Genomic DNA, 72089 nt, shown 5'->3' with positions numbered 1-72089 from the left:
TGCAACCTCTCTAAGCTTCCGCGTCGATCCCCCCTCTCCCCTGGCTCTTTTGCTCCCGCTAACGCCATTGCCCGTCGCGGCCGGGAGCTTGGCTCCGCCGGCCATGTCGCCATCGTGGCCACTATCACCTAGAGCCGCAACCGAGCGCGTCACCATGCTCAGTGCACCCCCAAGAGGCTGTAGCACCCCTTTGTGCCTCCTGCCGTGCAGCCTAACGCCGAAACCTTGCACACCCGAACGGCGGCCGCCGCCCCGAGCTCGTTTCCGACGAGCTCCGGCCACCCCATCTACTCCCACTTGCCCCGTTGGATGCGCGTGTTCACCAGCTCCGCGTGGATGCCCTCCGCCGTGCTTTTGGTCACCGGAGGAGCGAGCCTGAGCCCCTCCGCCGCATCTGTGGACGCCGGCGTTGAGCCGCCAGTGGTTTAGCTCCGGGTTGACCAGGGATTTGACCTCCCCTATGTCATTGACATGTGGGCCACTCCCACTGACACTTTTAGTTAGGATTAAGTTAGCACTAATTAATAGGGTTAGTTAGATGAGTCACTGATTGATAGGTCCCATGCGTTAGGTTTGACCCTGGCCGCCCAGTTGACCCGCTGACATCACTATGACATAATGCTGATGCAATAAAGCATTTTCTGTGATAGAGGCAAAGGTGTCCCGATGTTTCGATGAGATGGTGGCTATCAATTTCTGTGGGAGTCGACCTTGACGATCCGACTACGAACGTGCGAGACGTCGCGCCTTAGCAATCGCTAAACCAACTTCCGAGGGCTATTGACCACGCCGGAGCACGATCAACCTGACCACGAGGGCCTGTTTCCTGCGAGCAAACGAAGAACAAGCAAGAAACTAAGATTGCAATCTGGATATTGCGAATATAAGAGGAAAGCTTTATTAATGAAGGCGGGGTTCTGTGACGCCTTGGTCTGGTCGTTGAACACAAACGAAGTACGCGAAGTTGCAACTATGGCGAACTTTTGATCTAAACAAAACCCAAAGTCTAAACGATGCCCTAGGGGCTGTATATATGGAGGAAGAGGGGGGAATTTCGTGGCCCTTGGAGGAGGGGTCCGAAACCCACCCTAACTCTTGTTTCCCCACACATACGGACTCTAAAAACAGCCTATATTCAAGTATTTCGAAATTACATGGGCCTGGCCCAAAAATAAGGTGACGCAACACCTAGAATAACCTCTGGACGAAAATTATGAAGTGGCATCTTGTATATTTCGTCCAAGGCTTCATGCACTCATTATGGTGGCTTCAAAGTCCTGAAATCATCACTTGAAACTCTGTTCTTCTCTCCCTTGCGCATGCCATCAACTCCATGCTTCTTCTTGCTCCAATGTTCATCCTTCTCCAAGCTAGGCCCTTCATTTGTAAGCAAAACAAATGTATCCAATTTAGGCAGCATCATATTCTCATGAACATTAGAATCATTACCAAGAAACGAAAGTACCTGGTAATTTAATTGGCGTGCGCGAGCTCTAGTAATCGGTCCAGTATGTATAGTAGCAGGGGTTGTGGGTGTAACAATGGTATTGATGTCCCCATCATCCTCCCCTTCTTGAAATGAAGTCGTCCTCGACAGAAGCTCATCTTCCTCACCCAAATAAGGCTTCAAATCTGCAATGTTAAAAGTGGGACTAACCCCAAAATCTGCAGGCAGCTCAAGTTTATATGCATTATCATTTATTTTCTCTAACACCTTAAAAGGACCATCAGCACGTGGCATTAGCTTTGATTTGCGCAAATTAGGAAACCTATCCTTGCGCAAATGTAACCAAACAAGATCTCCAGGTGCAAAGACAACATGTTTTCTACCCTTATCTCCAGCAAGTTTATATTTAGCATTCATACGCTCAATGTTTTCCTTAGTTAACTCATGCATTTTTAAGATCAATTCAGCACGTTGTTTAGCATCAAAATTAACCTTCTCCGAAGATGCAAGAGGCAACAAATCAATGGGTGCACGAGGTAGGAAACCATACACAATTTCAAAAGGGCACATCTTAGTAGTAGAATGCAAAGAACGATTATAAGCAAATTCAATATGAGGCAAGCATTCTTCCCACATTTTCTTATTATTCTTCAAAACAGCCCTAAGCATAGTAGACAATGTTCTATTGACTACTTCAGTTTGACCATCAGTTTGGGGGTGACAAGTAGAACTAAAAAGCAGTTTAGTCCCCAACTTAGCCCATAAACATCTCCAAAAGTGGCTAAGAAAGTTAGTATCACGATCTGAAACAATAGTATTTGGCACACCATGCAAGCGAATAATTTCACGGAAGAACAAATCAGCAACATTAACAGCATCATCGCTTTTATGACATGGTATAAAGTGTGACATTTTTGAGAACCTATCCACGACAACAAATATGCTATCCCTCCCCTTCTTTGTTTGAGGTAAACCTAAAACAAAGTCCATAGATATATCCTCCCAAGGAACACTAGGTACAGGCAAAGGCATATATAAACCATGAGGATTGAGTCGTGACTTGGCTTTTTGACATGTAGTGCAGCGAGCAACAAAATGCTCAACATCCCGTCTCATCTTTGGCCAAAAGAAATGTGTAGCAAGTATATCCTCCGTCTTCTTCACGCCAAAGTGTCTCATTAGTCCTCCTCCATGCGCCTCCTGCAACAACAAAAGACGAATGGAGCTAGCTGGAATGCATAGCTTGTTAGCACGAAACACAAATCCATCGTTAACGACGAACTTGTTCCATGTTCTACCTTCTTTACAATTCTGCAATACATCTTTAAATTCAGCATCATGCACATATTGATCTTTGATGGTCTCCAAACCAAATATTTTAAAGTCAAGTTGTGAGAGCATAGTATAACGACGAGACAATGCATCAGGGTTTAATGACATATGGGAAAGTCTCAATGAATTCAACCCATTTAGCATGTCTACGGTTCAGTTTTGCTTGACTTTTAATGTGTTTCAAAGATTCATGATCGGAATGTATAACAAATCCTTTGGGCCATAAATAATGTTGCCATGTTTCTAAGGTCTGAACGAGAGCATATAATTCTTTATCATAAGTAGAATAGTTCAGACTAGGCCCACTCAATTTTTCAGAAAAGTATGCAACAGGTTTGCCATCTTGTAATAACACACCTCCTAATCCAATTCCACTAGCATCACATTCAAGCTCAAAAGTCTTATTAAAATCAGAAAGTTGGAGTAAAGGAGCATGTGTCAACTTATCTTTCAATATCGTGAAGGCTTCTTCCTATGCGGTACCCCAAACAAAAGGCACATCCTTCTTTGTAAGCTCATTGAGAGGTGCATCAATGGTGCTAAAATCTCTCACAAAACGCCTATAGAAACCAGCGAGTCCAAGAAAACTCCTCACTTGTGTGACCGTTTTGGGCTGCGGCCAACTCTCAATAGCTTCAATCTTGGCTTTATCAACTTCAATTCCCTGTGGAGTAACAACATAGCCAAGAAAAGATACTCGGTCGGTGCAAAAGGTGCACTTCCCAAGGTTAACAAACAAACGTGCATCACGTAGAGCAATAAAAACATCACGTAAATGTTCCAAATGTTCTTCCAAAGATTTGCTATAAATCAGTATATCATCAAAATAGACTACCACAAATCGTCCAATGAAAGCACGTAAAACTTCGTTCATTAGTCTCATGAAAGTACTAGGTGCATTAGTTAACCCAAAAGGCATGACTAACCACTCATATAAACCAAACTTAGTTTTAAATGCTGTTTTCCATTCATCTCCCAATTTCATACAATTTGATTGTATCCACTACGCAAATCAACTTTGGAGAATATTGTAGAGCCACTCAATTCATCAAGCATATCATCTAGCCTAGGAATAGGATGACGATAACGAATAGTAATATTATTAATGCCTCTACAATCAACACACATACGCGACGTACCATCCTTTTTAGGCACTAGTATAATAGGAACAGCACAAGGACTAAGAGATTCGCGTATATAACCTTTGTCGAGCAGCTCCTGTACTTGACGCATAATCTCCTTCGTCTCCTCTGGATTGGTACGGTATGGTGCATGGTTGGGTAGCGATGCACTGGGAATTAAGTCAATTTGATGCTCAATCCCTCGAATAGGTGGTAATCCTGGTGGCACGTCTTGTGGAAAGACGTCAGCGAACTCCTGCAAGATGTTAGTGACAACACGAGGCAAAAAGGAAGGCACGTCCTAGAATGAAAATAATGCATCTTTGCACACAAAAGCATAGCAAACATATTTGCTGAAATCTAGATCATCAATATCAGCCTTGGTGGCAAGTAAACATGCACTTTTCAATTTAATTTCAGAAGCAACACCAGATGGTTTATTATTAGGCTTCATTTGTTGCTCAAATTCTTTTGCCACAATCTGATTTTCACTCTTATTTTTCTCCTATTTTGCTTTATTAGCTCTATTAATATCATCTTTCAAAATAGAATCAGGAGTCATAGGAAGCAAAGTAATATTTTTATCCTTATGAACAAGAGTATACTGATTGTTTCTACCATGGTGTACAGAATTTTTATCAAATTGCCATGGTCTACCAAGTAATAAGGAACATGCTTGCATAGGTACCGCATCACAATCAACACAATCAGCATATGTAGAGTTACTAAAATGCACACGAACAGTACGTGTTACCTTAACCTTGCCGCTGTTGTTGAACCATTGGATGTAGTAAGGATGTGGATGTGGTCTTGTGGTGAGAGATAGCTTCTCCACCATCTCCATGCTAGCCAAGTTGTTGCAGCTCCCTCCATCTATGATGACGCGAATAGAACGTTCCTTCCCAACTCCCTTTGTATGGAACAAATTATGCCTCTGATTTTGCTCAGCTTGTGTAACATGCACACTCAAAACACGTTGAGCAACTAAACATTCATACCTGTCAGCATCTTCAGCAGCCATGTATTGCGTCTCATGATCAGAATCATCTCCACCGTGTTCTTCATGTGTAATAAGAGCCAAAGTCTCCTCATCATAGTCACTAGCGGACTCATACCCACCATCCTCAATAGCAATCATCACACGCTGCGATTTGCATTCTCTCGCAAAATGTCCTCTTCCCTTACAACGACGACAAATAATATCACTTGTGTGCCATGTTGACGCCATGGAAGAAGAAGAGCTTTGCGCAGGCCAGGCAGGTGTGCTCTTAGCAGAGAGTGGTGGTTGTGCCTGCTTTCTTGTATCACGGCTGGAGGTGGCACCTGACGGAGGTGATGGTGCAGTGGAAGTAGAGGATGCACGTGGTGTCCATGATGAAAGTAGACCTGCAGAAAAGTTAGTTCGCGCCAATGCCTGTCGATCCTGCACTTCACGTTCAGCTTTACAAGCAAGATGGAATAAACGAGTGATATTATTATACTCCTTATACTCTAGAATGGTATGAATCTCTCTATTTAATCCACCCATAAAACATGCAAGCATAGCTTCATTCTCCTCAACAATACCACATCTAATCATGCCAGTTTGTAATTCCGATAATATTCTTCTACCGAATTTTTCCTTGTCTTAAACGCTGCAATTTTTGAATTAATTCACATTGATAATATGGTGGAACCCAACGAGTACGCATAGCAGTTTTCAAAGTAGCCCAAGTAGCTAGAACAGGATATAATCTACAATGTTCAGACCACCAAACACATGCAAAGCTAGTGAAAGCACAAACAGCAGCAGGAACACGTCTCTCCTCGGGATATTGTAAACATGTAAATCGTTGTTCAGTTTCTAACTCCCAAGTAAGATATATATCAGGAACAGATCTACCCTCAAATGGTGGAATATTCAATTTTAGTTTAGGGAGATGGTCATGATCTCGTACCTGAGGGGGAGCCCTAACATTGCCATTATTTGCATGTGGACGACCTGGTGGTTGTGGTGCTGGTGGTTGCACGTAGTTCTGATTTTGATCAACCTCATCCTCGTAATCTCCCGCATAATCATCCTCCGCATCAGCAGCAGGAGCCACAGAAGTATCAACAGCAGCACCAACAGTTTGGCCAAGCTGAAGAAGGACACGGCTCGCTCGGCGGAGGGCTATTTCGCGACGTGGAGGTAGTAGTTGTTGTTGTTGTTGCAGAGGTGCGGCAGGTGCAGCCGGTGGTGGAAGACGCGCAAGCAGTTCATTAAATCTGTTATCGAGCTTTGTTTCGAACGTCTTCTCAAGTCCAGTGATCTTCTCCATGGCCTCTTCAAAATTGTTCGGCACATCTTGCACCTGTTCAGTCATCATTTGCTGAAACTTATCATGAAGCTCCTTGTTCGTTAAGTTCCCAGTCAATCTCGTCGGCTTGTGATCCTGGCATGGTTAGCAGCAATAGAAACACACAAGAATATGATCCTATAGACTACTAACAAGTGGTGGTGGTGGTGGGTGTCACAAATCCGTCAAGCAAATCTCAAATTCTTACCAGTTCATACCCAGCAGCAGGCGGTGATCGGCAACCGTTGTAGTCAAAACTCTCAAAGCTTGGATAGAGCGATTACCAGGGAGAGTCAAACGCACGATGTAGATGTATGTGGAGCTGGGAAGGCTTATAATATGGTAGCAAAAAGGGTCAGCAATAATCAATTCAGAGATGCAAAGTTGAATAAACGCTCAACGACGGTACTGTGCTGGTCCTAGGCTAGACCGTGCTAGAGACGCGAGCCTAGAACACTAACAAAATCACGGCGCTGCACATAAACAAGGGAAAAGCACACTCTGGAAAAAAAATTCGCTCTATTTTTTTTGGCGCTCTTCTTTTTTGCGCTCTTTTTTTGCGAAAAATCACTATAATGGCGAGTGTCTCAAAACTCTTCCCAGGTCAAACTGACAGGATGGGCACGAAATTTTTTTGACAATTTTTTTTCGGAAATCAGGGCAGCGACGACGAAACAGTGCGACAAAAAATCACTATGATGGCGAGTGTCTCAAAACGCTCCCTGTGACCTAAAAATAGGATAGGGAAAAAAATTGCCTGTGAAAATTTTGGCCTAAAAACTGCCCGGGGGTCTCGAGACTTTCTTTTTTCTGAGACCTACTCAGGCAAGAAAACACGAAACGGAAAATAGATGGATCTCGAAAACAAACCTAATATGAAAAGAACTCGGATTAGTGGTGGATATATGGTGGTAAAATATGACAACGATGGTGGTAGATGGCAGCGGAGGTGGTATATGGTAGCGGTGGTGGTATATGGATACGGATTGGTAGCGGATAAGCGGTGGTGGTAGATGGCAGGAGCGATGATGATGATGCGGCAGCGGCATGACAACTTGTGAACAGAACTCGAAACTCCAAGGGAAACTAGACGCTAAGACCAGCAACTTGACACGACGATGCAACCGCAAATTCAACAAAGCAAAATACTAAAAAGACTATGCAAAGGCTCAGACTGGTTCGGATATGATGAACTAACCCTAATTTTTTTTGGATTTTTCGTGGACTCTAGGTAGGAAGAACCGATCTAAACTATGAAAAACTATAAAATCTCACCGAGCAACCTGGAAATCGGATACCACTTGATAGAGGCAAAGGTGTCCCGATGTTTCGATGAGATGGTGGCTATCGATTTCTGTGGGAGTCGACCTTGACGATCCGACTACGAACATGCGAGACGTCGCGCCTTAGCAATCGCTAAACCAACTTCCAAGGGTTATTGACCACGCCGGAGCACGATCAACCTGACCACGAGGGCCTGTTTCCTGCGAGCAAACGAAGAACAAGCAAGAAACTAAGATTGCAATCTGGATATTGCGAATATAAGAGGAAAGCTTTATTAATGAAGGTGGGGTTCTGTGACGCCTTGGTCTGGTCGTTGAACACAAACGAAGTACGCGAATTTGCAACTATGGCGAACTTTTGATCTAAACAAAACCCAAAGTCTAAACGATGCCCTAGGGGCTGTATATATGGAGGAAGAGGGGGAATTTCGTGGCCCTTGGAGGAGGGGTCCGAAACCCACCTAACTCTTGTTTCCCCACACATACGGACTCTAAAAACAGCCTATATTGAAGTATTTTGAAATTACATGGGCCTGGCCCAAAAATAATGTGACGCAGCACCTAGAATAGCCTCTGGACGAAAATTATGAAGTGGCATCTTGTATATTTCGTCCAAGGCTTCATGCACTCATTATGGTGGCTTCAAAGTCCTGAAATCATCACTTGAAACTCTGTTCTTGTCTCCTTTGCGCATGCCATCAACTCCATGCTTCTTCTTGCTCCAATGTTCATCCTTCTCCAAGCTAGGCCCTTCATTTGTAAGCAAAACAAATGTATCCAATTTAGGCAGCATCATATTCTCATGAACATTAGAATCATTACCAAGAAACGAAAGTACCTGGTAATTTAATTGGCGTGCGCGAGCTCTAGTAATCGGTCCAGTATGTTTAGTAGCAGGGGTTGTGGGTGTAACAATGGTATTGATGTCCCCATCATTCTGGATTTAGTTTATTTTAAATAACCAGGAATTTCCAAAAATGTTATAAACTTCAGAAAATCACAGAAAATAAACTATAACTCAGAATGAAATAAATTATATATGAAAAATTATCAGAAAAAACTAATATATCCATTGGTACAGGTTTCACGCATGACAAAGCAACTTAACCTTGCTGTATAAATCAAAACAAGTTAATGCACTTTGTAAATTCATAACTTGAGTTTGAATTTGAACCCTTGGTTCAAATAAGCTCAAACCCTTCTAATTTTAGGTGCATTAGCTCAAATCACAGCATATTACCATGTCATGATCATGCATCATACTGTTGCATTGCATTGATTGTGTTTCTTCTTTGTTTGCCGGTGTTTGTTCCCTCTTAGTGGACGTAGTTCCGGCGATGAGTTCGATGACACCGATGAAGAGTTTACTATCATTATCAGTTCCAGGCAAGCAAACCCCCTTTGAGAATTCCGATACAATCCCACTCTCTCGCTCTTGCTCTCTTTTACTGCATTAGGACAACAACGATTCAACTATTACATGTTGCGGTAGTTGAACACTTTCCTCTGCATGACCTGTCTTTGCCACAGTACATAGTTGAAACCCACTAGCATGAGTAGGAGTTGTTTGAGCCATGATGTGCCTACTCATTTATGCTTGCTTGTTATGCCTGCTATGCTTAGAGTTGCGTCAGGTCCGATTTATCTGGGATTGATTGGAACAGTGTGAACATGTCCCACTGTCGAGAGCTAAGTGTGTGAACACGATTTGGTAAAGGTAGCGGTGAGAGGCCATGTAGGAGTACATGGTGAGTTGCCTCATTGAAACCGTCCTCAGGAACCGAGTTATGTGTTTGTGATCCAAGACAGTTACTACCACACATTGGGATCCTTAATTGACTCTCTCGACTTATTAGCCGCCTTGATCTCTGTCCAGGAGTTGCAAGTAGTTTTTGGTGTTCGTAGTATACTGGAGGCCGTGTGCAACGCTGACCCTAGGGTGGGTTCTGATGCGGCAGGTACGTGGCCCGGTGTACCGAGACGCCCGTTTGGTGCCTCGGGAACCCTGCACACATCGTTCGGGGCCGTAGTGGAAACCTTAGCCGGACTCCCTACGGATGGAACCTGAATAGGCGATAAACCTGGACTAGAGACTTGCGTGGTTAGTCAGGTCGTGGCCGACACCCTCGCCAGGCTTCCGCTTGAAGGTTGCCGAGATACATGATGTGTACATGGCGATAAGTGGCGAGAGCGTGTGTGAAGAAGTACACCCCTGTAGGGTTAACATGATCTATTCGAATAGCCGCGTCCGCAGTAATGGACTACTGGGTAACTTATGCAGTTCATAGACAACTGAAAGCGAATACTCTAAAATGCGGAAGATAAGCGTGAGTGCTATGGATGGCCTTCTCGTAGGGAGACGGGAGCGGATCCATAGTGGTGTATTGATATGGTGAATATCTGGACCAGTGTGCGCCACCTCAAAAGAGTTACCAGCAGTCGTAGTTCAGGATAGCCACCCGAGTCAAAGCTGGCTTGCTGCAGTTAAACTCCACCACCCCTTTGTTGATACTGATGCATGAGTAGTTAGTTCTGATGTAAGTCTTGCTGAGTACATTTGTACTCACCTTTGCTTAATTTATGTTTTGCAGAGGAGACTTCAGTCTCACTAGTAGTTCCGCGTGGACTTCAACGTTTAGCTTGTTACCTCAGCTAAGATCTTGAACCCCTGGGAGGGTCTTGTAGATAGTCAGGCTCTAAAGCCTTCTTTCTTTTCAGATGTCTGCACCCAGACATGTTTATGCTTCCATTGCATGTATGCTCTGTATGTTGGGTCATGTGACCCATGATTGTAATTCTTACTATGTATGACTCTTCGGAGCCTTCTGAATAAATACTCTGAGTCGTAGAGTTTTGTTGTGATGCCATGTTGTATTTGCACATATCGAGCATATTGTGTGTATGATTTTGAAATGCTTGGTTTGTGTGGGATCCGACAATCTAGTTGTTTATTATTGGTAGCCTCTCTTATGGGGAAATGTCTCCTAGTGCTTCCACTGAGCCATGGTAGCTTGCTACTGCTCCGGAACACATGGGATGATCGGCATGTGTCCTTCATTGCTCCTGTGTCTGTCCCTTCGGGGAAATGTCACGCGTTGTTCCTTTAAGTCCTTGTAGCTTGCTACGACTTGGGTTCATACGTTGATGACCGACACGTGCATTGTTGGGTCATGTATGCCTGTCCCTGTAAGTTAGTGCCACCTTGGGTTTATGACTAGTCATGTCGGCCCGGCTTCTCTGTCATATGGATGCTAGCAACACTGTCATATACGTGAGCCAGAAGGCGCAAACGGTCCCGGGCCAGGTAAGGTGGCACCCATGGGGATACCGTGCGTGAGGACGCAAAGTGATATGATGTGTTACATGCTAGATCGGTGTGACTTAGGATCGGGGTTCTGACATCCAGATGCTAATACAAAGAGAGATAATTCTCCTGTACAAGCAAGTCCTTCGGCTACTCATGAACCAGTTGCAAACGCATCAAATTTGCCGAGGCTAACTAAAATAGTGCATGTGGCCTCTCCAGCTCCTGAAGCAAATCCTTCACAGCACCAAGTGTCCGAAGAAGGTGAGATTTCTCGGTTAGAACGACAAGATTCTCCTGTCCACGTCGAACCTATAGATTCGGTTCCTCCCTCTGCTCCTCCAACTTCTAAAGCAATTCCTCAACAACCTACTACCATTGATAAAGATTCGGTTCCTGACTCTGCTCTTGAACAAGTGTCAAATCCCTCTCCTTTGAGGATCTCACTCGGCACTGCACGAAGAACCTCAGATGTTGATCCTTCTGCAGCAAAGTCACCATCAGCTCATCATTCAGATTTCGTCATCTATGGTGATGATGTGCTTTCTGTTGAAGATGAACTCAAGTACCCTTATCCTCGCGAGCGACTGCCATTGTTTTCCATCGGTGTTGGCATCAAAGGGCCTCTGTTCAACAGAAATAATCATCCCGTTTTCTTTTGAGAAAGTCCTTATAGCAAGCCCAGTATTTCTTAATCTCCTCGGTTCTGGACTCAGGAACATGCAATATACTACTCACATATTCTTTATGACAGCCTGAAGATTTTCCCTCATGAGTTCCCATACTTTGCTGCTATGAAGAACATCGGTTGTTTCAATCAAATTCTGCAAGACATCGAAGACTTTGGTCTCACACATGTCTTAGGCTATCAGCATCCATGGAATGGGGAGATTATTCTTCAGTTTAATGCAACACTGTATATCTCCGGAGATGAGTCGATAGCACACAGTGGATTATGGAATGGATGATAGAAGGAAAATGAATCAAATGCTCTGCTATGGACTTTGTCTCTCACTTTCATTTCCCTCGGTTTGAACATGGCAAAACTGAGATTCGGGTTCATAATATTGATGCAATCACTGATGAAGATTTCCGATGCACAATGGATGAAGACAAAATTCGTGACTACAATGGTCCTCCCCTGCATGAGCACTTGACATTCGACAATGAGACGTTATATCACATTCTCACATACACCCTTTGTCCGCTGGCTGGGATGAATACTGATAATGCTATCTCTGATGTTCTTCGGAACACCATCCATGCCATCTCACAAGGGTATATCTTTGATGTTGAAGACATGTTTTTGCGCATACTAATGGATTCAGCTCAATGTCCAAAAATGATCAAAGTATTTGCGCCCTGGATTCAGAAAGTGGTTGACTATGCAATGAAGACCGAATATCTTGCCAAAGTCAGTCACAGAAGCTTCATTCCTCCTGTGCGTGATACGCTGAAAGTTATGGAAGATTTCTCTTCGGGAAAAGCACCAGTGTCAAGCACTTCAGATTATCATCACACTTTTAATGGACCAAAGCTGCCCAAGCGTGATCGACTGCCGAACACTCAGCCTCCTTCACATCTTGAAGTGAGCATGCGCACTCAACAGCTTCTGCTGAAGCATATGGCCGAAGACCGACAAGAGAAAGAACATCTCGCAGCCGAACTTAATGCTATTCACTATTGAACAAAAGTAGTGCATATGATCACAGTAGAAAACAAGAAGCGCTTATGGAAAATGCTTCAGAAAATTTTCTCAAAGAAGCAACTGAGTCACTCTCACCTCCAAGAACTCTATCAGTACATTGACCAAGGGTTTACTGCTGAAGATTATCAAGATCGCTCCACTCCACCTTTGCCAGCTCGTGAACCTACAACAAATTTACTTTGAATTCAGCTGCGCAAATTACTCGACGAATCAGAAGCCGCATCGCCGACTGTCAAACCTACTGAAGAAAATCCTCTGTCTCGCAAGTCTAATGAGGCTGATCCCAATGTGCCTTCATCTTCTAAGCCCCAAGCCGGTCTCGAAGGATCTGCTGTTGCTGCTGAAGATGAAGATTTTCCAGACACCTCTGAATCGGAAACTTCCTCAGGCAGTTCCTCAGGCGATGCCTCGGAGTGAATTATATTCACCCATTTCTAGCACTCGTGTTTTTCCTCACCTTTTTGACACTAGTTGACAAAAGGGGGGAGAATAACATTGAGAGTTTGATAGATTTGCTTTGTTGGATTTGGTGTTTGTGTTTTCTCGCTCTATCTTTTGAGACAATTATGCCATTCCATGTGCTCTGATGTAAAACTTCTGTTATTGGCTGTAATATTAATAACCCCGCCTGCTGCACTATTCTCTCTCGAAGCTCATTGTTTTGCAAGTGGAATTACTGACAGAAGTCATGAAAGATTGCAATATGTTCTCGTTTGGCTATATATCATCAGTGCGAATCATTACCTCATATGATTGAAAACCCTCCACACACTCAAATGAATTGCAAGGAATTTCATTGTATATCAATTGACCCTGCATACATCCAGAGGGAGTATATTTCATCATCGAGTCAAGTAATGCAAGTTCACTCTTGTTCGATTTACAATTTACTTATCTATCTTCACTTTGATGATTATCTGTTTTGTCAACAACCGTCCAAAAAGGGGGAGATTGCTGGTGCAATGATAGGCCCCTTATGTTTTGGAGTTTGTTGACATAAACAGTATGGGACTTATGTGTTTGCTAGTGCACACAGAGTAACAGGTCCCAGGAGTATCGAGGAGTTTGATGAAAATCACGAAGATAATCTCCCTGCACGGCAGCGAAGGTTATCACCAAAGATAAAGCTAACAAGAGTGACCCCTAAAAATTGTTGAAGTTGAAGCAATTGGTTCAGTGCATGCTCGAAGCAAATGACTGCGCTCGAGGAAGAATGAAGATGAAGTGAAGACATAGCATCTATTTCGTTGTTCTTCTTCTTTCATTGAGTCATAGGACCACCATACTATTAAGAGGGGTGTGGCGTTCAAAGCTTTGATTCTCTGATGCTAAACACAAATCCCATGAAAGCTGTGAGAGAAATATCTTTGTGCTCCGAGTAAATACTTGCCAGCAAGAGATTGTGATCTTCTTACTCGTTTCTCAAGTAATGTTACCATTGCTCCAAAATTTGGCCGTTGTGAACATGTTGGTTGGCCATTGGCTGGACCTTGTGTCCAAAATGGTCAATTCCCATCTGGGAAGGTTGCGTCTATAAATAGCCACCCCGCGCCGGCTTTGTCCGATGGCTGCTCTGTTTGATTCCGAGAAGATTGTTGAGCAATCCCCTCTCTGAGCGATTTGAGTTTAAAATCCACCGAGAGAAAAACCCTAGAGCCGAAGAATTAGATAGTGGTTCAGCATCACTGGAATCTAAGTTTAGTACGCTCCGCCTATTACTCTTGAGAGATGCAAACTCTCTAGACGGTTAGGTGCCAATTTCTTTAGAGACCAAGAGTGATTGTGGTTCTTGAAGAAGAAGTATGTAAAGGTTCGGAGATTGCCTTCAAGTATCTACCACGAGTGATCTGCATCGGTTGACGAATTGATTGTCGAGGAGAATAGGGTGAAGAGAGTTTATCTTCCGTGTTAAGTCACAACCCCTCCAACCACACGTAGTCCTTGTGCAGAAGGACGAACTAGTCGAACAAATACCTTGTCGCCATAGAGCATCTTCGGTTACCTCTGTCACTCATGTTTACTTTCGATGCATTCCATTCATGTAATTTACTTTGGTGCGTGCTTTAGTTTCCCTTCGGTACTTCGCTGTAGTTCCTCTTAGCTTGTTTATCGTTTATTCCGTTGCTGGGTTCTGAGAGATTTAAGTTTTCCGAAGAAAATTTAGAACTCCCATTCACCCCCCTCTGGTAGACATACTTTGTTCCTACACCTTCTACAACGACCACTATTGTCAAATCAGATTCAACTAAAGTGGGAGAGACAGACACCCGCCAGCCACTTTATGCAGTACAAGTTGCATGTCAGTTGTGGAACTGGTCTCTTGTGCGAGGACAAGTAAAGTTGGTCCGGGCCGCTTCATCCCATAGTACCGCCAAATCCAAATATGAAAAAGGAGGTAAGTAATATGAATATCAACACCCACAACCAATTTGTGATCTACTCGTGCATAACATCTACGCATAGACATATCTCATGTTGCCATTGATGGGGAACGTTGCATGGAAAACAAAAAATTTCCTATGAAACACCCAAGATCTATTCTATGGAGATGCTAGCAATGAGAGGAGAGTGTGTCTACATACCCTTGTAGACCGAAAGCCTTAACGATCTAGAGATTGTGGTTGGCATAGTCGTACACCTTCACAATCCAATCTGATCCAAGCACCGCACAAGCGGCACCTCCGAGAGGTGCACACATATGGCTCGATGACATCTCCTCCTCCTTGATCCATCAAGGAAGAGAGAAGAGGTAGTTGGGATCTGAACCAGCACGACGACGCGTGGTGGTCGTGGCAGCGGAACTCCGGCAGGGCTTCGCCAAGCGCAACCTGAACAAGGAGATGTAGGGAGAGAGGGAAGCTGGCGGCTAGGCAAGGGATGGAGTGCTGCCCCTGCGCCTCCCACTTTATATAGGCATGGGGGAGCTGTGAGGCTTGCTCTCCGGTCCTCTAGGGTCGTTCGCCAAGGGGGGGAGGAAATTCCCTCCTTTCCTTCCCCACCGATCGCGATCCCCACTTTTTAGGGATCTTGATCTTATCCCTTCGGAATATGATCCTATTCCTTTTAGGGGGGATCTTGGTGCGCCTAGACCAGGGTGTGGGGCCTTGACCCACTACCGATGTCCATGTGGGTCTCCCCATGCAGGTGGGCCCCACTCCGGAACCTTCTAGAACCTTCCTTGTACAATACAGAAAAATCCCGAACATTTTCCGAATCCTTGAATATGACTTCCCATATATAAATCTTTACCTCCGGACCATTACAGAGGTGCTCGTGATGTTTTGGATCCCATCATGGACTCCAAGCTACTTTTGGACTCAGCATATGAATACCCCAACACTACCCTAGCGTTACCGAACGTTAAGTGTGTGACGCTATGGTTTCGGGAACATGCAGACATGACCGAGACTCCTCTCCGATCAGTAATCAATAGTGGGATCTGGATGCCCATATTGACTCCCACATATTCAACAAAGATCTTTATCGGTTTGAACCACGATGTCGAGAATTTATTTAATCCCATATATAATTTCCTTTGTCCGGCGATGTGTTACTTGCCCGAGATTCGATAGTTGGTCTCTACATATCTAGTTCAATCTTGTTACTGGCAAGTCTATTTACTCATTCCATAATACAAGATCCTCGTGACTAAACTCATTAGTCACATGCTTGCAAACTATTCACGATGGTGTATTAACGAGAGGGCCCAGAGATATCTCTCTGTCATATCGAGTGATAAATCCCAGTCTCGATCCATGCAACCCAACAAACACTTTCCGAGATACTGTAGCACCTTTATGATCACTTAGTTACGAAGTGACGTTTAATAACACGCAAAGTATTCTTCTGGTATTCGGGAGTGGCATGATCTCATGGTTTAGGAACAGATACTTGACATGAAGAAAGCTGTAGCAAATAAACAAAGTGATACGATCTGATGCTAAGCTTACGGTTGGGTATATCCATCACATCATTCTCCTAATGATGTGATCCCATTATTAAATAACAACTCATGTCGATGGTTAGGAAAGCTTAACCATCTTTAACCAACGAGCTAGTCTAGTAGAGGCTTACTAGGGACACGGTATTTATTTGTGTATCCACATATGTATCTGAGTTTCTGGTCAATACAATTATAGCATGGATAATAAACATTTATCATGAACAAGGAAATATGATAATAACTTCTTTATTATTGCCTCTAGGGCATATTTTCAACAGTTAGAATATTAGGCAAGTTCATGATTAATTCCAGTAAATAATTCATGACTAGAACAGAGACTAGCATGCAACAATCTAGCAAATTAGATGAACATCAAAACATGCACACCAACATCACACACGAAGTAGCAACTACAGAGAGAGACATGAACATATCACGAAGGGCGTACTGTTCATTAGTTGCTGCAGGAGCGACGGTGTTGAGTAGCACCGCCCGACTTGGACGAAAGACGACCCATGATGACGAACTTGAGAAGTCACGTAGAGCGCTTCCCAAAAACCTAATTCGTCCTTTCCTGGTGCAGGATCGCAAGTATGAACGGTTCCGAGACCTGCTCTCCCGCACGTTGATGCACGCCGGCGTTCGGCATAGAGTAGACTACGGTGGTGGCGCAAGTTGCAAGATGAGGCAAAACCCTAGGTGTTTTTGGTGTGTCTTTGGCCGAGGTCGGTAAGCTGTATATATATAGGAGAACCAGAGACGATATCGTGTCGTGATGACGATCTCAAACCGGTTTGATTTTCAAGTCAAACTTACCGGACAAGGAAACAATAAACTTGTCCGTCAAGACACCAAAAAATAAAACGACAAAAAGAAGTTGTGCCCCTGCAAGGCAACAGACAGGATTTCGGCGGACCATTCACGCGCATGTCATATGTATGCGCCGCCTTGGTCCTGGTCTGAGCCCGGCAAGGCGAGCAAGCGAGCACGCGCGTGTGGTCTTCTCTTTCTCTCCTTCGCACCTCACAGTGTGGTGTAGAGAATCCACTATATAAAGAGGTCCAACTCTTCCTCAACTTCCGGGATGAGACTAAACTTAGAGCCACCACTTCACTATTTTATTCATGGGCCACTATTTGAGATTTCAAAAAAATTATGTGCCTGGTCCATTTATTTCTAAACCGTAGTACTACTGTTCAGTATCATACCCGTTTCTACTGGTGAAAATCGTCCCGTGGATAAACAGTTCCTGCTGACATCGTCTACGGCTGTAAGTGTCACGTGTCAGCTTGCACGGGTCCCATATCGATATGTTTCGACGATATCTTTTGGCGATTGAAAGTTGCGATGTTGTTTACACTATTGCACATAAATTGCCATGTTGTTTACACTGAAGTTGCCATGGTATATACCAACTACTTTTTCTTTTACGTTTAAAGTAAATTTTGACATGTTATAAAAAAGGGAATTAAAAAACTAAACTTGCCATGGAGAATTACTAAAATTTGCCATGATCTATGAAATAATTTTGACATGGTTCATAACTAAAAAGAAATTCATCGTCAATTACTTTAAAAATGCATAGTCAATGACTCAAATTTGCCATGAACCAGAAACTAAAATTGCTTTGGTGAATTGCTTAAATTTTCATACTACAATTTGCCATGGTTCATACAAAAAATATTTTCCATGGTCAAAATACAAAAAATGTCATGATCTATAAACTAAAATTGTCATGATGAATTACTAAAAATTGCCATGATTCATGAATTAAATTTGTTGTGGTTAATTACTACAAATTGCAATGGTCAATTAATAAAATTTGCCGTGAAAAGCAGTTGAAATACAATGGTAGCTTCAAATCTAGAAGAAAGAAAAAAAATTAGATGAAACATATTATGACAAATTTAGTGTAAACACTTTGGCAACTTCGGTGTAACATCATGGCAACTTTTGGCACCAAAAGAATGTCGTCAAAATATATCTATGTCGAATCTACTTTTGAAGATCTCGTCGAGAGAAATTTAATGATGGAAACGGATTTTTAGTTTGATTTTTATTTAAGAGATAAAACATTTTTAAGTCTGAAAAACCGAAAAAAGTTTGATGATATCATCTGTTTGATGTGGCAAAATGAATGGTAATGAGACGTTTGAATCATGTTACTTCGTGCCATTTATCATTTGGGTGTTTTTCGATTTCGCAATAAAAAGTCAATGTTTTTTTGGAGATGGTGTTTTCTGCATTTCTGTGTTCCTTTATGATGGTTGATCGTCAGGCAGCAACCCCCGCACATCTGCTCCCTCCTCCACCAGCTCCCCATCCTCAACGAGCTCCCACCACCCGCTGCTACCCAGCATGGCCGCCGCCGCCACCGCCGTCCGCTTCCACACGGCCGCCGCGCGACGCGCCGCCCCTCGGCGACCGGCGCGCTTCGCCGTGCGCGCAGATGCCGCGCAGGCGGCGACGGCGCTGACGCAGGATGACCTCAAGAGGCTTGCGGCGGTGCGTGCGGTGGAGCAGGTGCAGAGTGGTATGGTTCTGGGCCTCGGGACAGGCTCCACGGCCGCCTTTGCCGTCGCCGAGATCGGTGCGCTTCTTGCCAACGGGAAGCTCTCCGGCATCGTCGGTGTGCCCACTTCCAAGCGCACCTTTGAGCAGGCCATGTCCCTGGGAATCCCTCTTTCCACGCTCGACGACCACCCCGTGATCGACCTCGCCATTGACGGCGCTGACGAGGTCCTCCCTCTTTCCTCATTGCTTCTTTACCACTATGCATAAAAGTGTAATTTCCATTGCTTGTAGGGATATTTGGAAGATGAAAAAATAAACACCTCTTGCTAGAATTTCTGTCATACTCCACTTGGAGCATGAAAGATGTTTTTAGTTCATGGACGATATTTGGAAGATGATAAAACACCTTTTGCTAAAATTTCCATCTTTCTTGCTTTCCGAGCATGAAAGATGGCTCTGTCTTACTACTGTACTTCATGGACGATAGTTCAGACTTCCTGTCTGTATCATTTTAGTTCTGACATTTAACATGTTACTACGAAGGAGCAATCATTTATCTTGTATGTATGCCGTTTATCATGCAGGACTGTCAGCACTCTGAAAGTGTATGCCTTCCTGTCACTGCTTAAAGGTTGGAAAGTAACAAACCAGTATCGGTCGAATGCCATGATGTTGCAGAGCTAAAATGAATGGTCAATCACAACAACTGCATGTTCACTTATTTGTCCTTTGATTTTTTTAGGAGGGGTGGCGGTAGCGAGGTTCAGATTATCCTCTTCATTGTTTTCTAAGAACCATCGGTGATTAACCTTGTTCCTTTTTTTACTTCTATAAGCAGGTTGATCCAGATCTTAACCTTGTGAAAGGGCGGGGTGGAGCCCTTCTCCGGGAGAAGATGGTCGAAGCTGCATCAGGAAAGTTTGTTGTTGTCGTTGATGAGACGAAACTAGTTACTGGCCTAGGAGGGAGCGGTCTTGCCATGCCTGTGGAAGTTGTGCAGTTCTGCTGGAAGTACAATCAAGTAAGACTGCAGGGTCTGTTCAATGAAGAAGGTTGCGAGGCAAAGCTGAGATTGAATGAGGATGGCAAGCCCTATGTTACTGACAACTCGAACTACATCGTAGATTTATACTTCAAGACGCCAATCAAGGATGCGTTGGGCGCGGGCAAGGAGATTGCAGCTTTGGAAGGAGTTGTTGAGCATGGGTTGTTCTTGAACATGGCAAGCTCAGTGATCATTGCTGGATCAGACGGTGTCAGTGTCAAAACAAAGTGACTTTTTTGGATCGGCTGTTGTTGATGTGTTGAACTTACGGTTTTTCACTGAATAATCTATCTGTGTAAAAGGAGGAAATAATGCTCTTCTATAAATATATCTTTTCCATGTTTCGATGGCTCAGTTTATTTTGGGCTTGAAAGAGAGTCACATTGCGGAAAAAACACCACTTCAATTGATTGAAGCCCTGGTGATTGTGACAAGTCAATGACATTAATCTTTTTGGGCGCCAATCATCTTCTAGAACAACACTTTGAATAAATTTGGGAGCCTGCATGTATACCAGATAATTCAGAATACAGCTCACCACAAGCTTATTCATTACCTAACATGCTACATACTCAAGGAAGCAAAAATAGAAAAATATATTGTACCGCTTAGACTTACCTGTTAAAAGCTCTTTTTCTTCCGAAAATGACTAATAGAGCTCGAGCTACCTGGCGCTCTTTATCTAGGGCGTTAGCCTTGAGCTGGATCCGTGCCAGCAGCGTATTTTTCTCACGTATTCCGCGTGACATCATTTTCTCCCGCTCCGTATTCCATTGTTATCAACAGGGCTATCCCAGCTCGCATGCATGTGAACACGTCCCGCACCCATCCCACTTCCTGTTCGCGTGCGCCCAGTCACCGCACATGCTTTGTCAAATCCTACAACCAGCCACTCCGAACCTAGCATCCAGTGACTGACAGTTGATAGCAATCGAGTACTCCCTGAAAATGCACATATATCCCCGCTCCCCCGCTATCCCGCTCTCGCGCCGACTTCTCCCCGCCGGCGGCCACCCTCCCCTCGCGCCTGATGCCCCCCCCCCCCCCCCCCCCCCCCCGGTGTCCTCGGCGTACCCCATGGGCGGCCGGTGGTCTCCGGCCTCGGCCTGTCGGGTTCTCCTGGTTCGGCGCGTTCCTCCTCGGTGGAGGCGGCTCCGGCGGTGCAGGGGCCGGAGTGGCGGCGGCCGGGCCCCTCCCGCAAGGCCATGTGGCGGCGTCGCCGCGCTCTCAGGCGCCAGCAGGCGGCGGGCGCCATGGATGGTCGGGCGTCCCCTTCGTCGTCAGAAAGGAGGCTGATTCCGCCGGATCTGTATGGGCTCTGCTTCCGCTGCTTCCAGGATGGTCACCGGAGGCAAGACTGCTCCAATGATCCGCTCTGCATCCGCTGTGGCGAGGCTGGCCACGTCTCGGCGCAGTGCACCCAGCCACGGAGCCCCATCTGGGAGAGTTAATTGAACGTTGGTACCACACTTGCGCACCTACTCACGAATTAGTATCACTACTCGTGCATGTCGCAGTTCAGTACCAACTCAGGGCCTAACTGTTACAAAATTGACTGACAGCCGTATAAGTGAGTATTGACCATGTATCTGACAGACCAGGCCCACCTGTCAGGTGACACGGTGGCCAATCGGCGCGTGCCCGGTGCGCTGACTAGGACGAGGCCGGTGCGGTCGGTTACATGGGCCCGGTCGGCTCGGTCGTGGGTCGGACTCGCCTCACTCTCGCTCGACCTCACTCTCACTCTCGTTCTCCCTCCTCTCTCCGATTCGCCGCCGCCCGCCGCCGCCGCCACCTCAACCGGCTCGCCGTCGCGCCATGGAGGACGAGAGCAGCCAGGACTCAAGCGTGCAATACATGAACCTCTCCGACGACGAAGTCATGCATTACCGGGTGAGTTGTAGAGCTAGGGTTAGGGTTTGGTTATCTGATTTGGGGGATTTGATTTGATTTAGGGATTTCCTTTTCCTTTTGTTCCTGTAGATCCCTGCTAGCATTGAAGACCAAGACTACAGTGGCATTGAGACAGCACCCAGAGTTCTTTGCCATCAGCATGGTGTGGCGGCTAAGAGGCATGTAGCATTCGAAGCATTTAACACGGGTAGGAGGTTCTTAGTCTGTCCTAAGAGTGTAAGATTCTGTCCAAACTCTGTGTTAATTATATTGTTTAATCTAGCCATGTGCATAGAATTGTCCAGTCCAGTGCATAGAATTCATGTTCTTTAATCTAGCCATGTGCTGATGCACATTGTTTAATGAGTACTCTTGTACCATAGCTGTGATGGTCATTTTGTAGCTGTGATGGTCATTTTGTAGCCATTTAGTACTACTGATGCTAATCAGTGGATTGAAAAATGTGTTGATGCTTGCCATGTATATTTAATTTGGCCAGTAATTTTATAATTGGTCAACAGCTTAGTTTGCAGTGCAGATAATCATTGTTTAGCTCACAAAGAGTACTCACTTTGCAAATTATTTGATTGTTTAAGGTTAGAGAGATTCAATGTCAGAAGCTCAAAATTCAGTTAGTGTTTAGTGTCAGAGGTTCATTCTTTAGTTGGCTATATTATTAAAGTTGTTTCTCAAATATGCTTAAAGTTCATTTTTTAATTCAGTGGCTAGTCATTTAGGGTCCTACATTGTTTAAAGATGCTCAAACTTCATTGTTTAAAGCCAGTTGCTCAAAGTTTATTGCTTAAATAATTTGCCTAGGAGATTGATTTTGCACATGCTATGGTTGTTTATATTGCAGGAAGATGACAACTGTGGTATTGTTCTTTGGGTTGACCCAGAGTAGCCTCCTACATTGCAGAATGCCTTGTTGAAGCTATGGGAAATGTATCATGACAGCAAGAGTGATAGGAGGAAGGATAACCTGGAGAGTTCACTCACTATTCACCATTTGACTGAAGAAGAAAATAATCTAGAGGCCAACTATGACAAATTGGTTGAAGATGTGCACCAACTGTTCAATGCTCAAGAGGATAGGATGGTAGATTTCAGCTATTTGCAGGCTAAGATGCAGAATGTGCATGTTTCTGATTCAGTTGTATCTGACATGAAGGCAGAGATGGGGAAGAAAGATGCAGAGATCTTCAAGCTACAGGAGAAGTATAAAGTACTGATGAACCTGACACAATCTCAAGGCACTTGCATCAGGAACCTGAAGTTCAATCATCTAAAAGAGAAGGAAGTGCTTAGTACATCCACCAGGAACCTGCAATTCCAGTGATGAACTCAAAAAATCTGAGGAAAAACTCACCCAGGAGAACACCCAGCTGCTCCTTCACATGGGTGATCGCAAGAAGGGGCATGACAAGCTCACAGCAAGGAGGGATCAGCTAAAGATTCAGATTGCTGAACTGTTGAAGTCAGAGGAGAAGAACAAGCAGAAATTGAAGGGGAACCTGGACATCTTGTCAGAATGAAGATGTAGAGCAAGAGCAAGAGCAAGATCCAGATCAACATGAAGAAGAATAATGCTTGCTTTGCTGACCTTTTGTGAAGTATGGTGTTGTTGTGAACTAAGTTATGTACTATGGATGTGTAGTTGTTGTGAACCACTATGTTGTTGCTTTAAGTTGTTGTGAACCACTATGGTGTTGTGGTGAACCACTATGTTGTTGCTGTGAACCACTATGTTAACTCTTAGTTGCTGTGAACCACTATGTTAATCAATATGTTGTTGTTGTGAACCAGTTTGTTGTGAACCAGTTTGTTAACTCTTAGTTGCTGATGTCGAGAACCCCCTAAACCAAAGTGGTTAGGTATTTAGGGTCCGTCGACGTCGAGAACCCCCTAAACCAAAGTGGTTAGGTATTTAGGGTCCGTCGACGTCGAGAACCCCCTAAACCAAAGTGGTTAGGCATTTAGGGTCCGTCGACGTCGAGAACCCCCTAAACCAAAGTGGTTAGGTATTTAGGGTCCGTCGACGTCGAGAACCCCCTAAACCAAAGTGGTTAGGCATTTAGGCTCCGTCGACGTCGAGAACCCCCTAAACCAAAGTGGTTAGGTATTTAGGGTCCGTCGACGTCGAGAACCCCCTAAACCAAAGTGGTTAGGCATTTAGGGTCCGTCGACGTCGGGAACCCCCTAAAACAAAGTGGTTAGGCATTTAGGGTCCGTCGACGTCGAGAACCCCCTAAACCAAAGTGGTTGGGCATTTAGGCTCCGTCGACGTCGAGAACCCCATAAACGAAAGTGGTTAGGCATTTAGGCTCCGTCGACGTCGAGAACCCCCTAAACCAAAGTGGTTAGGCATTTAGGCTCCGTCGACGTCGAGAAGCCCCTAAACCAAAGTGGTTAGGCATTTAGGCTCCGTCGACGTCGAGAACCCCCTAAACCAAAGTGGTTAGGCATTTAGGCTCCGTCGACGTCGAGAACCCCCTAAACCAAAGTGGTTAGGTATTTAGGCTCCGTCGACGTCGAGAACCCCCTAAACCAAAGTGGTTAGGCATTTAGGCTCCGTCGACGTCGAGAACCCCCTAAACCATTATCAAACCTTAACATTGCCAATAACACTAATCATCAAATCTCATAATCAAACCTTAACATTGCCAATAAAACTAATCATCAAATCATCATCAAACCTTAACATTGCCAAATTGATAGCATAACATTGCCCATAACACTAAGATAGTTGATAGCAATTCAGTACACTCAAACATAATCATCCAACCAGTTTGACTTGTTGGTTCAATACAATCAAACCTAAGCATCCAACCATGGTTCAGGACACAAAACATTGATCAGTACCATAATTTTGAGAAACAACAACTCATTACACTCATCTGTTACCCCTAGGAGAAAACCAGGTCATCCAACCAGTGTGACTCCTTGGGGCAGAAGATGTAGAAGGAGTTGCATATCTTGGGGCAGTGAATGGCCTTGCACCACTAGTTGATGGCTGTGAACTTGCACCAGACCTTGCTCCAGATCTTGCACTAGTCCTTGCACCAGACCTTGCTCCAGATCTTGCACCAGTCCTTGCAGGTGGAGGCTGTGATCTTGGTGCAGGCTGGGATCTTGTAGGTGGATGCTGCTGCTGTGATCTTGCAGGTGGGGGCTGTGATCTTGCAGGTGTAGGTTGCTGCTGTGACCTCTTGGTCTTGCAAAAAGAAGTGAGATTGGTATTAGTAGACAACATTAAAATATTAACAAATGCACTAGTCAACTAATACAAAAGAAGTGAGATTTGGTATTACCACATGCTTGTTTTTCCTCATAGCCAAATCTGGTTTCAATTGTTTCAGGCAGTTGGTGTAACTATGGCCTTGGAGACCACAGTTAGAGCATGTTATTGTGGCCATTCTACTGTTGTCCTTTGGCTTTGGCACTTCAAACTTGCCCTTGATCCTCTTCTCTTGCTTTCTTCCTCTCCTAACATGAAATTCTGGTGGCTCTATGTCTGGTCCAGGTGTCCTTATCCAGTCATGTTCACCAGGAACAGGAAATATCATAGGTTCATATGCTGCCACATAAAATGGTTTTCTGAAGAATTTACAAACAAAGTCCTCTGGAAACCTCTTGGCCTTGTTAATTGCTGAAATTGCATCGTTGCATGGTAGGCCACTGAGGTCCCATTTTCTGCAACCACATGTATGATTATCCAAGTTCACAGGGTGTGTTTGCTGCCCACTGGTCACTTGCCATAAATTAACACTAGTTTGAATGGGTTTGCAGTATCTAGCCCTCTCCTTTTCCTGCTCTAGCTTCTCAGCATAGTGTGGTGTGATCTCCCAGAAAGCTGCCTTTCCTCTCTCTCTCTTCTCATGCCACCTCACCATTTGCTTGTCCTTAATACCATCAACCATAGTCCTAATAGGCTTTTTCCTAAAATCAAGGATATACTTGTTGAACACCTCAGATAGGTTGTTAACAACCAAATCTGTCTTGCAGTTGATGTCAAAAGCATGCCTTGCCCATGTTTTCTTAGGAATTGCATTAAGCCAGATCCAGGCATCCTCACACTCATTTCTCAAATCATTCATAGCAATATTAAACTTATATTCATTGTAAGCATAACTGGCATTATCCATGCATTTCTTTAGATCTTCCCCCCTAAAACCAGCATTCTGGAAATTTGCATATAAGTGTCTAAGACAATATCTCCGGTGGCAGTTTGGAAATACTCTATTCACTGCATTGAGTAGCCCCTGTTGAAATTACAATAGCAAACTAAGCTACTGACTACAGATATAGTTGAAAAAAACCAACAAAGTATGCTACTGAAATCACACAGCAAACTAAGTACTTACCTTCTGTCTATCTGACATGATAGTATAAGGACCAAATTGGCCAACTTCTCCTCCTAGACATATCTTGAGTTGGTGCAGAAACCAACACCAATTTGATGTATCCTCCTGACCAACAATGGCAAATGCAATTGGATAAATGTTGTTATTGCCATCTCTGCTAGTTGCAGCAAGGATCTGTGCACCTGTGGTCAGCTTAATAAAGCATCCATCAACACCTATTTTGCAAAAAAAAAACCAATTAAGTCAGTACATAGCAAAGAAACTACAACAAAGGTGTAATCATGTACATAGCAATGAAACTAAAGCAAAGAAACAACTAACTAACCAATGAAAGGTCTGCATCCATTGAGAAATCCCTCACTTGCTCCATTTAAGCAGAAAAACATTGCATGAAACCTTGGCACTGGATGTGGTATTTTTTTGTTGCTTTAGGAACTAGAGTTGTAACTACAACCCTACTTCCAGGGTTTGTCTGCATGATGGTTGCTGCATAGTCCCTTAACCTGGGATACTGCTTCTTGTGCTCTCCTAAGACAACTTCCACAGCTAAGTTTTTGGCCCTATAGGCCATGTGCTTAGGAACCTCAACACCATACTTCTCATTGCAGGCATCAATCAGAGTTTGTATGCTAGTGGTTGGATCAGACCTGAACAATGACTCATATGTCTTTGCAAGCCACTTTGCACTAACCCAGGAAGACTCTGTAGTGGTAGGGAAAGTGTGCTCCAGGTTCATTTTTTATAGCAAAAGTCTTTTCACCTTTGATCACAACAGCAACAATGTGGAACTGGCAGTGCTCATTTCTGCAACATGCAATGATCCTTTGGTCAGAGTTTCTATGATATCTGAAATCTCTTTCCTGTGAAATGTGCAAGCTCAACAGAGCATCTCTGAATTGCTGCTGATTTGTGAAGCACATGTACTTACATAATTGCTGGTGTGGGTGCTCCATTTTTTCATTGAACCATATCCTAGGTTTTCTTTTCTGTGCCCTACTCTTCTTGCTTTTCTTTAGGACAAATTGCAGTGGCTCATGCCCATCATCTTCACTATCCATCAGCCAACCCGTTTCTTCTTCATCTGATGAAGGAATGAAATCTTTCTTCACCTCCTTTAAAACACTAGAATGTGTTCTAGTGGTGGGGCACCTCCTAATTGGCAGCTTCTGTCTCTTCTTTGGAGGTTCTACCTGCAACTGTTGAGCTAACTCCACATTCAAGCTCTCCTCCCTCTCTTCATCCCCACTCTCTTCCTCCTCCCTCTCAAACAGATCCTCAACCTCAGTGTCACCCTCATAATGCAGTTGTTCCTCCTCTTCTGACTCATCATCTGAATATTCATCTTGATCATCTGCTAGTTGTTCCTCATCTGCTTGTCTCTTTCCATCTATTATCTCTGTGTCTTGAGAAATCCTATACTTCTCCAAGTAGTTGTCACTGTCATATGCCCCTTCTGAATTATCACTACTGTAATATCCCTCCTCTAACAAAACTTCATCCTCCATCACAAATTTCAGCTTTTGTTTACCTAGATTTTTGCTCTCTTGTGTGCAAAAACCACTAGGTACTACTACTGCCCTGACTATTAAAAACAACCCCTTGGTCATCAACAGCAAGGACAGCTGGCTCACTGAGATCATACACAACTGGTGGTGCATAAGAATGGTTTGTAGTTCAGCATTTCTCTGAATTGCAGCACTGTCAGTGGTTGTTGCTCTAACTAACAGATTCAAAACTAAAGTATGCTCATGCTGCTTCTTAATTTGCTGCAATTTAATGTTTGTGTCAATCAAGTCTAGGCCATGCTCTCTCTGCTCTCCTATGCATGTGTTCTCCATGTGATACAATTCATCAGAGAATGTAAATCCTTGTGTATGCAACAGTGCATACAGATTGAGAAAAGTGACATCAGAACTACATATCTTCCTATCCAAATTATGTAGGGCATCAAACTGAATCCTAACATCCCAGATAGCCTCCTCCACACTACAAGTGCTAGCAAATTTGGACATTTTCATTAACACTAACCCTAGCCCCCAAATTGGAAGAAAGAACAGAGGAGAGGGAAGAGGACTTACAACACTCCACCACATCCATGGGTCCAGTGATGGCTCGTGAAAGGGTTGGCGACCCAGATCTCTGCCATCCGCAGGCGCTGCTCCATGGTCAGCGGGGCCTCCTCCATTTCTTCCTTGCCGCTCGAGTAGTACGACGAACTGTCGCCGTCGCCCTCGGCCAATCCTGGGTGCGCATCGGCCCCGAGGCCAGGAAGATCTCCGTACCCGCCCACACCGCCACCGCTGCTCGAGCCGCCGCCTACACCGCCGCCGCCCGGATTCGCCGTCGCCATTGACACAGAGGAGCACGGGGAGGAGAGGGAGAGGGGAACGAGAGTTAGGGTTCGAACCGGCGGCTCGATTCGACCTAGCCCGTTAGGTCGGACTCGTCTGAGCCAGCGACCCGTCCACGCGCCGATTCGGCCAGCGTGTCACCTGACATGTGGGCCCGACCCGTCGAATACGCGGTCAATACGCGCTTATACGCTCCTTAGCCCGTTATGCACCACTTAGGCCCCGAGTTGGTACTGAACTGCGACATGCACGAGTAGTGGTACTGATTCGTGAGTAGGTGCGCAAGTGTGGTACCAACGTGCAATTAACTCCATCTCGGAGGACGAGCTCCGGCGGGCTGTGATTTCGAAGGTGGCCAGGAGGGGGCTCGAGCCACAGCATTCGCCTGGCATGGGGAGGTTGTTGCAGGATCCTAGGCAGGGCGCGCCTTGGGCGTTGCTCTCGCCGGTTGCGCCCAACTTCCCCCCGTGTCGGCGGTGCCCGCTCCGGTGGCCTTGCCTTCGGCTGCCTCGGAGGTCTGCGTCCTGTCGCGCTCTGAGGGGATGGATGACCTAGAGCGCCGTCTGCAGCTAGCGGTGGTGATGTACGTGGGTGGGGCTAGGCCGCCGGTGTCCTACGAAGACGCGGCAGTGGTGCTCTCCGTGCAGCTCGCCGTGCCTAGGCACAGATACTCGGTGCACAAGTATCACCCGGAGGATTTCTTGGTCGTTTTCGCGGCGCATGAGTTTAGGAACAAGGCGTTGGCGGTTCCCTCGGTGTCGCATCTGGGAGCACAGTTCTTCATCAGGCCATGGCTATGGCAAGCTCAGGCCACGTCCAAGCTCATGAGGGTGCAAGTTGATCTAATGGTTGAAGGCATCCCGTCTCATGCATGGGTCAGGGAGACTGCTGCAGAGCTGCTGGGATCTGGTTGCCTGGTGGAGAGCCTGGCTCCAGAGACTGAGAGCAGGGAGGACTTGTATTTGTTCAAGGTGCGAGCTTGGTGTGTTGATCCGGATGAGATACCGGTGTTTCGCCGTCTTTGGGTGCCTGAGCCACCGGAGCGGCGGCCAACTCCGGCGGAGAGGCGTGCTTCCTTCCGACAGCTGCTTCAATACCCGGTGTTCATCCTTGTCGGGAGGATGCGGGACTTCTCGCCGTCGGAGCTCTAGAGATGCTCGGATACTTCGGATGGGGATAGCGGTCAGAGTGGCTTGCCGGATAGCTCGCTTGGCTCCTTCCCTGGCGGCGAATGGCTGGTGCAGCCGTGGAGGTGTGGTGTCTACGATGACCGCGGTGCTGGTCGGCGGCAACCAGGTCCAGCCAATGGCGGCGAGGGACGTTCATACCGCCAGGTCTTGGTTGGTCGTGTGGGACCCTCAGAATGGAGAATCCCACCTATGGGGGCGTCGGCTTTTGCTCGGTCCCCTGCAAATTCGGTGGGGCATGCCGGGCGGGTGGTTGATCCAACGCCAGTTTCAAACTTGAGGGGGAGACCGGTGAACGAGGCCGTGATTCCGGTGCCGACAGCTGGCGTGCTGGTCGGCTCGGATCCGGCGGAAAAGGTGGTTTCGGTGGTTCAGGCAGTTCAGGCTAGGCCAGAGCAAGAGGCTGTGATTCCGGTGCCGACAGATGGCGGGCTGATCACCTCGGAGTCAGTGGGAAAAGGGGATTCGATGGGCCAGGCAGGAGTGGCGCGTCCCGAGGGGGAGGCGATCCTTCCGTTGGTGGCAGTTGGTGAGCCTGTCGCCTCGGATCCGGTGGAGCTGGTGGGATGGGCCAATCTGTCGGCTTTCCTTACTTGTCCCGAGACTGCAGCAAAAGAGGGGCAGGGTGCTCAGGATTTGTTGCGGCCTGTGGATGGTGCCACGGAAGTGGGAAGAGTGGAGGTGTGCGCGAGCTCTGCATAGAGGATCCAGGAGGCGCAGGATGGGCCTGTCAGGCTGCTTTCTGACGGCGAGCGGCGATTGGCTAATGGCTGGGCCCCGATGCGAGATATTCCAGAGCCCGCATTGGAGGAGGGGGAGTGTACTTTGGGCGTGGCAACGCAGATTCCGACCCAGGATATGGATGCTTAGGATAGGACTGGGGCCACTGGCCAGGACGTGACTACGTGCAGCATGGGAGAGGCTGCATGCGGCGGGGACCCACTGCATGGCGACGTAGGCGTGCAATGGGGATAGACTTGGTGGTGCACACTGTGGACTCGGGTCCATCGCAGAAGGAACTTCAGGCGTTGGGAAATATCAAATCCTTCTATGCGGGACTTCTCAAGAAGCTGGCTCCACCACTTCTCAAGGAGATCAAGGGAGTTCGTGGCATGCGCAAAGGGTAGGATCCTTTTACCCCAAGGAGAGTGACACGGTCAACCGGTGGCCAGAAAAGATCGAAAGCTACACCAGCGGAAACGGTGCTTCTTTCGGCGCTTGGTATTGCTGGCGAGGATCTAGCAGTATCGGAGGATGCGTTGGGACAGATCCGGTCGGTTTTTGACTCGCCGTTGCACGAGCCACAGTTGCGGGCAATAGCGGCCATATTTGGCAAGTCCATCCCCGCGAACCTGTCAGGAGAGTTTTCACATGCGGGTGAGGTAGCTGTGTAGCTGATCAGCTACGTGGATGCTGACATGGGGGAGATCTATTCTTGCCCAATGTCGCACAATGCGTTGGAGTTGGTGTGTTGGAATGTTAGAGGTCTAAATAGTCCAGCAAAGAAGAAAGCTTTGAGAGAGTTTGCGGACTCGGCGCGTGTTCCGATTTTTTTGTATCTTGGAGACCAAGCTCGAAAGAGTTGACCAGTTTGTGATTATGCAATGCCTCGGACCTGCGTACGATGGCTTTTTCTATCTCCCTGCTGATGATACTAGAGGGGGGATTTGGTGGCTTGGGAGTCTTCGAAGGTGCTTGTGTCTAACCTAGTGAATGACACTAATTTCATCACTGGTTTTGTCTCGCCTCGGGATGGTTCTTCTTGGTGGCTCTCGGTGGTTTATGGGCCACAAGAGGATGCCCAAAAGTTGATGTTCCTTGAGGAGCTTGCGGAGAGACGATTGCTATGCCCTGGGCGATGGCTCGTCATAGGAGACTTTAATCTTATTCTTCACGTGTCAGACAAAAACAATTCTTTGATTGATCGCAGGATGATGGGGAGATTCAAGCGCTTTGTGGATGACCAGGCACTTAAAGAATTGTTCTTGCATGGACGGCTATATACGTGGAGTAATGAGAGGGAGGTGCCTACGATGACGAAGATTGACAAAGCCCATCACCCTGACTGTCTACTGCAGGCTCTGTCTACGACCACGTCAGATCATTGTCCGTTATTCCTATCGCTTGAGGAGCAATTTCATCACAAGAAGAGGTTTAGGTTCGAACTCTTTTGGACCAAGCTGGACGGTTTCTTGGAAGCAGTGGAGGAGGGTTGGACTTGTGATATGGAGATCGTGGACCCTTTTCATAAACTTGATATCTTGCTGAGGAACACGGCTAAACACCTCACCGCGTGGGGGAAAAGGAAGGTGGGCAACATCAAACTGCAAATCGCGGTGGCTAAGCTAGTCATTCTTCGCTTTGATTATGCTCAGGAGAGGCGCTTGTTATCCGTGGAAGAGCGTTGGCTTAGGTGCACCCTCAAGAAACTGATCTTGGGATTGGCCTCCCTGGAAAGAACGATAGCTCGGCAGAGATCTCAGATCAGATGGCTCCAAGTGGGCGATGCAAACACGCAGCTATTCCACCTGGTTGCTAATGGGAGGAAAACCAAAAACTTCATACCGGCGCTCTCGGTCAATGGTCAGATCATCACAAACCAGAAAGGAAAAGAGGATGCGTTCTTCGATTCCTATAGTGATCTGCTTGGGAGGGATGTGGCTCAGGATCACACCTTGGATTTGGAGTTCTTGGGGATCGAGGCAGTTGATCTTTCGGAGTTGGATATGCCTTTCATGGAGGAGGAGATATGGAAGGTGGTAAAGGACATGCCCGCTGATCGAGCGCCCGGGCTGGATGGGTTCATCGGCATCTTCTTCTAGAAAGCTTGGGGCATTGTGAAGCAGGATGTGATTGCCGCATTCAACAAACTGTTCCTTGATAATGGACATGGTTTTGGGAGATTGAACCAGGCCCTCATCACGCTTATTCCTAAATCTGCAGAGGCCTGCCAGATTAGGGATTTCAGGCCCATTAGCCTGATCCATAGCATTCCGAAGATGGCTGCGAAGCTGCTGGCGTCCAGACGGGGGCCTAGGATGGGCGAGCTGGTCCATGTCAATCAATCTGCGTTCGTTAAAGGCCGGAATATCCACGATAACTTCCTGCTAGTTCGGCAGATTGCTAGGAAATTGCACAGGAGGAAGGCCAAAGGTGTGCTGGTCAAGCTTGACATATCTAGAGCTTTTGACTCCCTGTCTTGGCCCTTCTTGTTTGAGGTTCTACGTGCAAAAGGTTTTCCGGAGAGATGGCTGGGCTGGATTGCTACCTTACTCAGATCGATAAGCTCTAGAGTTATTGTCAATGGCTGCGCTGGGGCTAAATTCATGCATGCAAGAGGACTCCCACAAGGTAACCCCATATCGCCGCTGCTTTTTGTCATTGCAATGGACGCCTCACGGCGATGGTGATCAAGGCACATGACAACCAGATTTTGAGCAAAATGAATGGATGCAGTCCCATGCAAAGGATGTCCTTATATGCGGATGACGTGGTGCTATTCATTAAGCTGATCCAATCCGATTTGATGCTGGTGAGGGGCATGTTCGAGTTGTTTGGCAAGGCCGCTGGATTGGAAGTTAACTTTGCGAAATCCTCAGCTATCCTCATCAGGCCGGAGGACAGGGATGAGGAGCTTGTCAGGACTGCATTACCGTGGAAGATTGATCAATTTCCTTGCAAGTACCTCGAGTTGCAACTAAGCATCAAGCACCTCACCAGATCGGAATGGCAACTGATTGTGGATGTAGCTCTAAATTTTTTGCCAGGATAGCAGAGGGGGATGGTTACGAGGCCTGGTAGATTGATCTTGGTAAACCAAGTAATGAGAGCAAGGCCAACTCACCATCTGATTGTGGCCGAGGCTCCTAAGTGGGCTCTAGAAAAGGTGGACAAAGGGTGCAGGGGGTTCTTCTGGGCAGGAACGGATGAGATCCATTGTGGGAAGTGTTTAGTTTCCTGGAGGAAAGTTTGTCGACCCAAAAAGCTTGGCGGTCTAGGAGTGATTGATCTCCTCAAGCAGGGGATTGCTCTTCGTGTAAGATGGGACTGGTTGAAAAGAACGGATGTTCTCAGGCCTTGGCAAGATTTGAACTTAACGTCAGACAAGCTAGTGGAGGCAACTTTTGGAAGCCTGGTTAAGTGGAAAGTGGGGAACGGGTTGAAGACCCTGTTCTGGAAGGATCGATGGGTCAATGGAGCGACTGTGGGGGAAATTGCGTCGATCATAAGAGCGTCCATCAGGACTTGTACGGCTAACCGTAGAACAGTCAAAGATGGTATGTGGATGCACTCATGGACTGAGGACATTGTTGGGGAGCTGAATACAGAGGGGTTGGTGCAGTTCATCAAACTCTGGCAAGTTCTAGTGGCCTTTCATCTCATGCCAAATGAAGAGGACGCGCCAATCTGGGCATGGAATGAGGCAGGGATATATACAGCCTCCTCGACCTATAGCATGCTCTATGAGGGAGCCATTGAGATGCAGGCAGCTGGGCCAATCTGGAAAGGCACGGCACCTTTGGGATGCAAGTTGTTCTTATGGCTAGCGGTGCAGTATCGCTTATGGACAGCGGATAGGAGATTCAGGCATGGATTACAGGACGAAAGGTCACCCTGTTATCTATGCGATCAAGAGGAAGATTCAGTCGATCACATTCTGATGCAATGTGTGTATGCGAGGCAGGTCTGGTTCCTTTGCTTTTCCAGACTGCGTATAAGTCTGACACTCCTACCTTCCAATCGGGACAACTTGGAGGACTGGTGGTGTAGGGTGAGGAAGAGGTTGGACAAGGCCTCCAGAGCTGGCTTTGACTGCATCGTGAAGCTCATCGCTTGGTGCCTATGGAAACAACGCAACACCAGAGTATTTAGTAGTGGGGTAGTGAGGAACGAGTTGGGCACGGTTGATTTCATTTTTCAAGATCTTAGTGTGTGGGCGAAAGCCGGAGTTAGCGGAGTTCAACATCTTTGTGAGTAGTCCGTAGTTTGAGTGGAGTGGAGGTTGTGTCGGATGTCCCTTGTGGCATCTAACTAACACTTAATCTCTTGTACATATCCTTTCTTCCTTCTATAAAGCTATGGTACGCTCTTGGCATACTCTCGAAAAAAATGCACATATTTGATCCTTTTTCTATGAAAATATTTCATAAAATAATCCTTTTTCTCGATGCCCTGATTTTTCACCTCCGAAACTTGTTGTCTTATTTTTGCTCAGACCGTCTTAATATAAACTAAAAAAATGTAACATGAAATCTATTTCATCATGAAAAACATCCCATTGTAACACTCCACCTCTGCCGCTCCAACACACCTTCGTCGATGATACAGAAAATGGGGTGAATTGAAGGCCCAGTTTTTATTAGTTAATATTCACAATTTTGGCTTGTCCTTTTCGCTATTCTAGATATGTGCTTTGAATTCGGATCTAAACTTATAAAACCGCACTGCATATGTATTATACTTACATGGTTTGCCTAAAAAAAAAAACTTACAAGTCTCAAAAAAGAACTTACATGGTAAAACCAACATGTATTTTTTTTGATATACCTTAATGCTCCGGCGCACCGAATACTTTACATTTACTGGGTACCCCCAACCATTTGCAAAACCGGCGTACATAGTTTAAAATATCTTATGTACGCACATTGAAAAATTCCTAAGACATCTTTTTGTAGTAACAAGAATCTATGTACCACAAATTTTCAAATGCAAATTTGAAGCATAATATGAGAAACACAAAATGTCAAATTCACTGTCGTTACATGGAATGGGCCCGATTGAACTCCCAGATTGCATTAGTTACTATTCAGATCATGATTTGCGTTTTGTTTTATTTTAAGAGAAGTATTTTGAATTTCAGTCTACAATTTCATACCTTGGGCTGATGCTAGTGATGAAAATTTCCATCACTCTCATTTATTGTCTCACCGGCCTACACCTTCGGCCACATGGGCCAAAAGCGAATTCTCCCACGAGGTACATCATCCCGTGGCACCAGTCCCCTGCATGGCACCTCTATATTTCCACATGGAACTAACACCGTATTAGACTGGAAATCCACGGCATACACATCCCAATGGGCAAATGCTTGGTTGGGATTCCGAGCTCCTGGTAGCTCACCCTCCAAAACACCCCTCTCATTTTCTTCTTATTATTTTGGAGAGGAAGCCTTGGTTGCATATCCATCTGATCTTTCAAGACAACAGGGGCAACACGAAAACAGTCTTTCCAAGGTAGAAATACAAAAACAAGAACAGTCGAATTTAAACTTTATCAAGATATCAACAAAATCTTCAGATAACTTATAGCATTAAAGTATATCCAGAACTATTCTTTTCTCAAAATGTCAATAGAGTTTTGGAGTTGTATTCACAAGACCATTTCAGGTCAGAAATTTGAATTATTCATCCACAGGAGGGTGGGGTGAGCGGGGGGTAGTGAAACTGTACGGCTTGAACCTAATAAAGATGGAAAATTAGTGTGGGCTCATGTTTTCCTTTGGAGGCCTCTCCTTATAATCCCGTTTGTTTTCCTTAGGAGACGCCTTCCCGGGCCCAAAAGGCTTTAGCAAGACCTCCGGCTCCTGAAATCTCTCATGTTGGAGCAACCGGGCACTAAACTCAAGCAAGCCCTCCAGAGCTTCAGCTCTCTGCCTGTATGATGTCGTGTCGAACCTCTTATGCCTTTAATTGCATGACTTTCCAAGTGAATTATTGTCGATACTGAGCAGTTTCGGTTCAGGAGTGTTTGTGTGGCTTTCGCTGTCGCTCTGGAGCACCTGAAAAATGCATTTGTCCTTGGTGATCGATTGGTCGGTGATAGATGGTGGCGAGAGCTTCATGATGGGACATAATGGATCTTTAGAGGACGCTAGTGGGAATTCAGCAATTCTGTCGGTTCGAGGTGCCTTAGCTGAAATATCAGGAGACTTCAATCTGGCAAGAATGTCGGCGACTCGCCTCTTCTCATGAGCATTGAACATGCATGGGGAAAGTGATGCTCACCGCGTAGCTTGTCTTGTCTGGTCCACTGAAGCCCTTGATGTGGGAGGCTGCTGGTGTCAAAACAAGAAAAGGTTAATGCATAATATTTGATCAAAGCACACACAATGCGTCACACATGCACTACATATAACGCTTCACACATGCACTTCCTACAAAAGGAAGTCTTCAAACTCTGGATGAGATGTCGGATTTTCGGCAAGGGGCAATAAAATGGCACTTCCTTTTGTGGGACTAAAGCTTGGTGAAATATTTGTGATGAAGAATTGATTAGAGCAACTCTAGCAGACCATTTAAATCGTCGACCCGTATCGCGTGTTTACAGTTCGCGGAAAACGCGTTTTGCGGGCTCACGCGGGCTGCGGCCTAACAGAAGCCGCATAGCGGAACCGTAAAACAGAATATTCGGTTCCGCTATGCGGGTTCTGTTCGGCCGCAGCCCGCGCGAGCCCGCAAAACGCGTGGTTTCCAGAATTAACACATATCTCACATACGACAGTAATATGAATTCAAATAATATAAAATGTGAATATTACGTATCCAAATTACAATTATTATTCAAGTCACCAAATAAAACTAACAATTTAATACAATAATTGTTTCGAATACAACAATGATACCGATCGCACATGAATTAAATGAAATGAATGTAAAATTGGCTGATGCCTTTGGCCATGCCTCTGCCAATGGTGCCCAATGAGATTCTCCTGGAGATGATGATGGGTGTCTGCATCTTAAATCTTCCGGTATGTCTGAAGGAATGCTTGTATGCGGTCAGGGTCGATCTCTAGCTGGCTTCACACGGCTACCGACATTGTCGTAGAAGAACTCCAAGTTTAAGTCCCTCTCATCTTCGATGATCGTATTGTGAAGAATCACACAGCATGTCATGATGTTGCTCAGGGTTTTCTTGCCCCAAAAACGAGCAGGACCACGAACAATGGCAAATCTAGTTTGCAAAACCCCGAAGGCTCTTTCTATATCTTCTCGGGCAGCCTCTTGCACCTTTGCAAATTCAATACTAGTTTTGGGCTTTTTGATGCTCTTCACTAATGTACACCAAGAGGGGTAAATACCATTTGCAAGATAGTACCCCTTTGTGTACTCATGCCCAGTCACCGTGAAATGCAAGTAGGAGTATCACCACTAACAAGTCTAGCAAACAAATGAGACCGTTGCAACACATTGATATCATTGAGAGTACTCGGCATACCAAAAGATCAATGCCAAATCCATAAATCCTCAGATGTTACGACCTCTAGCACAATTGTTACCTTACGAGACTTACCACAAAATTTCCCATGCCATGCCTTCGGGTAGTTTTTCCAAGTCCAATGCATGCAATCAATGCTTCGTAGCATGCCGAGGCAACCTCGCTTCTCATGTGTTGCCATCAACTTTATTGTGTCTTCCTTGTTGGATGGACGAAGATACACATGAACAAAGACGTGGATCATCACTTTGGCAAACCTACGCACTAACTCCATTCACTACAAGAAATATGTCAACTAGTGACCTTCTGTCAGTGACCGTGGAAGAATTGGTCATAGATCTATGACCATTTCAGACCAATTGGTCAAAAGCTGTTCGGGGGCTCCAAACCCTAAACTATAACGACCATTTTGGTCAGAAAGGTCATAATTTCCTTACACGAAATGGTCATAAAGCAGATAGCACAGGTCCGTTGCCTTATTTCTAGCTGATCATGACCAATATAGATGGTCATAACCTTGTAAATTGTGGTGGGTTGCTATGACTAGGCACCACCTCATCAATTTTGCCTATGTGTCATGTCCATGTGGCAGTTTTTGCCCTAGGTTGTTAAGCAACCTATATTTCTGTCATTCCCAAAATTCCCAAAAAAATCTCATAAATTCTTTGGGTCATATCTTCGTCAAATATGTAAAAAACCTTCCTTGCCTAGTTCAAAAATAATTCAAAAATATTCATTTTCCTATTCTGTTCAGAAAAATACTTTGTGAAGGAAGTACCACTTTGGCATGTCCAAATGGTATCCATTTTCTACAATGCTTTCCTATGCCCAAATAACCATCCTCCACCAAATGCCAGCTCAATCCATTCATTATTTTGAGCCCAGCTTCAACATTCGTATTTATGTCCAGTGTGGTACTTTGCAAAGCAAGTACCACCTAGGCTCCTCCTTTTGAGCTGAAAATTTGTGAAGACGGTCTTCTTAGTAACTGATCATCCTCAGCCAAAACTCACGCCCATTAGCCATGTGCATTTCCCGTACCGCTAATAAAACACTTGGCTGCTTATTCATGTTTGAGCATCGATCGGTCTCCTCGTGAGAATCTTATGTTATGATTTTCTTCCTAGCACCTACCTGGGGAGTGCCCAACCCGCTAGACATGCCTAGGCCGCCCAGAACACATGGCAACGCCACGGCCACGCGGTGACCACGCGGCGGGCATGCGAGTTTACGCGCTCTAGAGTTGGGGCCCTCGGCCACCGTCCAAACCTCGACGTATCGCCACCAAACCATGTATTTATGATTCAATAGGTACTTATGTAACTAGAAATGATTTTTAGAAAAAATAAATAGCAAACTATGAGGCAGCTGCAGTTCAAATTTGACCCGCTTCTTGCTGAATCGGCGGGAATTTGTCTTTTTCACCAGAGGTGGATCAAAACTTTTGACACCCAACCATTTTGTCAATTGTGCATTGAATATGGCCTAGTATTTTAGAAAATTGATTTGGTCCAAATTTGCAACAAATATATGGCAGGTCCTTCACAAAAAAAAACTCATTTCAGGCACTCGGAAAATGGAAAATGAATTTTCCATGCAAAGAAAATGAAAACTTCCTTAGGCAACATTGTTTGGAATTCCAAGATGCACCCTTGTGCACAATATGAGATCATTTGAACAAACTATGCCATGAATGTGGCCATAAGATTGATCATTTGGCTTGAAAGCCATGAATCTTCACGCATGATAGCTCATTTCTGAGAACACTTTTTTAAAATAACTACCATATTACAAGTTTATTATTTTTTCTGGAAACTTGGTCACATATGATGACACAATGCGGAGGTTTCCAATTTTTTGTTTTTTTTGAATTTTTTATGCCCGTTTCAAAATGCGGTCAAAACGGCGGGCTTGACCGTTCCTAGCTAGTGGTTGAACCTTGGAAAACTTTTGATGTTTCTCTGATTAAATAGATACTTATGTACCTAGAAATGATTTTTGAAAAAAATAAAGAGCAAACTACGAGGCAGCTGCAGTTCAAATTTGACCCGCTTCCACCTGAATCGGCGGGAATTTGTCTTTTTCACGAGAGGTGGATCAAAACTTTTTACACCCAACCATTTGGTTAATTTTGCATTAAATATGGCCTAGTATTTTAGAAAAATGATTTGGTCCAATTTTGCAACAAATATATGGTAGGTCCTTCACAAAAAAAACCTCATTTCGGGCACTCGAAAAATGGAAAATGAATTTTTCGTCCAAAGAAAATGAAAATTCCCTTAGGAAACATTGTTTGGAATTCCAAGATGCACCCTTGTGCATAATATGAGATCATTTGAACAAACTATGCCATGAATGTGGCCATAAGATTGATCATTTGGCTTGAAAGCCATCAATCTTCACGCATGATAGCTCATTTCTGAGAACACTTTTTAAAATAACTACCATATTACAAGTTTAATTTTTTTTCTGGAAACATGGTCACATATGATGACACAATGCGGAGGTTTTCCAATTTTTTGTTTTTATTTTTATTTTTTATGCCCGTTTCAAAATGCGGTCAAAACGGCGGGCTTGACCGTTCCTAGCTAGTGGTTGAATCTTGGAAAACTTTTGATGTTTCTATGATTAAATAGATACTTATGTACCTAGAAATGATTTTTGAAAAAAATAAAGAGCAAACTACGAGGCAGCTGCAGTTCAAATTTGACCCGCTTCCAACTAAATCGGCGGGAATTTGTCTTTTTCACGAGAGGTGGATCAAAACTTTTTACACCCAACCATTTGGTCAATTGTGTATTAAATATGTCCTAGTATTTTATAAAATTGATTTGGTACAATTTTGCAACAAATATATGGTAGGTCCTTCACAAAAAACCCTCATTTTGGGCACTCGAAAAATGGAAAATGATTTTTTCGTGCAAAGAAAATGAAAACTTCCTTAGGTAACATTGTTTGTCATTCAAATATGCACCCTTGTGCACAATATGAGATCATTTGAACAAACTATTCCATGAATGTGGCCATAAGATTGATCATTTGGCATGAAAGCCATGAATCTTCACGCATGATAGCTCATTTATGAGAACACTTTTTTAAAATAATTGCCGTATTACAAGTTTATTATTTTTCCTGGAAACTTGGTCACATATAATGACACAATGCGGAGGTTTTCCAAATTTTTGATTTTTTTTGAATTATTTATGCCTGTTTCAAAATGCTGTCAAAATGGCGGGCATGACCGTTCCTAACTAGTGGTTGAATCTTTGATTTTTTTGGTGTTTCTTTGATTAAATAGATACTTATGTACCTAGAAATGATTTTTGGAAAAAATAAAGAGCAAACTATGAGGCAGCTGCAGTTCAAATTTGACCCGTTTCCTGCTGAATCGGCGGAAATTTGTCCTTTTTCACCAGAGGTGGAACAAAGCTTTTAGCACCCAACCATTTGGTCAACTAAACATTAAATATGACCTAAGATTTTATAAAATTGATGTGGTCGAAATTTGCAACAAATATTTGCTAGGTTCTTCATAAAAAATCATTTTGGGCACTCAAAAAATAATTCTCTTACAAAAAACTTATTTCTGAGAACACTTTTTTATGATATTTGCATTATTCAAAGTTTGTTATTCTTACTGAAAAGTAGGTCACACTTGGTGACACAATGCAAAGATTTTGATTTCTATTTGTTTTTATAAATTTCCTAGGCCGTCAAATAGCAGACATGATTTAACATCTTATTTTCAATCAATTATGACCAATTTAAATGGTCTTAAAATGATCAAAGGGGTACTGCGTTTTGATTGGTCCAAAACCATCTCATGCGGATCATGGATTAGCACCGTCGGATGCGCGCGGATCCAACGGCAGCCCACACCCCCCTCGTCGCTCTCGCCCCCCTCCCTCTCATCCTCGTCGTCCCACCCGGAGCCCAACCACCCAAACCCTAACTCAGATCCCCTCCCACTCCAGCGGCCGCTGCCCCCTTCTCCCTCCCAGATCCAATCCAAGCCCTCCTGCCCTCGGCCTCCATCTCCATTCCTCCGGCGGAGCTCGACCCCCACCCCCCAAGCGCCGCTGCTCCACCCTCTCCCAGATCCCCATCTCCAAGTCACCCTCTCCCTCGCTCAGATCTCGATCCGCCACCGCCCACCATCGACGACCCTCACCATAGACGAGATCGAGCTCCTCCCTCCCTCCTGTTCTCCCCCAGCCTTATCCACTCCGAGCCAACCAACTACTCCATCCTTGGGATTTTGCCGCGCCTCGTCTCGCTGGCCCGGCGACCATAGGCAGCCAGTTCACGGCCAGGATGGTGGCGTGCCCCGCCGCGACCATGTACGCGCACGACACTCCGCGCCTCCCCTTCCTCTCCTGCGGTTCCTAACAGGCGCGCTCCTCTCCTCTCCTTGGGTGACATGCAGGGCTTGCAGCGGTGGTGCACTGGGTGATGAGCCTGCCGCGTGGTCGTTGCCGTCGGCGTCCCCGGAGTTGGCGCAGGAGGGGCTGGCCGGCGTCCCCCGTCGACGCCCTCCTCCCTCTTCTCCTGCGTGACCTGGAGGGGAACTGCTCCCATGGTGAGACCAATATCCATCTCTCTGTCTACCCCCAATTAGGATTTGCAGTTGCTTTGTTTGGTGATGAAATGGGGAACTCAGAGAGGGAGGGGCTCCTACCCCTGCACCCCGTTATTTATACTTGCATTTCAGAGAGTATTCATTTGTAATGCTTGTCTGAATAAAAATCAAAGATCCTAGAGTTTTCCATGTGTGGCTGAACTAATTGTGTCTGTCTGTTAGTTTGAGCCATTGTGCTGATAAGGTATCTGGTTATGCAGAACTACAGATCGTAGAAAAGATAGATTCAGGCATGCTTGTGCTAATTAAATTTGAGAAACTTGCCAAATGGACTAAAATCTACTACGAAGAACATGAATCACTTTGTGTTGTCGTAATTTGTTTGCTTCAATCCGTAGACATGTCAAGTCCTTCTGCACAATGTTGGTAAGCGCCTGATGCATACAACTTCAATCTGTAAGGAGGGGCTAATAGCATATACGTACTTACAGATGGTTGTTGCAGTTTGAAGATACTTTCAGGGTGCATGAGTGTTAGGTTGTTAACTTGTTCCAGAGTACCGATCACTTTATATCTCTAGCCGTTCCTGATGTACATCTCTATTTTTCTGGATACAGGGATTTTCCTTACAGTGCTGGGCGTAGTGATGTTCATCTCTGGGTTCTACTACACAAGAATAGCATATTATGCTTACAAAGGGTACCAGGGCTTCTCTTTTGCCAACATTCCTCCCATATGAAATGACCTGCTGTAATGACGGGCACGGGCATGGCAGGCCCGAGGCAGGCGACGCTGGCGGTAATGAACTGTCGGCCCTCCAGTCTTTCGTTCTCGTAGCCACTTACGTTTTCTTCTTCTCCTTCTTCTTCGCCTAACAACACCTGCTGTGATTATGTGTCTGACTAGACGATGGGATCAGTTCTGAGATCATTCTAGTTGTGTAGTTTCGTCAGGTCAAGCGGTCGCATCCCACTTATTTGGAATCAATAATAACAAAGCAGATAATATTACATTACTTTACTGAACTATTCTTTTTATCCTGTAGATTAAATCTCATTGTTTAAGAGGTCCTATTCTTTGCTTTTATCTATTCAACACACTCCAGCATGTTGGTTTAATCAAATCCTCTAGTAATGCCACAGCTTGTCATGCATGTCGCATTTCCTTATTTTTGGGGAATTTTGACCAGTACCACCAGCTCACCGGTGTACATGTTAGGATCGGGCTGAGTCTTTGTGATGGCTGAGTCTTTGTGATGTTACTTTATGGTCACCAGCTCACCGGTGTACATGTTTGCTTTCTGTTGGATTCTTGGTGTGCTAGGAAGCACTCTTTATACTTCCAGGGTGCATTTTTTATATGTGAGTATCTTATGTTGCTGTAAGCATTAACACAATATGCCGTGTGCAGGGAGCTCAGCATCCGAGTCCCAGCCCACCCCTCGCCCTCGCTCCGATCCCAAGGTACCGCGCGGTTCCCGGCCAGTTCATGATTTTGGCTTCTGCAGGCTCTGATCAGGTTGGCGTCCGGCGGCAGGATGAAGGCCAAGGTGAGCTCCCACGCCGGCGACTCTAGGTTAGTGCCCTGACCCGACCCCTCGCTCGTTATATGGTGTAAGTGCAATGGTACGCTAGCTATGTGGTGTAAGTATCTCCACAAGATTTCATTCAGCAAATCATCTCAGTTATCCAGTTTTGAAATATTTTGCCGATGCATCAACTCTATGTGCCAGAGTAGTAGCACTCTTTGTTTGTTGAGTAGATGTTCCTGAGCCATATAACTGCATAGCTGATAGTGTCAAACTATTCACCATATATTTATGTTTCGATATGGCTGCTCTGGTCTAGTTGTGTGAACGAGAACAGGCAAGCTGATCTGCTGCTGTTTTTCTCCCCTTGAACGATCTGGTGAAGGACAAGTTTGTCCATAGGTCCTCCTGCCCTGCTATCTCTCTCTGCTGCATAGATAGGTTCAGTTTTCTTTTGTTCTCTTTCTAGTTTAAGCATGAGGATATTCCAGTGTCTATGTATTCCTCTCGTGCTCATAAGTCAGAACATGTAATATAATTAGGGACTGCAGACTTGCTCATGTCATGTGCAAAACTTTCATGAATGTACATAAACATTTTCATGTCCAGAACCATGACTGTACATACTCGTATGAAAATCATTCACAACCTTTGTTCACTAGTTCCAATTAGTAATCGTGTATATATACGTAAGCTCCAAGCCTGATGTGCTTTAGGCGTTATATCTGTGTATATATACGATCTTCTTAATGCATGTATAACGTGACACACACATCAGGAAATCTGGTTATGTTTCTTGAGTCAGGATTCACTTGATTATGTTTCTAACTTATCATAATTTATTATTTGCAGATGCTGGCCTTCAGTCTTCAGAAGTTGGAGCTCTAGGAAGAAGAATCCTGAAGAAAATCCACACCCATCAATGCGTTTAGCTCACTGGACTAGTTATTATCTGTTTATTTAGTTGTATTTTAGCTAAATACCAGATTTGTACTGTTATCTCACTGTTACCAGATTTGTATTTTAGCTGAAAACCAGATTTGTATTGTTACCAGCAATGCGTTTTAGCTCACTGGACTAGTTATCTGTATCATTGTAATTTACTTTGCTTGTATGTTGTATGAAATATTATGCCTTATTGGCTCTTTTTGAATCAAGTTATCTAATTGCACAAATATAGAACTAATGCGTGGTACAGAAAGAGTGATCCTGGCGACCTACTTTAAAATGAGAAAGAAATAAAAGAAAACTGACAAGTGGGCTGGAAAAACGCCGAGGCCCAAAAAAATTTATACTGTAAAAGGCTGGCCTAAAAGAATAAATGGCTGTTGGGCTTGGTCCATGAAGCTAACAAAACATTCATAGGAAAAAAATATAAATGGGCCGAATTGTTGGGCGAGGCCCATGTAGAAAATCGAATTGGATCGGGCTGATTCTTGTGCCACATCAGATTGCCACGTCGGATGCCTACGAGGCCTGGGGAGGCTGCTAGTGACCAAAACAAAACAGTAGGCATATTTTGGTCGTAAACGTCTACGACCTTCTCACAGAGAAGGTCGTTAATTTCAGTTTACGACCGCCAGCTTTTGACCTTCTATTTTTGGTCACAAAAAGGTCGCAAATGAAAAACAATGACCTTTCAGTGACCAATAGTCAAGGTCACAAGTTGACATATTTCTTGTAGTGATTGTAGTATCTCCGCCAATGCGAAGATACTCGTCGGCATAGTCAGCCGGAATACCGTATATAATCACACGCATAAACGCGGAGATTTTTTGGTAGGCGCTAAAACCCAACAAGCCCGCGGCTTCTCCTTTGAGTAAAAAACCAACAATTGGCCTCGCAAGCTTGCACAATTTTTATGATGAGTGATCGACGCATTCGGTACCTTCTCCAGAAGAGATGCGGCGGATAGGTTGGATTGTCTGCGAAGTAGTCTTGTATCAACATCATATTCCCAAGAGACCGGTTGCGAGAGATGCAAAGACGGCCGACAGTCGAACCTTGTCGTCTTTTGCGGTTTCGATCCTCCACCTCCTTCACGGCTAGGACCGCCACGATCATCTGCTGACGATGGCACTCGAGCATCCATTCCACGTCTGAGTCATCGGACAAGGATGAATCCTCGAGAAAAAATTGCTCGCATGGGCTCAAGTCCATCTACAAAAACGGAATGGAAGCTCGCATCAACGAGATTTCTACGACCAAGCAAAAATGGGAAGGAAAAGGGCTCACCGGGGCAGCGGGGCAGGCGGCGTTCGACGAATCCGAGGCCGGCGTCCGCGGTGGGCGGCAGCTCGAGGCAGTCAATTCGAGGCAGCGGAGATGTCGTAGTGGCTCGGCTCGTGTCGGATCCGGGGCGGACGGCGCGATTCCACTAGCCAGAATGGCTAGAATCACAGATAGCGGGCGACGGCGACGCTGGCGGGCGACTTCGGGAGGGGATGTGGGGAGAGCGCTGAAGGAAATATGCCCTAGAGGCAATAATAAAGTTGTTATTTATATTTCCTTATATCATGATAAATGTTTATTATTCATGCTAGAATTGTATTAACCAGAAACTTGATACATGTGTGAATACAAAGACAAAATAAGTGTCCCTAGTATGCCTCTACGTGACTAGCTCGTTAATCAAAGATGGTTAAGTTTCCTGACCATAGACATGTGTTGTCATTTGATGAACGGGATCACATCATTGGAGAATGATGTGATGGACAAGACCCATTTGTTAGCTTAGCATTATAATCATTAAGTTTCATTGCTATTGCTTTCTTCATGACTTATACATGTTCCTCTGACTATGAGATTATGCAACTCCTGAATACCGGAGGAGCACCTTTTGTGCTATCAAACGTCACAATGTAACTGGGTGATTATAAAGATGCTCTACAGGTGTCTCCGAAAGTGTTTGTTGGGTTGGCATAGATCAAGATTAGGATTTGTCACTCCGTGTATCGGAGAGGTATCTCTGGGCCCTCTCGGTAATGCACATCATAATAAGCCTTGCAAGCAATGTGACTAATGAGTTAGTTACGGGATGATGTATTACGGAACGAGTAAAGAGACTTGCCGGTAACGAGATTGAACTAGGTATGAAGATACCGACGATCGAATCCCGGGCAAGTAACATACCGATGACAAAGGGAATTACGTATGTTCTCATAAGGTTCGACCGATAAAGATCTTCATAGAATATGTAGGAGCCAATATGGGCATCCAGGTTCCGCTATTGGTTATTGACCGGAGAGGTGTCTCGGTCATGTCTACATAGTTCTCAAACCCGTAGGGTCCGCACGCTTAACGTTCGTTGACGATATAGTATTATAGGAGTTATGTATGTTGGTGACCGAATGTTGTTCGGAGTCCCAGATGAGATCACGGACATGACGAGGAGCTCCGGAATGGTCCAGAGGTAAAGATTCATATATTGGATGATATGGTTAGGCCAAGAGGTCAGGCCCACGAGGCTATAGGTCGGTGCAAAAGATAGTTTTGCGGAGGTCAAAGGCCAAACGCCGGAGACCCTGGCGTCTGGCCCTGGGCCAGACGCCGAGGCCCATGGCGTCTGGGCCAGACGCCAAGAATTGTGGCGTTTGGTCCTGGAGTCCTAGTGGGACTCGTGCCTTTCGGGCAAAACCGACTTTGAGGAGGATTTTACTCCAAGTGTCGACCCCAGGGCTCAACATATAAATAGAGGGGCAAGGCTAGCACCCAAGACACATCAAGAATCACCAAGCTGTGTGCCGGCAACCCCGTCCCCTCTAGTTTATCCTCCGTCATAGTTTTTGTAGTGCTTGGCGAAGCCCTGCGGAGATTGTTCTTCACCAACACCGTCACCGCGCCGTCGTGCTGCCGGAACTCATCTACTACTTCACTCGTCTTGCTGGATCAAGAAGGCGAGGACGTCATCGAGCTGAACGTGTGCTGAACGCGAAGGTGCCGTACTTTCGGTACTTGATCGGGACGGATCGTGAAGGTGTACGACTACATCAACCGCGTTGATAAACGCTTCCGCCTTCGGTCTACGAGGGTACGTAGACACACCCTCCCCTCTCATTGCTATGCATCTCCTAGATAGATCTTGCGTGATCATAGGAATTTTTTTGAAATACTGCATTCCCCAACAGTGGCATCAGAGCCAGGTCTATGCGTAGATGTTATATGCATGAGTAGAACACAAAGATGTTGTGGCCGATAATAGTCATACTGCTTACCAGCATGTCATACTTTGATTCGGCGGTATTGTTGGATGAAGCGGCTCAGATCGACATTATGCGTACGCTTACGCTTACGCGAGCTAGTGGGTGTCTATTTCTCCAACTTTAGTTGAATCAAGTGTGACTACGCGCGGTCCTTGTTGAAGGTTAAAATAGCACACTTGACGAAAAATCGTTGTGGTTTTGATGCGTAGGTAAGAACGATTCTTGCTAAGCCCGTAGCAGCCACGTAAAACTTGCAACAACAAAGTAGATGACATCTAACTTGTTTTTGCAGGGCATGTTGTGATGTGATATGATCAAGACGTGATGATATAAATTGTTGTATGAGATGGTCATGTTTTGTAACAGAGTTATCGACAACTGGCAGGAGCCATATAGTTGTCGCTTTATTGTATGCAATGCAATCGCCATGTAATTGCTTTACTTTGTCACTAAGTGGTAGCAATAGTTGTGATAGCAATAGTTGGTGAGACGACAATGATGCTACGATGGAGATCAAGGTGTCAAGCCGGTGACGATGGTGATCATGACGGTGCTTTGGAGATGGAGATCAAAGGCACAAGATGATGATGGCCATATCATATCACTTATTTTGATTGCATGTGATGTTTATCCTTTATGCATCTTATTTTGATTAGTACGACGGTAGCATTATAAGATGACCCCTCACTAAATTTCAAGGTATAAGTGTTCTCCCTGAGTATGCACCGCTGCGACAGTTCTTCGTGCTAAGACACCACGTGATGATCGGGTGTGATAAGCTCTACGTTCACATACAATGGGTGCAAGCCAGTTTTACACACGCAGAATACTCGGGTTAAACTTGACGAGCCTAGCATATGCAGATATGGCCTCGGAACACTGAGACCGAAAGGTCGAGCGTGCATATAGTAGATATGATCAACATAGTGATGTTCACCATTGAAAGCTACTCCATCTCACGTGATGACCGGACATAGTTTAGTTGATATGGATCACATGATCATGTAGATGACTAGAGGGATGTCTATCTAAGTGGGAGTTCTTAAGTAATATGATTAAATTGAACTTTAATTTATCATGAACTTAGTCCTGATAGTATTTGCATAACTATGTTGTAGATCAATAGCTCGCGATGTAGCTCCCCGTTTATTTTTGATACGTTCCTAGAGAAAAATAAGTTGAAAAATGATAGTAGCAATGATGCGGACTTGGTCCGTGATCAGAGGATTATCCTCATTGCTGCACAGAAGAATTATGTCCTTGATGCACCACTAGGTGACAGACCTATTGCAGGAGTAGATACAGACGTTATGAACGTTTGACAAAGCTCGGTATGATGACTACTTGATAGTTTAGTGCACCGTGCTTTACGGCTTAGAACCAGGATTTCAAAAATGTTTTGAACACCACGGAGCATATGAGATGTTCCAAGAGCTAGAATTGGTATTTCAGACTCATGCCCGAGTCGAGAGGTATGAGACCTCTGACAAAGTACTTAGCCTACAAGATGGAGGAGAATAGCTCAACTAATGAGCATGTGCTCAGAATGTCTGAGTACTACAATCGCTTGAATCAAGTGGGAGTTAATCTTCCAGATAAGATAGTGATTGAGAGAGTTCTCTAGTCACTATCACCAAGTTAATAGAACTCCGTGATGAACTATAATATGCAAGGGATAACGGAAACGATTCCCAATCTCTTCGCGATGCTGAAATCGGCGAAGGTAGAAATCAAGAAAAAGCATCAAGTGTTGATGGTTGACAAGACCACTAGTTTCAAGTAAAAGGGTAAGGGAAAGAAAGGGAACTTCAAGAAGAATGGCAAGCAAGTTGCCACTCTCGTGAAGAAGCCCAAAGCTAGACCTAAGCCTTAAACTGAGTGCTTCTACTGCAAAGGAAATGGTCACTGGAAGTGGACTGCCCTAGATACTTGGCGGATAAGAAGGATGGCAAAGTGAACAAAGGGATATTTGATATACATGTTATTGATGTGTACTTTACTAGTGTTTATAGCAACCCCTCGGTATTTGATACCGGTTCAGTTGCTAAGAGTAGTAACTTGAAACAGGAGTTGCAAAATAAACATAGACTTGTTAAGGGCGAGGTGATGATGTGAGTTGGAAGTGATTCCAAGGTTGATAAGATCACCATCGCACACTCCCTTTACCTTCGGGATTAGTGTTGAACCTAAAATAAATGTTATTTGGTGTTTGCGTTAAGCATGAGTATGATTGGATCATGTTTATTGCAATACGGTTATTCATTTAAGGCAAAGAATAATTGTTGTTCTATTTACATGAATAAAACCTTCTATGGTCATACACTCAATATAAATGGTTTATTGAATCTCGATCGTAGTGATACACATATTCATAATATTGAAGCCAAAAGAAACAAAGTTAATAATGATAGTGCAACTTATATGTGGCACTACCGTTTAGGTCATATTGGTGTAAAGCGCGTGAAGAAACTCCATGCTGATGGACTTTTGGAATCACTTGATGCTTGCGAACCATGCCTCATGGGCAAGATGACTAAGACTCCGTTCTTCGGAACAATGGAGCGAGCATCTGACTTATTGGAAATAATACATACTGATGTATGCGGTCCGATGAGTGTTGAGGCTTGCGGTAGGGTATCGTTATTTTCTGACCTCCACAGATGATTTGAGCAGATATGAGTATATCTACTTGATGAAACATAAGTCTGTAACATTTGAAAAGTTCAAAGAATTTCAGAGTGAAGTGGAAAATCATCGTAACAAGAAAATAAAGTTTCTACGATCTGATCGTGGAGGTGCGTATTAGAGTTATAAGTTTGGCCTTCAATTAAAACAATGTGGAATAGTTTCACAAACTCATGCCACCTGGAACACCACAACATAATGGTGTGTCCAAACGTCGTAACCATACTTTATTAGATATGGTGCGATCTATGATGTCTCTTACTGATTTACCACTATTGTTTTGGGGTTATGCATTAGAGACAGCTGCATTCACGTTAAATAGGGCACTGTCTAAATCCGTTGAGATGACACAATATGAACTATGGTTTAGCAAGAAACCTAAGTTGTCGTTTCTTAAAGTTTGGGGTTGCGATGCTTATGTGAAAAAGTTTCAGCCTGATAAGCTCAAACCCAAATCGGAGAAATGTGTCTTCATAGGATACCCAAAGGAGACTGTTGGGTACACCTTCTATCACAGATCCAAAGGCAAGATATTCGTTGCTAAGAATGGATCCTTTCTAGAGAAGGAGTTTCTCTCGAAAGAAGTGAGTGGGAGGAAAGTAGAACTTGATGACGTAATTGTACCTTCTCCCTTATTGGAAAGTAGTTCATCACAGAAATCAGTTCCAGTGATTCCTACACCAATTAGTGAGGAAGCTAATGATGATGATCATGAAACTTCAGATCAAGTTACTACTAAACCTCGTAGGTCAACCAGAGTACGGTCCGCACGAGAGTGGTATGGTAATCCTGTTCTGGAAGTCCTGTTACTAGACCATAACGAACCTACGAACTATGAGGAAGCGATGATGAGCCTAGATTCCGCGAAATGGCTTGAGGCCGTGAAATCTGAGATGGGATCCATGTATGAGAACAAAGTATGGACTTTGATTGACTTGCCCGATGATTGGCGAGCCATTGAGAATAAATGGATCTTCAAGAGGAAGACGGACGCTGATAGTAGTGTTACTATCTACAAAGCTCGAATTGTCGCAAAAGGTTTTCGACAAGTTCAAGGTGTTGACTACGATGAGATTTTCTCAATTGTATCGATGCTTAAAAGTCTGTCCGAATCATGTTAGCAATTGCCGCATTTTATGAAATTTGGAAAATGGATGTCAAACCTGCATTCCTTAATGGGGTTCTTAAAGAAAAGTTGTATATGATGCAACCAGAAGGTTTTGTCAATCCTAAAGGTACTAATAAATTGTGCAAGCTCCAGCGATCCATCTATGGACTGGTGCAAGTATCTCGGAGTTGGAATATACGCTTTGATAAGGTGATCAAAGCATATGGTTTTATACAGACTTTGGTGAAGCCTGTATTTACAAGAAAGTGAGTGGGAGCACTACAACCTTTCTGATAAGTATATGTGAATGACATATTGTTGATCAGAAATGATGTAGAATTTTCTGGAAAGCATAAAGGAGTGTTTGAAAGAAGTTTTTTCAAAGAAAGACCTCAGTGAAGCTGCTTACATATTGGGCATCAAGATCTACAGAGATGGATCAAGACGCTTGATAAGATTTTTTCAATGAGTACACACCTTGACAAGATTTTGAAGTAGTTCAAAATGGAACAGTCAAATAAGGAGTTCTTGCCTGTGTTGCAAGGTGTAATGTTGAGTAAGACTCAAAACCCGACCACGGTAGAAAATAGAGAGAGAATGAAAAGTCATTCCCTATGCCTCAGCCATAGGTTCTATAAAGTATGCTATGTTGTGTACCGGACCTATTGTATACCCCACCATGAGTTTTGGCAAGGGGGTACGATAGTGATCCAGGAGTGGCTCACTGGACAGCGGTCAAAGTTATCCTTAGTTACCTAAGAGGACTAAGGAAATATTTCTCGGTTATGGAGGTGATAAAGAGTTCGTCGTAAAGAGTTACGTCGATGCAAGCTTTTACACCGATCCGGATGACTCTGAGTCTCAATCTGGATACATATTGAAAGTGGGAGCAATTAGCTAGAGTAGCTCCGTGCAGAGCATTGTAGACATAGAAATTTGCAAGATACATACGGATCTGAATGTGGCAGACCCGTTGACTAAACTTCTCTCACAAGCAAAACATGATCACACCTTAGTGCTCTTGGGTGTTAATCACATAGCGATGTGAACTAGATTATTGACTCTAGTAAACCCTTTGAGTGTTGGTCACATGGCGATGTAAACTATGGGTGTTAATCAGATGGTGATGTGAACTATTGGTGTTAAATCACATGGAGATGTGAACTAGATTATTGACTCTAGTGTAAGTGGGAGACTAAAGGAAATATGCCCTAGAGGCAATAATAAAGTTGTTATTTATATTTCCTTATATCATGATAAATGTTTATTATTCATGCTAGAATTGTATTAACCGGAAACTTGATACATGTGTGAATACATAGACAAAACAAAGTGTCCCTAGTATGCCTCCACTTGACTAGCTCGTTAATCAAAGATGGTTAAGTTTCCTGACCATAGACATGTGTTGTCATTTGATGAATGGGATCACATCATTGGAGAATGATGTGATGGACAAGACATATCCGTTAGCTTAGCATTATGATCATTAAGTTTTATTGCTATTGCTTTCTTCATGACTTATACATGTTCCTCTGACTATGAGATTATGCAACTCCCGAATACCGGAGAAACACCTTTTGTGCTATCAAACGTCACAACATAACTAGGTGATTATAAAGATGCTCTACAGGTGTCTCCGAAGGTGTTTGTTGGGTTGGCATAGATCAAGATTAGGATTTGTCACTCCGTGTATCGGAGAGGTATCTCTGGGCCCTCTCGGTAATGCACATCATAATAAGCCTTGCAAGCAATGTGACTAATGAGTTAGTTACGGGATGATGTATTACGGAACGAGTAAAGAGACTTGCCGGTAACGAGATTGAACTAGGTATGAAGATACCGACAATCGAATCTCGGGCAAGTAACATACCGATGACAAAGGGAATTACGTATGTTCTCATAAGGTTCGACCGATAAAGATCTTTGTAGAATATGTAGGAGCCAATATGGGCATCCAGGTTCCGCTATTGGTTATTGACTGGAGAGGTGTCTCGGTCATGTCTACATAGTTCTCAAACCCGTGGGGTCTGCACGCTTAACGTTCATTGACGATATAGTATTATATGAGTTATGTATGTTGGTGACCGAATGTTGTTCAGAATCCCGGATGAGATCACGGACATGACGAGGAGCCCTGGAATGGTCCGGAGGTAAAGATTCATATATTGGATGATATGGTTAGGCCAAGGGGTCAGGCCCACGAGGCTATAGGTCGGTGCAAAAGATAGTTTTACGGAGGTCAGAGGCCGAACGCCGGAGACCCTGGCGTCTGGCCCTGGGCCAGACACCAAGGCCCATGGCGTATGGGCCAGACGCCAAGGATTGTGGCGTTTGGTCCTGGAGTCCGAGTGGGACTCTTGCCTTTCGGGCAAAACCGACTTTGAGGAGGCTTTTACTCCAAGTTTCGACCCCAGGGCTCAACATATAAATAGAGGGGCAGGGCTAGCACCCAAGACACATCAAGAATCACCAAGCCGTGTGCCGGCAACCCCGTCCCCTCTAGTTTATCCTCCGTTATAGTTTTTGTAGTGGTTGGCGAAGCCCTGCGGAGATTGTTCTTCACCAACACCGTCACCACGCCGTCGTGCTGCCGGAACTCATCTACTACTTCGCCCGTCTTGCTGGATCAAGAAGGCGAGGACGTCATCGAGCTGAACGTGTGCTGAACGCGGAGGTGTCATACTTTCGGTACTTGATCGGGACGGATCGTGAAGGTGTACGACTACATCAACCGCGTTGATAAATGCTTCCACTTTCGGTCTACGAGGGTACGTGGACACACTCTCCCCTCTCGTTGCTATGCATCTCCTAGATAGATCTTGCGTTATCGTAGGAATTTTTTTGAAATACTACGTTCCCCAACAAGCGCGCGCTGAAATGGCCCTCTCGCCAAGCACTTTCGCGGGATACAGGGCACCAACAGGGCGGGGGAGGGGGGCTGTGCTTTCGCGGGTCAGAGGGTGGATTTTACCGCGCCCCTCAAATTTTTTTACGGGTCGGATGCCTTTAAGGTTTCTGTTCAGGTCACTTTTTTTTGCCCAAAACCGCAAACTAACGGTTATTTTGCGGGTCGGGGCGATTTAAGGGGTCTGCTAGAGTTGCTCTTATGTGATTGATGATATCGACTGGCTAGGGCCTGCAATGAAATATGAACAATAGTTGGATGTTAACTAACGATGTTTGTGTGTGTACTCGGGTTCTACCCCCTTGTTTTTTATTCTCTAATGCAAAGATACACAACTCTCCTGTGTGTTTAATGGTTTTTACTGCGTATAAGATTCTAACCTTTTGTATGGCCAGATACTACATACCTCCTCTTTATGAGCTGTTCTAGCATGGAATGTTCTTGCAAGTTCTAGGCGTCTACTAGGAGTCGAGGACGCCCTTCGTGGAGTAGGTGCCGGTGATCTTGTTGCTTTTGAATATTTGTCATGTATCACTTCTTTGAAAACTTCCTTCATGACCTGGACTGATAACTGACCCATCTGTTGATGAAACAGTTCTGGACAATCTTTTGCTATTTTGGTAGACTGAGAACCGCCATGGTTAGCAGTGGCATTGTCAAATTCCAAAATCCTCTGTTATTTAAATGAATGGCTGCTAATGTATTGGGGTTTGCAATTGTCTTCATCATCAGAAGATGCAGTCTTATGTGCTTCATGTTTGGTAAGAAGTATAGCTGGGAACATACTGCGAGTAGGACTTGATTTCGATTGGATTTTCAAGCCATAGGGTTGAAGTTGCGGATGGTTTAGCAGATCTGCCGCCTGAAAGTCAGAATCAGTATGAGGCAATGAGATGCACAAATGAGTGCAGAAACAAGAGTTTACTCATTAAAGTAAAACTGTTGTATGAAAATGACTCACACTCGGTCTATGATCTAGATTTCTGCTCGCAACATGCAACTTCGTGTACTTTGTTTGTGTCCAATGACCAGAACAAGACCGCTTCTAGATCCCCACCTTTATCAATACTTCATCTATATTCGCAATATTTAGATTGCATTATCATATTCTTGCTTATTCTTCGATTGCGTGCAGGAATAGACCGTCGTGGTCCGACTGATCGTGCTTCTAGCATCATCAGTAACCTCAGGAGATTGGTTTAGCGATTGCTTAGGCGCAACGTCATTGCACATTTGTACTCGGATCGTCAAAGTCGGCTCCACCAAATCAATAGTTATCATCTCACGGAAAGATCGGGCCCCTCACCTCTGTCAAGTGGTATCAGTTTTCGGGTTGCTCGGTGAGAATTTCCAGTTTTCCATAGATTAGATCTATTTTCTTACCCATTGTCCAAGAAAAAGCACTCCAAAAAATGTTAGATCTGTTTATCCTTTGTCCAAGCTAGTCTGAGCCTTTGCAATTTTCTTTTCATTGTTTCCATTATTGAATTACCATTTGCATCGTCGTGTCGAGTTGCTGGTCTTAGTGTCTAGTTCGTTTAGAGTTTCAAGTTCTGTTCACATTAGTCACGCCACCGCTGCATCATTATTCCTTCCGCTGTCCACCATCCCATCCATCAATTTCCACCTCGTTCTACCCACCATTCATTGTCATATCATAGTTGAGGTCGTTCACATCTTTGCTTGATCCAATCTGCATCTTATCTAGTTTATTTTGAAAAGTGGGAGAGAGAAAAAAGGAGAGAAAAAAGTTAAAAAAGCCAGAGGAAAAAAAGGAGAAAAATGTGTGATAACAAAAATAGAAAAAAAACAAAATTAGGATCTATCTAGACTCAATCTCGTACCTAAATTCGGATTCGAATCTGTTTTCCGCACTATTGAGTAAAACATGCATATCTTGCTCATACGAAGTCCGTTTTGGCTCCGTGAGTACTCAAATTAATGCTAGCAACGAGCCACATGTAATTAGTTGCAGAAGCTAGTTCAATATTTGGCACCTCAATCGGCTTCTAAATAGGTCTTTGTGCCCTCCGAAGTTCACGAACACAGCTTGTTCCAATTTTTAGGCCAGTTTTAGAATTTGCTGACTCCTCATATCAACTCGGAATTGAGTGATTCTTTTTGCGTTTGAAAGCTTGAGTCAGTGCCATTCTTGAGAAAAATTATCAGAAAATTGGCACAAACTTTTCCAGAGGAAAGTTGGAGAGAGAGAGTTGTTGGCATATCTTGCTTGGCAGGTGTTTCTCATCATTATCTTTACTGCCATTGTGATCTTCACTTTATATCTTGCTGTCCAGAGCTACTTCATATCCTTTATTGATGCTAGTTGTGGTACGCCGTGACCTCATTAGTGTTCTAGGCTCGCGTCTCTAGTACGGTCTAGCGTAGGACCAGCACAGTACCGTCGTTGAGCGTTTATTCAACATTGCATCTCTGAATTGATTATTGCTAATCTTTTGCTACCAAATATTTAAGCCTTCCAAGCTCCACATATTTCTACACCGTGTATACCTATGTTCCCCTGGCAATTGCTTTACTTAATCTTCAGAGTTATTCGACATCGCTGGTTGCCGGTGACCACCTGCTGCACGGTAAGAACTTGTAACATATTGATATTTGCTTTACTGCGAGCGTTTTACCACCACATTCTAGTAGTTCATAGGAACATTATTCTCGAATTTTGTTTCTTGTTTCTACTAATAATAATAGGTTCCGGAGATACAAGTTCTTGGACGACGGATACATCTTCACCATCATGAGAGGTGGGACAACACACACAAGCATATGGTCAAGTTATCTCTTTACCGTCATTTGAGGGTAGATTTAACCCTGCTATTTATCTTGGTGGGAATCGTCGCATGGAAGAAAAATAATTATACACACACATAATGATCTATCCATGGAGATGCATAGCAACGAGGGAGAGAGTGTTTCTATGAACCCTCGTAGACCGTAAGAGGAAGCGTTTCACAACGCGGTTGATGTAGTCGAACTTCTTCGTGCTTCAACCGATTAAGTACCGAACGCACGACACCTCCGCGTTCTGCACACGTTCAGCTCGGTGACGTCCCTTGCCTTCTTGATCCAGCAAGACGTTGAGGTAGTAGATGAGTTCCGTCAACACGACGGCGTGGTGATGGTGAAGTGATCTCCGCAGGGCTTCACCCAAGAACTACTAAAATATGACCGGGGGTGTAAATGGTGGAGGGGGGCACCGCACACGGCCAGGCAATTGTGTGTTGTGTGCTAGGCGCCCCCCTCCCACATATATATAGGTGGGAGGGAGGAAGGAGCAGCCATTAGAGGCGCCCAAGTAGGAGGAATCCTACTTGGAGTCCCTCCCAAGCCGCGCCCCCTTGCCATATATAACCAAGGAGGAAGGAAAGAGGGGGGGGGGGAGGGAAAGAAATGGGAATCCTAATCCACACTTTCCTTTCCCTACCCCTTTCCTTCTCCTCCTAGGCCGGCCTACTATGGGGGGCACACCAGCCCCTTGTGTCTGGTGTGTTCCCTCTCTTGGCCCATAAGGCCCATATCTTTTGCCGGGAGTGCCTGGAACCACTTCCGGCACCCCCCGAAGGGGTTACCCGGTACCCCCGAAACACTTCCGGTGTCCGAGTACCATCATCCTATATATCAATCTTTACCTCTCGACCATTTCGAGACTCCTCGTCATGTCCATGATCTCATCTGGGACTCCGAACAACATTCGTTCACCAAATCATATAACTCATATAATACTATATCGTCAACGAGCGTTGAGCGTGCGGACCCTACGGGTTCGAGAACTATGTAGACATGACCGAGACACCTCTCTGGTCAATAACGAATAGCAGAACCTGGATGCCCATATTGGTTCCTACATATTCTACGAAGATGTTTATCGGTCGAACCGTTATGAAAACATACATAATTCCCTTTGTCTATCGGTATGTTACTTGCCCGAGATTCAATCGTCGGTATCTTCATACCTAGTTCAATCTCGTTACCGGCAAGTCTTTTTTCTCGTTCCGTAATACATCACCTCATGACTAAATACTTAGTCGTTTGCTTGCAAGCTTATGATGTGTATTACCGAGAGGGCCCAGAGATACCTCTTCGATACTCGGAGTGACAAATCCTAATCTCGATCTATGCCAACTCAAGAAACACCTTCGGAGATACCTGTAGAGCATATTTATACTCACCCAGTTATGTTGTGACGTTTGATAGCACACAAGGCATTCCTCCGGTATCCAGGAGTTGCATAATCTCATAGTTAAAGGAATATGTATATTTGACATGAAGAAAGCAATAGCAATGAAACTGAACGATCATTATGCTAAGCTAACGGATGGGTCTTGTCCATCACATCATTCTCCTAATGATGTGATCAAGTTATCAAATGACAACTCATGTCAATGGTTAGGAAACCTTAACCATCTTTGATCAATGAGCTAGTCAAGTAGAGGCTCACTAGGGAGACGGTGTTTGTTTATGTATTCACACATGTATTTAAGTTTCCGATCAATACAATTCAAGCATGAATAATAAACCTTTATCATGAATAAGGAAATATAAAAAGCAACTTTATTATTGCCTCTAGGGCATATTTCCTTCATATATAGTTTGGGAGCTTGAAGTAGAACAAGTTTTTAGTCACCATGATTTTTCTGAACTTGAGAGAGTACGAGCTGGAACTGGAGCATTTACTGGTTTTTCTTCAGTTTTGTGGAGTGTACATTGTAAGAAAAACATTGATAACCAACGCACAACTTGGAAAGATTTGAAAGCTGTAATGAGACAACAATTTTTTCCTCCTTACTATCATCGTGAATTGCTTCGCAAATTAGAACAATTAAAACAAGGCAACAACACTGTTCATGCTTACCACCAAGAGTTCAAATCTTATATGCATATTTTGGTGGTTTGAACCATGATATTCATGCAAGATTTCAGTATATTCCTCGTTGCATTACTGGTATGTATGTTCGGGCTTGTACCTTTGAGAGACAGATACAAGAGGATGCATTGGGTGACTACAATAACTACTATTACAGTTCATGATCACCACCATCGGTTGGTTCCTACACCGTTGCACCTACTAGAGCAGCCACACCTCAGATTGAGAGTGCGACATCATCTCAAGAGTATGGTACATTGTCATCGTCTGTACCTACATGAGCTACGTCTTTGCAAACAAGGGAGCAGTAAAGGTATTGATGATATAACTTCACATGAGAATGATGGATGCCTAGTTAACTTGAATACATCATGTGTTGAGTTACCTGTTGATTTGAGCACACCACCTATTTTATAGAATCGTGTTACTGTCATGAATGCGTCATGTGATCAAACAACTGAAATACCAACAATTTTGAGTGCACCCATTGAATTAACTGTTGATGCAAAAGAACCAACATTTAATCATTTTGATATGACCTCTAATCTTGGTGATGATTCTGTGTCCAATGACTTATTGCATGTTTGGTTAATTAAGCATGTTGTAGCATGTAAATGTGATGCAAGTAAGGTTTATTCGCCAATGTTGGGATGGTTTAATGATGAACATTGTCAACCTTTGGAAATGAATAAGAAATTTACTTATCTATGCAAACTGAGTTGCAATATTTTCATGCCTTCTACTTCTTGTGATAATATTTTGGCTTTAGGTTTTATGAACTATGAAAGTTACTCATGTATACATGTGTCATATGTGTGAAAACCAAGGGAAGTAAAAATGGATGACATATACATATACAACATGTATATCTTGTCTCTTTTGTTAGCCACATTTCGGATTAAGCAATGCCGAGGATGACTTTTTTTCAAGAAGGGGACAGATTAAGCAACGCCGAGGACGGCTTTGTTTTCAAGAAGGGGAGGATGATGAGGACATGACTACCTTAGATACGACCAAAAATATTGCATACATGTATATTTGTGAGGTGTATGGGACATTTGTACAATCCACATATGAACATAAGGGAAAAAGAGAAGTTTAGGTACTGTTCAAAAAGTCCTCTCACGTCACTTTTGGGCCAAGAGAAGATAGAGTCCAAGTCTCTCACGTTCTGGATTCAGATTTGGACTGCACAGACGTACCTAAATCAAAACGCCAGGAACTCTTTCATACGGACTCCGAATTGGATGATTCTTTTTTTGTTGGAAATTAGATTTCGTCCTCTTTCCAACCCAATTGGATTCACCTTCAAATACGTCCAGAGCATTGAGATATCACTGAAGCAATCTGACACTGCAGCAGAATCCGAGTCAAACTACAAGTCCAAAGGTGTTGCATCACCTCCACTTGGGCCCATGAGCCTTGTACGACCTAGGGTTAGTTTTAGGATGCCTTGGGACGTCCTACCACCTCCTTGGCCACCACCCTTGCTCATATATAAGTAGATCCATCTAGTATCTTTTTCCTTGGGATTTGTTTAGTTAAAATTTAGCCATTGCAACTTCGTGTACTTCGTTTGTGTCCAACAACCAGACCAAGACCGCTTCCGGATCCCCACCTTTATCAATACTTCATCTATATTTGCAATATTCAGATTGTATTATCATATTCTTGCTTGTTCTTTGATTGCGTGTAGGAATAGACCTTCGTGGTCAGGTTGATCGTGCTTCTAGCATCGTCAGTAACCTCGGGAGATTGGTTTAGCGATTGCTAAGGCGCAACGTCATTGCACGTTTGTAGTCAGATTGTCAAAGTTGGCTCCACCAAAACGATGGTTATCATCTCACCGAAAGATCGGGCCCCTCGTCTCTATCAATAAAATACTTACCGAGCCATATATTTTGTTCCTTTGTAAGAAATACTTAAACATTGAAATAAGTAGAATCCATGGTGAGTAACCGACTAGGCTTAACTGAAATGAAATGTGAGTATCAGATAAAGCTTACGAAGGAACATAACAACCGTCACATCTCGATGAACGATGTGATTAGTATGCAAGTAGTCGAGTGCCATTAGGAGCTACACAAGCCACACGCAGACTTTCTGCATCCAGAAAAATGGACACAGCAACGGGGGTAAGCGGAATTTGCAGCTATTGAACAAAGACATACTTATTACAGAGTAGGAGTAGTTGACTACCTCTTATTAGAAATGGTTGTTGTTAGCCTTCTTCATGACCTCTAACCCGCACAGGAAAAAAAATAACCACAATTTCATGATGTCGAAAATTGTGTACTACAGGGTCTACCCTCTAATTCCTCTGCCTTTTCCATGGTGCCGCTCAGAATGTATATTGAGACTAGAGGGTAGGGACCTATTTATAGACTCCACTTCTAGGTGTTTTAATATTCCACCTGTTTCCGGAAAGATCCATATGACTCCTGAACAATGTTACCAACCATGATAAAACATGTCAGTTTTCCATGTCTAAATATACTATGTGTGAGTCATGTGGCATGATTATATTGTATATGTGAGATCAACTTCCAATCTTAATCATGTGGGTCAACAGCCTGCAGAGCCGATCCTGCAAAACAAACCCAGCTCTTCCACCCTGTGATGTCCCGGGAAAAATACGCACGTACATATAAATTACAGTAGAGTCAATCCCTATGAATTCCTCTACTTTATTCCATCACAGTCGTCCTCGAGACCTCGAGTTTTACTTCCTCGAGTGAAATTTCGCATCAATTTATTCCCATTACAAACATTAATAATATGAATAATTGAAGATTGAGTTAAATAAATATTAACTATGTTGAATAAATGTTTAAAGCCACATAAATATCCAACATCTCCCACTTGGCTGAAACATAGTAATCAATATATGAAGTTCCATGTGTAAACATGTTTTGAAAAGAACTCCCGACTCTAGTCAGTGAACCTACACCATATTAGTATAATATAAATAAATCAAATATACACACCTGAGCTTAATTACTCCGCACCTCATGTATATAATGATAACTTCCTCAATGTGTTTACTTTTAACGAAACTCTGAAATGTGTGACAGGTTGTGATGCACATTCCACGATCATATGCGTGAGATTCCCTTAGTGACACATATTTCCTTCCACTACTTGAACATAGTAATAAATTCTGGTAGCTAAGGTTAATAGTATAAAGAAGATACATTTAGTATCCCCCCTTTCCACAAGAGTTCAAAGATAATTCCTCACTGAGTATGATTCCCCTTATCAAGGTAGTTTAACGGGGTTGCAATTTTTCATAGAAAAATGTATCAAAATATACCCTATGTATTTCCACTTCAAAAAATTGGAAGCTTCAAACATGCCTTTCATATGAAAGTTAGAAAATGAACAAGTGTAAGTGCATCTAGTGCCCCTTAGTGATTTTGGTGTATTGAAGACTTATAGGTTGAGGGACTAATGTGTTTGTGAGTGTACATAGGTCTAGAAGTCCATGAGGAGTTTGATATTTACAGAGAAAGTCGACCCCTAAAAATGAATGTCTTCAAATGAAGACTTTGGGTTTCTGAAGACTTTGAAAGTGAAGAAATTGGTGTGACCGTGAAGACTTGATAATCGTGAGGAACATGAAGCGTGAAGACTTTTGTTTTCGTAGTTTCATTTTCTTTTTCTTGAGTCATAGGAAACACCGTACTGTTAAAGGGGGTCGAGGAAAAACTAAGGAAAAGTTTCCAAGTGATGCTCATCTCAAAATCCTACACCTACCAATCCCTTCGAGTGAAGCCATTGGAAATCTCATACAACTCAGTCAATTTCTTCAGTGATAGAGACGAAGTTTTTCTGGTCTCTGAGGAATTTGTTCTGACTGAGGAGTTAGGAATTCGCTAGTGAGGATTGCCTACGAGTGAGGAACATGATAGCCCTGAGGAATTTGAACCTCAAATTTCCGACCGTTGCTGTGCTATGCGCCAGCTATCCCAAAATATCTTACCCACATAACGGTCATATCATTGAAGGGCATTTATGTCTTATCATGTCGGGTTGCTCCCTAGGCTATAAATAGCCACCCCCTACAACCACTAGCTGGTTGGCTGCTCCGAGAGAAACTGACACTTGTCATTGAGAGCATCCCATCCTCCGTGGACTTTGAGCGAAAATCATCAAGTGAGGAAAACCCAAACCCAAACACCTACAAACCCAAAGTGATTGAGCATCATTGAAGAGATTGTTCCTGTGTGGATCCGATGCTTGTTACCTTTGAAGACTGTGCATCTTCCAAACGGTTAGGCGTCTTGGTCTAGAGCATCCAAGAGGAAATTGTGGATCACCGAGTGACCGAGTTTGTGAACGTTTGGAAGTCACCTGAAGACTTACCATGAGTGATTGGGCGAGGTCTGTGTGACCTTAGCTCAAGGAGAATACGGTGAGGACTGTGTGTCCTTAGGTTTAAATACCTAGCCGCTCCAACCAGATGTACAACTGTCACAATAGTTGGAACAGGTCTACCAAATCACTATCTTCACCAAGCTAACTGGTTCTTTTTCCTCAACCCTTTCATTTCCTCATTACTGTGTTGTGTACTTGATCGTTACTGTTTGAAGACTTTGACTGAAGACTTTCTCAATTTCCTCAGTTCAAATTCTTCATTCAGTTTGTCTTTAGCCTGCTTATCCTGTGTTTACACTTTCTGTACTCTGTGCTTGTTTTCATTTCATCATGATGACTGTGCTTATGTTCTGTTATGCTTGCATCTGAGTACTTATTCCGCTGCTAGTCGTCCGTGACTCAGGAATTTCCTCACCCTAAAATTCCTCTGCGACGAATTTGTAAAAATCGCCTATTCATCCCCCTCTAGTCGACTTAATGCACTTTCAATTGGTATCAGAGCAAGGTACTCCCTTGTTCTGTGTGATTTTGGTTTAACCGCCTGGAGTTTTAGTTATGTCGACCGCAGGATTGAAAACTGTGTCATGCCCCATCTTTGCCGGTCATGATTATCCCATGTGGAAGGCCATGATGAAGAAGCGCCTCATGGCGATGAACAACAAGCTGTGGACCATCACTGTGATTGGTCTTACCGATCTGTGCAAGATGGCGGAGGCTGATGACATTCGCAAGTACACGCTTCTTAACCGCACGGCGAAGGACACCATCTGCTCCTGTGTGTCTCAAAATCAGTTCTGGAGCATTATGCATCTCAGCCATGCGAAGCTTATCTGGGATTGACTCTCTGAGGTCTATGAAGGTCATCAAACTCGTCATGATCCTTGGTTTGAGGATTTCAAGGAATCACTCAAGGCGATGACTTTCAATCCAGAATCATCATCCTCTGCACCATGCCTTATGGCAAAAGGTGCCATGGTAACTTAATGCTACCTATCTGAGTCTAGTGATGATGAATCTGGTGATGAATTTGGACCCAGCTATACCAAACTTGCTTCCCTTGCCACTAAACAACAAAGAGCTTTGGAAAAGTTCAAAATATGCTTAATGAGAGCGATGATATGTTGGGTGAAGAAATGGATCGTACTAAAACTTTGACTGAAAATCTTCAGAGACTTCAGTCCAAGTTTGATAACCTTCAGAGTCATCATAACACTCTCTTATCTGATCATAAGAAGCTTTCTTATGAATTTCTTCAAAGAAAGCAAGATCTTGAGAAGCTAAGGGTGAGTTATGAAGATCTTCAGAAGGAGCGTGATTCATTGCTTGCTCAACAGATCAATGCCTCTCAGGAAGAATTCATTCCACCATGTTTGAAGTGCATTGAATGTTAATCTGCTAATTCTTCACCTGAAAGTTCAAATGCTTCTATTGCTGCAAATTCTTCAACTGTCTCTGCTATATCTAATTCCTCATCTGAGGATGCTGCTAGTATCACTGACAATGCAGGGCTGAAGGAATTGTATGTGACAGGCATGTACAAAATCCTCAAAGGGCATCAGGCTCTTTGTGATGTGCTTAAAAAGCAGATCCTCAACAGGAACCCTAGGAAAGAGGGTATTGCCTTTGAGAGGAAACTCAATGCTGATGGAACATACTAGAAGCCTGAGTAGTATCCCAAAACCTCATGGGTTGCTGCAAAGGGACCTCCAGTAGATCCATCTACTTTATCTGGCTTTACATGTGAATCTTCATATTCTTCTGATGAGTCATTTGACTCCAACTATAAGCTGTTTAAAAATCAGAATGGTGAAGTATTTGCTAGATATGTTGGCACTAACTGCAGGAACGGTCCCCCTATGAAGAAAATCTGGGTTCCCAAAAGGTGCCTTGAAAGTCTTCAGGTGAATGTCATCATGACACCACCTGTGAAGAATAGGAACCCCAGATCAAATTCTTCATATGGACCAAAGTCTTCATATGGATCCAAGTCCTCATATGGACCACGTTCCTCAAATGGACCAAAGTCCTCATATGGATCAAATTCCTCATATGAACATCATCATGCTAACACTTCTGTTTCGCAGGGAAAGACTAAGGGTTATGAATATGTGCATTATTCTTGAAATCATTATGTTCATAAGTCCTCGAAGAAATTCTCTGCTTGTTCATATGCTTACCCTAACCCCTCTTATGTGAAACGAAGTGGACTAGCATCTATGCCACCTTTCTCTTATGGAGCTCGCAGAATGATGAACTCTTTGCCACCCCTCCAGATGTGGGTGGTGAAGAAAAAGAACTAATCTCTTATGTAGGGTCAGGTCTCCAGACGAACTTAAACGTCTGAAGAATTTGCTGGAGACCTGAATATGCTTGGAAGGACGCAAGCTAATCATGAAGAAATGAATTTTCATTTTTCACGTCCTCATACTGCTATACCTGTTCTCTTGCTTGATGAAATTGATCTGATGAATTTGATGTCATATTCTTCACTGATGAAGTATATGAGTTCGTAAGCTGCACTAATTCATCTGCAGGATGATCAACACAAAGCCACTGAGTGGGTCCTCGACAATGGATGTACAAATCACATGACTGGTGACAAGAACTTTTTGATGGACACTTCTTTATCCCCATCGCATCTGAAGCATATCACCTATGCTGACAAAGGCAAAAGCAAGGTATTGGGTCTAGGTAAGGTTGCGATCTCAAAGGATCGACACATGGACAAAGTCATGCTTGTCGAGTCCTTAGGTTTCAACCTCATGTCAGTCTCAATGCTTTGTGATCTTGATATGGTTGTTATCTTTGGCAAGTATCGTTGTGTTGTGATCATGGAAGCTAACCATTCCAAAGTCCTTGAAGGCTTTAGGAGAGGAGATCTGTATATTGTTGATTTCTCTACAGGACCACAACCTGCTACATGCCTACTTGCAAAAGCTTCAGAAGGTTGGCTATGTCATCGATGACTTGGTCATGCTGGCATGGGGAACTTGCACACTCTCGCGAAGAAGAAGCATGCCATTGGCATCAAGGATGTCAAATTCCTCAAGGATCACCTATTCGGAGCCTGTGAAGCTGGAAAGATGACCAAGGCCAAGCATCCCTCAAAGACTATCATGACTACCACTCGTCCATTTGAATTGCTTCACATGGATCTCTTTGTCCCTAATCACTATTCCTCATTCACCAATGAAGCATCTCTATATGGCTTTGTTATTGTTGATGATTATTCTTGTTACGCATGGGTGCATATTGTCACTTACAAACGTGAAGTGCGGGAAGTATTGAAACGATTTTCCTCAAGGGCTTCAACCAACTTTGGTGTGAAGATCAAGCACATCAGAAGTGACAGTGGGACCGAGTTCGAGAATACTGGTCTTGATGACTATCTTGATGAACTTGGTATTACTCATGAGTTATCTGCTCCTTATACTCCTCAGAAGAATGGCGTCATGGAGCCCAAGAACCGAACTCTCGTTGAGATGGCTCGCACTATGCTTGATGAATACAAGACGCCTCGTCACTTCTGGATTGAGGCAATTGATACTGCATGACACATCATCAACAGGGTATATCTTCACAAATTCTTCAAAAAGACCTCATATGAACTCCTCACTGACAAGAAACCCAATGTGAGTTATTTCAAAGTCTTCGGTGCTAAATGTTGGATTAGAGATCCTCATCACAATTCTAAATTTGCACCGAAAGCACATGAAGGTTTTATGCTTGGTTACAGAAAGGACTCGCACACCTACAGAGTCTTCAACTCCTTTCACCACAAGGTTATTGAAACTGTAGATGTGCGGTTCGATGAAACTACTGGCTCGCAAAGAGAGCACCTACCTCCTATGCTAGATGAAAAGGCACCTGAGGAAACCATCAAGTTCAAGGCTACTGAGGATGACATTCCTACCGAAGAATCTGCTGAAGAAGTCATTCCAGATCGTGAAGAACATCATGCTGGTGCACCTGAAGAAAATGGCTCTGAAGAAAATGCTGAGCCAATTCCTCGTCGTCAACCTGCTCATCCTCGCGTCGCAAATGAAGTGTAGATTGACAAAATCATCAGCGACATCAACGCACCAGGTCCTCTCACACGCTCAAAAGCTTCACATTTGTCTAAATTTTGTGGGCACTTTGCTTTCGTCTCTGTCACAGAGCCCACCAAAGTAGATGAGGCATTTCTGGAGCCTGAGTGGATTCAAGCGATGCAAGAGGAATTACATCAGTTCGAGCTCAACAATATATGGGAACTTGTCAAGCGACCAGACCCACGCAAGCACAATATCATCGGCACCAAATGGATCTACTGCAACAAGCAAGATGAAAAAGGCCTTGTGGTGAGGAATAAGGCACGGCTTGTAGCTCAAGGCTACACACAGGTTGAAGGAATTGATTTTGATGAAAATTTTGCACCTGTTGCTAAACTTGAGGCTATTCACATACTGCTTGCTTATGCTAACCATCATAACATCATCTTATATCAAACGGATGTGAAAAGTGCATTCCTCAATGGTAAGCTTGAGGAAGAAGTATATGTTGCTCAACCCCCAGGTTTTGAAGATCCAAATCATCCTGACAAAGTCTTCATACTCAATAAGGCCCTCTATGGCCTCAAGCAGGCCCCTCGACCGTGGTATGATACTTTGAAGGAATTCCTCATGAAGAAAGGCTTCAAACCCGGTTCACTTGACCCAACTCTTTTCACCAAAACCTATGATGATGAATTATTCGTGTGCCAAATATATGTTGATGATATTATCTTTGGCTGTACTGATCAACGTTACAGTGATGAATTTGCCTATATGATGACTAAAGAATATCAAATGTCTATGATGGGAGAGTTGAAATTCTTCTTAGGTCTTCAAATATGTCAACATCGCAATAGCATCTTCATATCTCAGGAGAAATACCTCAGGGATGTATTGAGGAAATTCGGCATGCAAGATTGCAAAGGCGTCAAAATCCCTATGCCCACAAATGGCCATCTATGCACTGATGAAAATGGTATTGACTTCGATCAAAAGGTATACCGCTCCATGATTGGCTCTTTATTGTATTTATGTGCATCTAGGCCAGATATTATGCTTAGTGTTTGCATGTGTGCCCGTTTTCAAGCTACACCGAAGGAATCACAGCATAAGGCTGTGAAGCATATTCTTCGATATCTAGCTCACACTCCAACACTTGGATTATGGTATCCCAAGGGCTCGGCTTTTGATCTCATTGGATATTTAGACTCTGAATATGCTGGTGATCGTGTGGAACGCAAGTCAACATCAGGCACATGCCATTTCCTTAGACGATCCTTGGTATGTTGGTCCTCGAAGAAACGGAACTGCGTGTCACTTTCTACTACTGAAGCTGAGTACATTGCCGTTGATTCGTGCTGTGCTCAATTGCTATGGATGAAGCAAACCCTCAAGGACTACGGCATCAACGTGAAGAATGTGCCTCTCTACTGTGACAATGAGAGTGCCATCAAGATTGCTCATAACCCAGTTTCGCACTCGAAGACAAAGCACATTCAGATTCGTCATCATTTTCTTCGTGATCATGTGTTGAAGGGCGACATCTCTATCGAGCACGTGAAGACCGAAGAACAGCCAGCCTATATCTTCACAAGGCCCTTGGATGAGAAGAGATTTAGCAAGTTGCGGTGTGAGCTAAATATCTTAGAATCTTCGAATGTCCTTTGAAAAGGACACACATCCTAACACTTATGCAAAATTGATGACTTAGATGTGCAACACACGAAGTAACGTTTTTCTTCAATCAATGAAGACTAACCCTCTAAGTGTGAAGAAATTAACAAAGAATTTGATTCTCAGAGCCCTACGACAATTGTACGCGGCGCCTGAAATCATCATTCTTATACGGTGGGTCACGCCACCAACAAAATTTGAAAATCTTCAATTTGAGTTTTTCTTCAATTCTGAATTTCCTCAGTTGTTCAATTTCTTCAACTTTGCAATGTCTTCACTCTTTCCGTCGTTGTTCTTCATTGACTATATATATATTTGAGTTTTTAGTCCTCTACAACATGCAGTTATTGCTAATTCTTCAAGTTTCTTTTTCTGCTAAGTGAATGTGATCGTACCCTTCCCCCTCTATGCTAAACTCAACCCAATCTGTTCACAAATTCTTCATGTGTGTTCTATTTGAAACCCGTTCAAAATCTTCACTGTGTCCTTGTCAGTTAAAGAATTTGCGAACGAAACTTTAAAATATTCTAATCTAAATTTTCAGTTGTTGCCGCACAAACCGTTCCACATCCCATGATAGGATTTATCTATTCACCCACGATCTCACACGATCTCCACCGCTCTGTACGTGGGTGACACATGTCGCTAGGATGAGAAGAGTCAGGGGCACATTTGTCCATTTTCCTCGAGCGAGCGGTTTTTCACCTCAGCTATATATACCCCTCACCCTCCTCAGACTGCATTCACCCTGCTTGACCTCACTCCCTTCGCTCAAGCTCTCAAGACCTAGCGCTGCCGCTACTTCCATCGTCACCGGTGAGGAAGAGCTTCACTGCCTCGACCTCGTCGCCGTCGTACTCGCACCGGCCGCGGATTTCTTCTCTCCGCCGCTGCCGTAGCTGTCTTTCTCTGCCAAGTTAGGGCGTGGAAGATCTAGACTGAAGAACTTGCAATCTACAACTCCCAGTTCGTCGTGTTCTTCGTCAATGGTAATTAAAAGTTACTTTTACTGCCCTTGTTGATTCTGATGATTCCCACAAATCTTCAAAAGGTGCTTATTATTCAACTTCCACACTTTAAACACCTCACACAAGCATCTGTTCTTGATCTGTTTCTCTAAGCAACGTTTTCTTCAAGATTCCTCAATTGTGTGGATTTTCAATCTATACAACTCTGGAACCTAAGTCAAAGAATGCTTAGTGAAATTCCTCAAGACAACTCTGGTCAAATTCCTCAAACTTGTTCATTTTGCAAAAACTTCTGAGAACACATATGACCTCTCCAGATTCTTCACACCTATACTCTATTCACAGGTACACATGTCCGCTACTGAATCACTAGGTTCTCATCCACTTAACTCATTTGCAATGTTCCTCGAAGACAAATTGCATACCTCTTCAGAGAACTCAATTGTTCAAAATCCTCAGCTGAAGAAAATGGCAGATGGCAAGAAACCTTAGAAGGGAGGCAAGAAACTAGAAGTAAACACAGTGTTTGAGATCCCTGATGAAATTTATGAGGAATATTGCACTCCTGATGAAGCCAAACATGGCAAGGAGAACAAGAATCAGCGCAAGGTGCGCATATAGAGGATAGAGAGGAGATTGGCATGGGAATGGAGGGAGTACAGATATGTTACTCCAAAGTACATGAAGAAATTCGCACTACACCCTCCTTGCCCAAGACCTCCTTGGCACCTGGCCAAATTGCTGATCCCACTAGCCTCAAGCGCGGTGAGGACTATCCTGACGAATGGACCAAACGGCAAGCCAAACTAGCCATTTGGCTAAAGAAGCAGTGAGGAAATTCAATGAAGACTCTGCTGCTGCCACTGCTGAGGCCTCTTCTAGCAAGCCTAAGAAGCCTATGCCCAAGAAGCCTACACACAAGCCTAGTTCCTCTGCAATGCCCTCACGGCCAAGCTCATCTATGCCCTCACGACAAATTCCTCAAGCTGCTCCTGTTCCTCCGATTGCAAAGTCCTCAGCTCCTCCGACAAAGTCCTCGGCACCTGTGCATCTCGCCACTTGCCAAAGGACCACATGCATCTCAATTGCTTCAGGAGCCTCTGCAAGTTCTTCAGCTCCTCCGCAA

General features: G+C 44.2%; 2 protein-coding genes and 1 pseudogene across 2 annotated transcripts; 2 read left to right on the top strand and 1 right to left on the bottom strand.

The window, feature by feature from the left end:
• The first annotated feature begins 18727 nt into the window (after window positions 1-18727).
• On the top strand, window positions 18728-20354 carry LOC109759034 (probable ribose-5-phosphate isomerase 3, chloroplastic). The gene is made up of 2 exons (XM_020317878.4): window positions 18728-19195; window positions 19809-20354. Exons 1-2 carry the CDS (start codon window positions 18815-18817, stop codon window positions 20244-20246), a joined length of 819 nt encoding a protein of 272 aa, XP_020173467.1. The 5' UTR covers window positions 18728-18814; the 3' UTR covers window positions 20247-20354.
• An 11489-nt stretch (window positions 20355-31843) lies between these two features.
• On the top strand, window positions 31844-32632 carry LOC141040915 (uncharacterized). The gene has a single exon (XM_073507029.1). It carries the CDS (start codon window positions 31844-31846, stop codon window positions 32630-32632), a length of 789 nt encoding a protein of 262 aa, XP_073363130.1.
• A 3635-nt stretch (window positions 32633-36267) lies between these two features.
• On the bottom strand, window positions 36268-65264 carry LOC109759032 (serine/threonine-protein kinase Nek3-like; annotated as a pseudogene).
• Window positions 65265-72089: the final 6825 nt, after the last annotated feature.

Source organism: Aegilops tauschii, chromosome 2 (assembly GCF_002575655.3).
Source record: "Aegilops tauschii subsp. strangulata cultivar AL8/78 chromosome 2, Aet v6.0, whole genome shotgun sequence".
In the NCBI taxonomy this organism is placed as follows: domain Eukaryota; kingdom Viridiplantae; phylum Streptophyta; class Magnoliopsida; order Poales; family Poaceae; genus Aegilops; species Aegilops tauschii.
This window is presented reverse-complemented; position numbering and strand designations above follow the sequence as displayed.

What these genes read in the sequence shown, in the direction of transcription:
- LOC109759034 (XM_020317878.4), top strand. Translation starts at nt 18,815, where the DNA reads ATGGCCGCCGCCGCCACCGCCGTCCGCTTCCACACGGCCGCCGCGCGA. An exon ending in CCATTGACGGCGCTGACGAG is followed by an intron (nt 19,196 to 19,808) that starts GTCCTCCCTCTT and finishes TTCTATAAGCAG; the next exon opens with GTTGATCCAGATCTTAACCT.
- LOC141040915 (XM_073507029.1), top strand. Translation starts at nt 31,844, where the DNA reads ATGACGAAGATTGACAAAGCCCATCACCCTGACTGTCTACTGCAGGCT.